We start from the raw sequence: 62,280 nt of genomic DNA on the forward strand, positions 1-62,280 counted from the left end.
TGAGGCACAGTGTAGATTAAGTGACCTGCCCAAGGTCACATAAGCTGTTATAGAGCTAGGAACTGAACACAGACTTCTGAGGTCTAGTCCAGTGGCTGAAGCACAAGGGCATTCCACTTCTCAAGGACAGCACTTAGTCAGTGACAGACTAGTAATTATTCAGGAATGATCCAGGGACTTGGCAGGAAGGATTTGGACGATGAAGACAGTTAGCCACTAAGACTAGAGCTCATCCAAAAGAAATTACATCAAAATTGTCAACAAAAATGAAAAATATACTTCCCCCCCCGAAGTTTTCCATGGGAAAATTCAATTTTTTTTTGGTCTAAAACCTGAAAAGCCAAAGTACTTTGGCCCAAAATGAAAGTTGCGATTTTCTCCTTCTGTCCCCATGCTCTTGTAGGACTAGACTACATTGCCCATAATGCATCACAGTCTCCCCTCTTGGAGGACTCTGTGGCTCCTGGAGTCCCTGGCCATGGTGCATTATGGGAGATGTAGTCCACCTGTGGATCCCAGCCCATAGAGGAGAATGGGGACCCAAAGGGCAAACTACAATTAGCATAAGGCTCTATAACTCCAATTTTCAGCCAAAATATTTCTGTTTTCTCTCAAAATAGGTCAACAAAAAAATGAAATTTTCTGCAGAAAGCAAAAAAAGTGTGGACTTTTTTAGTCAACCCCCCAATTTTCTGAGAGAAAATTTTCAAGCATTCCTAATTGACAGACTGGCAGTCTGAGAGGAAATTCTATAAAAGCATGGCAGATGGTCAGTGACAGACTGACAACTATTCAGGGATGATAGAGAGAACCTGGGGGGAAGGCCCTGGAAGTCAGTCTGTCTGTTACATATTGAAACTTAGTCAGCTGTGTCACAGAAACTAGTGGGAAGGGTTAGGAAGGCAATGGCAGTTGGTCAGGGATGTTGCAGAGGACGGGGAAGGTGGCTCTGGAAGGAAATGACAGTCAATCTGTTATATACTGGCAGTTAATCAGAGATGTTATAGAGACCAGAAAGAAGGTTCTGGAAGGGTGGTGGGATTGGTCAGTTACACACTGGCAAAATGACCATGACTTTGTTTATCAAGCAGCCAGTTTGGGGAGAAGTTAATCTAGTTGTTGTCCTGACGAAGTGATGTGACATGGAAGTCCCACTTGTCAGTTGGCTCGCATATGTGCTCTATCAGCAGGCTGTCCAGCTCCATGCAGATAGCTGGTTTAGCAACCTCGATAGAACTACCCAGTGTTGTTAAGTTCTGAAAACTGGAATGTTGTTGCCTTAGTAACGCTGTTCAGGCTATCCTTGGAACCCAATATTATTTATTATTATTAACAGCAGATAAGGCAGCCGCTCCTTCAGCAGACCTCCATGTTACTCATAAAGAATGACCATAGGCATGGTTCTGTGATAAAGGTACTCAGCCAGGTTTATTGCCCTTGAGGCACAGGCCTAGCACCCTGGCACCATGGTTACAGGTACGCTAACACGAGTGCCCCATGGCAAGGAGTGGCTCAGTCAGCAGTGGAAATCTCCGCTGTCCCTTGGCTACATAAAGGATTATGGTGAAGTACCCCGACATTTATAGGCTGAAACAAACAACTAAAATACACAACTTACACACCACCTTATGTATTTCATGACATATGTTTGTTACCTCCCTTTGTTCCTGATATATTAAACAAAACATCCCTATTCATTATTCTGTCAAACCATCTTATCTTGTGCTACATTGGGATGTATCTGTACTAGCTAGAATATATTTACAAAGAAAAATTTACAGAAACTGTGACCTGTCCGTGACTTTTACTAAAATTATCCATGACAAAATGGGGATCTGCAGGTCACTACACCGCCGGTAGTGGCGCAGCTGTACAGGGGCTAGGTGCTGTATGCAAAGGGAAACTGAGGCACATTACCATATTGCTTTTATGGCTAAATGCCAAGATTCCTATACTATGAACAACATTAATATCTACATTGTCTTGATATTAATTGGGTTCCAAACATTGCCAGAGCTTGTATGGATAAAGTAGCTATGGTCTTTAGCTCTTGGAAAGCTCACATGAGACATACAGGAGCCATGCTGCAAGAGCAGGTCCAATCCACTATTGTTCTAACCAAGTTTCACCTTGAGTTTGTAAAGAGATTCAATCCTGTTATTGAACATGACTTTGATATACCATTTCTGTTATACACTGATACAGTTTATAATCCAATACTAGCTGTAGTAAGACAGAACCAAGAATGGGGAGCTCTTGGGATGCAGTCAGCGATGTTTGTGTTATCCCTTCCTGCATCAATTTTTTGTTGGGGGGGGGTGACGTTATTGACATGAACTATGACCATATAGATCATTGTTGCAACCACGGTCCTAAAGTGGCACCAAATCTTGTACAAAGGAGGTCATGTAAGATGTCCATGAAAAGGTTATGATTTGCTGGTTATGATAATGCTATCTGTATGCATGTATCATTTTTGTATTTAAAGTTATAAGTATTGGCTCTATACTGTCTGTATTTCAAACTTGTGCTATGCTTCTGGGTGACACCCCAGACAATTTGGCATCAGCACCACCTAGCCTGCTTGATGGCCCATTAAGGACCATCAGCTATACAACTGACCCATTGAGAGAAGGCAGATACAACTTGTGCCTCAGCAAGGCATGGGACATGCCTATGGACAGAAGTCTAAGGTTTTTCCATGCCATGTGCTGGGTAGCTTGTGTTTGGAACAAAGGAAGCACAAGCCACATGGCAAAAGGACTATAAAAGGCAGCTGCATCATCTCTATTTGGTCTTCAGTCCTGCTTCTAACCTCTGGGGGAACTTGGCTACACTGAAGCTCTGAACAAAGGACTGAATGACCCATCCCAGCTGTGGATGTACTCCAGAGACTTAATTTGAGCCTGCAGCTTATTCCATCACTGCTACAAGCCTGAACCAAGAACTTTGCCATTACTGTATGTAATTGATTCCATTTCACCAATTTTAGCTCTCATCTGTGTCTCTTTCTTTTATGAATAAACCTTTAGATTTTAGATTCTAAAGGATTGGCAACAGCGTGATTTGTGGATAAGATCAGACTTGTATACTGACCTAGGTCTGGGGCTTGGTCCTTTGGGATCGGGAGAACTTTTCTTTTACTGGGAGTATTGGTTTTCATAACCAGTCATCCCCATAACGAGCGCCACTGGTGGTGGAAACTGGAGTGTCTAAGAGAACTGCTTGTATGACTTATGGTTAGCCAGTGGGGTGAGACCGAAGTCCTCTCGGTTTGGCTGGTTTGGTTTGCCTTAATAGTAAAGGAACTCCAGCTTTGGGCTGTAACTGCTCTGCTCTAAGCAATTAGTCCTGAATTGATGCTCTCAGTTGTGTCCCACCAGAGGCAGAGAAAGCAAGCCAAAAGCACAGTGCAGGCCTGGGAGAAGCCAAGAGAGGTTCTGGAGGGGGGGGGGGGGCGTAAGATAAGAAATTACTGATTCTGTTTGTGGTTCCTTCTGCTTTTGGAGAAGCAGGACTTTGTACATTCCTTGTAAATAAACAAGATTGCATCAAAGAAAATACCAGACTCCGTCATCAATTTCCAATACTAACTGGGCCCCAAACTTTGACTAGCCACTCTTGTCAAAAAGCAGTCACATAACTTTGCACCTAAATAATTAATTTCCAGTGTACTGCAGAATTTTATATGGCAAATGAGAGAGGAAAGCTTAAGGTTTTGGAAGCTGGGACAGCTGGGGCTTTTGGCATCAGGGAAGGTGAGGGGGTGGTTTGGGGGATGTTTTGGCTATACTGATCAGCAGTGAACTAGTTGCCAATGTTGACATTTCAGGTGCCATTTCTGTTGGGGAGGGAAAGAAGTGTAGGAGGGATGGGAATTCCTGGCATCCAGGCACTAGTAGGAAGTAGATTATATTTATTTATCCAGGTTAAAACATGCATATTTCCCTTGATCCCATATATCTTGTGTTTTTGCTCTCAATGTAAAAATTAAGAATGAGGAAACCACACAGACAGAGCTGGGTTCCAAATAACTGTGTTTACTAACTATATAGCGAAATAGAGTTTAAGGCCAGAAGGGACCACCAGATCATTTAGTCTGACCTCCTGCCTATAAGAGGCCACCATCACCACCCAATATCTGCACACTAAACCAACTGAAATTAAATCAAAGTATTACAGTGCACAAGAAACTAGACTAATATGTGCCACAGGCAGAGAATAAGAGGGGCCGAGGTGTACCAGTATCCAAGGCCCCCTACAATGGCAGGGAAATGAGAACATGAGATATACCCAGATAATCCTGGCAAATGACCAGCACCCTCACCTTGCAGAGGATGGTGAGAAACCCCAAAAGGTCACTGCCATTCTGACCTGGGGGGGGAAATTCCTTCCTGATCCCACATACGGTGATCAGTTGTACCCTGAGCATGCAAACAAGAACTAGCCAGCCAAGCAGCAGAGAGAGAGAATGCTTGGTGCCACCTCAGAGCCCTGGCCCTCCCCATCCAATGTCCCATCTCCAGATGTGGCCATCCCTGATGTTTCAGAAGGAGATTAAAAACAAAAAACAGTACACATTGGAGGGGAAACGTACCTTCCTGACCCCTGCAGGTGGCCAGCTGAAATCTTCAAGCATGAGCTTTTAGGAATATAAGACAAACTGGAAGTGAGCCCCAAGGCTGCTGAGGTCTGCCCCCTACAATCGTTAGCAACCCTGTCATACAATCACACTCAGACATGTCCAGCTCTCTCTAAAAATCTAATTGTTTGCCCATGCAACTCCTGATGGGAGGCTGTTCTAGAACTCAGCCCTTTGAGGGTGAGAAACCTTGTTTTCATTTCCAGTCTGAATTTGTTCATAGCCAGTTTATATCCATTTGTTCTTGTGCCAACATTGCCCTTTAGCTTAAATAGCTCTTCACCCTGCCTGGTATTTACCCCCCTAATGTGTGTGTGTGTATGATATATACGTCTCTACACACACACAGCTTAGCTATATATGTATATTACTGCTCTGTTACGTTGCAGTGGCTTCTGTAATCGAAGATAAGAGGAGGCCCACTAAAGGGCTATCAAACTAAAGAAATACTATCCAATTCCTATACGCTACACCATAAGAACAGCTCCATTCTTGTAAGGTGTCCTCTGCTAACATCCCCAAACTCAGGAGGTTCTCTCTGCAGGTTTAGAAATGGGCAGGTTCAATACTTTGAACCCAGGCCCTCTGGTTCTTAAAATCACAGATCTCTTACTGGTCGCACAAAAGGACAAAGTCTACCAGCTCAAAGACAGTAGCTACTCATAAATTTCCCTATAGAGTCTAGTCCAAGGGTCAGCAACCTTTCAGAAGTGGTGTGCCGAGTCTTCATTTATTCAGTCTAATTTAAGGTTTCGCATGCCAGTAATACATTTTAATGTTTTTAGAAGGTCTCTTTCTATAAGTCTATAATATATAACTAAACTATTGTATGTAAAGTAAATAAGGTTTTTAAAATGTTTAAGAAGTTTCATTTAAAATTAAATTAAAATGCAGAGCCCCCCGGACCGGTGGCCAGGACCCAGGCAGTGAGAGTGCCACTGAAAATCAGCTTGCGTGCTGCCTTTGGCACGTGTGCCACAGGTTGTCTACCCTGGTCTAGCCATTAGAGGAGGGAAAAAGCATGGGTTACCCTTAACCTCCATAGGAGTCTGAAATTTCCCTTCCTCCCCACTCTTCCTTGCTCCCAGCAGATGTTTGACTCTCCAGAAGAGTCTTCTAGATTGCTTTCTCCTCTAGTAGGATTGTATATCCATAATCCTAGTAATCAAAGATGGAAATGACCTATCAGGGCACTAAGCCCATCTCTGAGCCCCACAGCAAGATTGTAGATTGTTCTCTACAGCGTGCCCCCAAAGCTTTGCCTAGTCTAATTTTAAGCATCTCAAGCAATAGGGCTTCCACCACATCTTCTGGGAGATGATTAGAGTTGAATACAAAAAGGGTTCTCAATCTTTTTATTTCTGAAGCCTCCACAACATACTATAAAAACTCCCCAGCCCACTTGTGCCACAACAACTGTTTTTCTACATAAAAAGCCAGGACCAGCATTAGTGGGTAGCGAGCAGGGCAACTGCCCGGGGCCCTATGCCACAGGGGGCCCTGTGAAGATAAGTTGCTCAGGCTTCAGCTTTAGCCCTGGGAGGCAGGACTCGGGACCCCGGGCTTCAGCTTTCTGATCTGGGACTCAGAAAGTCTAACGCTGGCCCTGCTTGGCGGGCCCCCTGAAACCTGATCGCATTCCCCCAGCGAGCCCCAGACCCCTGGTTGAGAACAACTGTAATAGATCTCACAATTTGAAAATACTTCCTGATATTCAGCCTAATAAATTTTCCCTTGCTCAGTTTCATTCCTCAAAGATCCCATTACATTCTTCATTAGAGAAGTGGTGTCCTAACCAAATTCAGCTTGAGCAATTAAATTCTGCCTATATAAATTCATGGTAAATTCGGGGGATACAAGGATCCCTTTGCTCAGCCAGTCTTGCTGTCCCATTGTTCCTCTCTCACATCTCTCTATGAATTTTTCCACACTGCCCTGAGTGCTTAGAATAAGTGCCCTATTCCACTACACCAAGCTGCCATCATCTCCTCATTCAAATCATTTGCACAAGAAGTCAGATTACAACCGTTATGGGGGGAAAAAACCACCAATGAATCTTCAGCTGTGGATTTCTCAGTGCATTCTGTTTTCTACATGCCCGTCTTGAAACAATAATAATTCAACACTCATATTAAACTGTTGCAAAATTTTGCTCTGTACCATTAAACAGTTACAGAATTTGTAAGCCTGCCTCTCACGAGCAAGGAAGTGGGTGGGAGATCATTGTTTGTTTACTCCTGGAAGGCACTCAGAACAAGAAACTAGGGGTAGAATGTGATGGTGGCATCGTTCCTCTGTACAGTTTGTAAGGTGTACTGGGAGGTATATAAAATTATTATTATTTAGCTACAAATTCAGCTTTAAAGAGGTGTTCCGTTCTCTCCAGTTTTTGCTGAGTTGGAGAAAGAAATGAAGAGTCAATGTGAGTTTAGTTTCGCAAAGTGCACCAATGTAAATAAATTTAGGAATATTTTTGTAATTACTTGATGAAGCTGTGACATTTTCTTTTGCAAGAGATCTTGAAAATGGTCATAGGCCACTTTTGGCCCAAGCAGTAACAAAACAGAGTGATAGTTAAATTTTATTGTTCTTCAGATGAAAATTTGTTTACAAGAGGATGTGGTCTGTTCTGTTCTGGCTTGGTATTTAATGGTTTACCAGTTACAGTTCATGAGTAACATCTGTGTAGATGGCTTATAATTTCTGTGCAACAAGAATGGGCTTGGAAACTTGCTGAAAGGACTTCTGAAACTGATTTCTATTTGATTTCATATAGGTTACCTGTGACAAAGTTATTTCACTCTATTTTTCTGAAATATCAAAAAAATATTTGTATAAATGATATTAGAAATATAGTATTTCCATTACATTTAATTTAAATTTCCATACCCAAGCCATTTTTTTCTCATTTCCTTGTAAAGTCATGTATCTTGGTTTTAGTATTTCAAGCATCCAGTCAATGTGTCTGTCTTTCTTGAACACCCACGTCTGCTGTCTCTCCTCTATTATATTCATGTTCTGTTCTGATTATTTTTATCATGTGGTAAACAGGTTATACAATGGCTGAAACAAAACACAAGACAGGTTCAACAAACTGGTTGAAACTATAGTAAAGAACAAAATTGTCAGGACACATAGATTAACATAATTTGTTGGTGAAGAGTCAACATGGTTTTTGTAAAGGCAAATCATGCCTCCCCAATCTACTAGAATTCTTTGAGGGGGTCAGCAAGCATGTGGACAAGGGGGATCCATTGGATATAGTGTACTTGGATTTTCAGAAAGCCTTTGACAAGGTCCCTCAACAAAGGCTCTTAAGCAAAGTAAACTGTCATGGAATAAGAGGGAAAGTCCTCTCATGGATTGGTAACTGGTTAAAACATAGGAAACAAAGGGTAGGAATAAATGGTCAGTTTTCAGAATGGAGAGAGGTAAATAATGGTGTCCCCCAGGAGTCTGTACCGGGATCAGTCCTATTCAACATATTCATAAATGATCTGGAAAAAGGGGTAAACAGTGAGGTGGCAAAATTTGCAGATGATACAAAACTACTCAAGATAATTAAGTCCCAAGCAGACTGCAAACAGCTACAAAAGTATCTCACAAAACTGGGTGGACTGGGCAACAAAATGGCAGATGAAAATCAATGTTGATAAATGCAAAGCAATGCATATTGGAAAACATAATCCCAACTATACATATAGAATGATGGGATCTAAATTAGCTGTTACCACCCAAGAAAGAGATCTTGGAGTCATTGTGAATAGTTCTCTGAAAACATCCACTCAATGTGCAGCGTCAGTCAAAAAAAGCTAACAGAATGTTGGGATCATTAAGAAAGGGATAGATAATAAGACAGAAATTATCATATTGCCTTTATATAAATCCATGGTATGCCCACATCTTGAATACTGCATGCAAATGTGGTCACCCCATCTTAAAAAAGATATATTGGAATTGGAAAAGGTACAGAAAAAGGCAACAAAAATGATTAGGGGTAAGGAATGGCTTCCATATGAAGAATGATTAATAAGACTGGGACTTTTCAGTTGGAAAAGAGATGACTAAGGAAGGATATGATAGAGGTCTATAAAATCATGATGACCAGTGTAGAGAAAGTAAATAAGGAAGTATTATTTACTCCTCCTCCTAACACAAGAACTAGGGGTCACCAAATAAAATTAATAGGCAGCAGGTTTAAAACAAACAAGAGGAAGTATTTTTTCCACATAACACACAGTCAACCTGTGGAACTCCTAGCCAGAGGATGTTGTGAAGGCCAAGACTATAACAGTGTTCAAAAAAGAACTAGATAAGTTCATAGAGGATAGGTTTATCAATGGCTATTCGCCAGGATGGGCAGGAATGGTGTCCCTAGCCTCTTTTTGATAGAAGTTGGGAATGGGCGACAGGGGATGGATCACTTGATGATTACCTGTTCTGTTCATTCCCTCTGGAGCACCTGGCATTGGCCACTGTCGGAAGATAGAATACTGGGCTAGATGGACCTTTGGTCTGACCCAGTTTGGCCATTCTTAAGTTCACCTACCTCTCCATTGGGAATCAGACTGAAACCACCTACTTATTTCAGATGCAGAGAATGCCATTGAGTTCTATCTTCCATAATAATGAAATTATTACAAGGGTTTTAACCCTCAACTCAGAGGATTAAACCAGGGGTCTGGTAGGAAGGGAACTGGCAACAGGATAGAGAGAATTTCAGACCCTGCAGTATCTGGCAGTTTGCCCCAGGGCCGTAGTAATAAAATTCTTTGCCTCTGACAACTGGTGGCCTAAGGGCAATTATTTATCATTTTTATTATGGTAGCAACTTGTGGTTTGAGTTGGTATCTTAGTCTAGTTTTAAATACAGACAGGTGTCCACATCACAAACATCAACACCACAACTAGCAAAATTAAGGAAATAGGGCACGTTTTATTAAAAATCAGAAAGGTGCAAACATTTATACAAGCCTATCTACAAATTAAGTTTCAGCCACCAGCCTTCTGGCAAGTTGACAGTCTATCCCCTTCTGTTGTACAGTGATGTTCTTGCTTTACATTCTGTGATGAGGCAGCATCGCAATAGGGGGCAGGACTGACTCCCCCGTGCATTGGTATTCCATGGTGGTTGTTCCCTGGTCTGGAGAAGTTTTAATACAAGAGACACTGTTAGGGAAAGAATCCTTTTATGAATGAGGGTTTATAGGAGAACAAATGAACAGTGTTAATCTAAACACACATGCTGAGCACCAGGATTGGCATGTCTGCAGCTACACTGAGCTTTTTGCCCTTCTGCTCCATGGAAGGTTTCTATCTTTCCTGATCTTGCCTTCGGACACCTTCACTAGCTTTTGGCAGTTTTACCGCCCCGGTCAAACTCCCCACCTGACACTGGAGTTGGTCATGCCCGGCATGTGCTAGGCACTTGGAGCCAGAAGCGAGAGTCCCTCAGGGCTCACCCTGTAGCTGCACTGAAGGAACAATGCAGTGGTCTGGGAACTGAGCTCAAGTAGAATGCATTAGAATCCTTTGGGGAGCACGCGGCCATTTGTCAAAACACTTCTAGGCCTGATTCTACAGCAATTAAACTACAATATGTCTATGGTAAATCATTGGTTCGACTTTAGATTACTACAGCAAAACCTTCCTGGCAAATAAACTAGACAAGTTCTGGCAATGCTGGCAATACTTGGTGCTGTTAATGCATGTTACTCATATACAATGTATGAAACAAAGTTTACCAACAGAAGTAGGAGGAGAGCCTTTTCAGGAGAGCAACTGTCCAATTTTTTCTGGCTTCCTGTGCCAATCTGATGGAAACAAAGGGCATGTTCAGATACTACAATAATGAGCGCAGTATAAATGTGTAGTGGGACAGGTGCTATGGACAGAGTTTCAGGACAAATTACAAACCCTTGAGTGGGTAACAAAGAGGAAATACAGGTCAAAACTAAAGCAAAAAGACCCCCAAAATCTCTAGGAGAAATACCCTCTACCTTTTCACTGTGACCTAAAACATAACATATCCCAGGTGCCCCCCCTGTATCCTCACTGTCAACTACTCCAATATCTTGGAGGAGCTCAACAGTGACTCCCCTCAGGCTGATTAAACAGCTGCCATTCTTTCAGAGTTACCATGAGAAGCTGTAGTAGAAGTGGCTTCTCAGTGAGAAGGACTGTCTGTGCGGTGCAGGCCAGTTCATCTGCTCAAAGATGGCAAAGATATTTCTACCAATTGAGGGTTCTTCGTCAAACAGCAAATAGGCAAGAGCTGAAACAAAGAGCACAAATGGAGGTCAGGAAACCCAAAGAAATGGGTCATTGCCCCCAGATATTGTAGGGGATCATGCATCTTCACCATCCAATATCTTGGGCCATCCAGAAGCCTCCATATGTTCCTATGATCAATACTACCACCTAGAGGGATCCCATAGGGGATTTACACATAGAGGGGTGTCTTCTCATTTTGCCCTGTCCAGACTTTATACTCTTTCTAAAAGTCACATTGTTATTACTGCACAAGGGACAGTGAAAGGGAATGAATATTTGTCTGGGGTGGATTGATTTGAAATATTTCCACTCCCTGCCCCTCATTGCAGACCCCCAGGCATGCAACAATAAAAAGCATATGCAGATGAGCATACAGACATGCCTCTACTCATGTAAACATAGACACTCAAAGAAGTTCACTCACCAACTCCGGAAAATCTATTACAAAAGAAACTGGGGAGGGGGGAAATAACAGAAGTTCCATCTCTTGCAAACAGAAGAATCTCTATGAGTCAGCATCAAGATTTACATATTGGACCTGCAAATTAGACTTACGAGAGGCCTCTATCACTAAGCAAAAGGAGTATCTGACCCTGTATGGCCCATGATCGCTAAAAGGGACCTGACATACATTGCCTGTGGGCTACACAAATATTTGCTAGAAACAGAATAGTGGGAATCAGGATTCCTGGGTTCAGTTTGTGGCATTGGGAGGAGAATGTAGTCTACAGCAGCGGTTACTGAAGTTGTTACAAAATGGGTAGCCAAGCACATACCTTTGACATATTCAATATAAAAAAGACAGCCTGACTGAGTATATTAGAGCTACTGTTTGCCATTTTGGGGACTTGATCTCTATTCCAGGCGGTGCCAGAAGTGACCTGTTCACAATGTATGACTTCTTTTCACAATGAACCTCCCCCAGCCTTCTCCTGGGAAATGCACACAAACACTTGCTCTCAATTTCCCACCACTACTGGGAAAGGTATGGGTGCTGAAAGAGGGTTGCAAACACATAAGGGAAGTGTAGGATGCTCACAATCCTATGAGGGTGCCTGCACATCTCCAGTGGGGTGAGAACGAGAGGAGGGAAAGTCAGAGGCTACTGGTAGATGGAGATGGGGGAAGGTGTTTAGAAATCCCAGTTTCAGCTCAGGACTAAGAGCACCTCCTACACTGGGCTGATCACACATTGCTGGAGGCCTGGCCTTATCCATATGAGGGGGCCCCAGAACAGAGCCAGAGCCCGAGCCCTGGAGGCACGCTCATTCGCACCCTCCTGTGCAGGGTCCCCACAATGTTGTTTGTACTTCAGGTTTCTCCTGGCTTATTAAAAAACTTATAATTTAAAAAACAACTTTTCATAATTCCTGATTAAACAGGATCGCTCTGTTCTTTAGCCCCTTGCTATCCATTCTGGAGATCCCAGGTACACATGTATGGACGTTTCTAGCCTTTACTGAAGTCAGCAGAGATTCACCAGTGACTAATTTGACTCAAATAAATGAAACATTCTGATATGAAGAAGTGGACTTGGACTTGCTCCTCTACCCCTTTAACTAGAACAGAGATAGATGAGCTAGAAAAGAATATCACTTCTGTACTATAACAAGCTTGCAGGCTAGAACAAGGTTTCCCTCACCGTCCTTTTTATTATGGCAACAACAACGTAAAAACCACGAGATGGTTGGTTTTGTCCACTAGTGCCAGAACAGGAAAGTCTAACATCAGCTTCTATCAGCACTTCTGCTGTTCTTACCTGTTTCTTTACATGATTTCCAGGCTCCTTAACGCCCGAGGTTAACATTGCTGTAGCTGTCTGTACAGCAGTTGTATCTATTATAGCAGTAGCTGTTCCTCAGAACCCCGAAAGAAGCGTTTTTGAGAACATGTGCACTGTAACAACTTATACAAAAAAGGATCTAGTCAAAAGCCAAGTGTTCTGAGGTAAGTTTCATGCCCCAGGCTATGTTATTAAAATCTCAAAGCAGGGGCTAGGTTTCCCTTAGTCTTTTGTAAGAAAGTTCTTTAAATGATTTAAATTGTGTAGGGAGAGGACCCAGAACATGCAGGATGCAAAGCCTTGAGCATACAGGATGGACTTGGTATAGAGAGGCCAGAGGATGCAGAGGATGGGGTGACTAAGTACTGTGGTGAATCTGCTGAACAACAGAGTCACTATTCTCTCTCCTCTCTTGGAAGGAGAATGTTCAGCAAGGAGAGTGGAAAAGCAGATCATGTCCCATATCCTTGAGGAAAGGGAGCCAGAAACCCTTTAGAAGGGTCTGTCCCTAGATGAGAATTCTCTCCCTGGGAATTCTGCAACAGTTGGAGGCAGCCTGAGCGGTGAGAGGTGTGGCCAGGAAAACCCAGCAGGGGAGTGGGCCATTAGTAGCAGAAGCTGAACCTGTGGAGAAGTAGCTGGCTGGGGATAAAGGACACTAAAGCCAGAGCGAACTAAAAAGGGGCCTGAAACATGAACACAGCAGCCACTTTTCCTAGAAGGGCTGTAACATCTAATAAAGTGTGTGCAGCCAAGATGTTTAGATGCAATGGATTAGCCTGGAGTAGGAGTCTGATCTGAGCAGGTGTTTGGCACAAAGCAAAGCGGCAGCTATATTCACCAAAAACAGAGGTAGACCACACAATGAGGATTGTGGGGTGTGTGGACTGTACCTCCAGGGAAAGCAGCCTGCAAGCATGTATAAGGTAGCTGGCTACATATGGATAAGAGGATGAAAATGCAGCAGCAGAGAGGTCCCCAACAAGATCACTCATTACAAGATTGAATCCTGGGCAGGGAAACTTCAAGGCCAATATCTAACTGCTCTCTGATAGAAGGATTCATAAGAAGAGGCACCCCAAGTACTAGACCCAAGGCACCTCTCTGGTGGACTGCCATGAGGTGCCAAGATCAGAATGGCTGTGTTTATCTTTTATCATTACTCAGACATTTTTTGCTGTAGTGAGCCAAAGATCAGAGAAGTGTTCTTACATTACCAGGATTTTAAAATATATTTTAGAAAAATATCACACCACGTGACTCAGTAAAAGCTATCAAAACTGGCCATAGAAAAGGGACCTAAAGTGAACAACAAACAAAAAGCTTGTATTGACAAAAATGGAAAATTGAGAAAAATCAAGCTGTTTTCATAAAACTTTCCGTTTTCCAAAAATGGCCAAGTTTTGTCCCAAAAAAATTCAAATGATTTTGAATAAACAGAAAACAAACCCTACCTGAAGCAGTTAGCCTCCCACTGAGAAATGAGGACACTGCTGGACCACTGGTTATAATGCCTTAGAATCATAGGATTGAAAGGGACCTCGAGAGGTCATCTAGTCCAGGCCCCTGCACTCATGGCAGGACTAAGTATTATCTAGACCAGCCTTATAAGCTTTAACAATGATTCAGAGCCAAACTGATACCATTTTTAATAACACTTTAAAAAACTCTCAGCTACCACCTATCCCCTCAATCCCATCCAATGATTCCAAGATATTCATCTCCCCAGAAACCATTTGTTAATTAAGACCCAACAAATCCTTGGGGTATCCAAATTGACCTCAATGTGATATATTTGTCATTTAATTATTACCCCTTATTTACACAGACTTTCAGTAACTTTTGAGCCCCATCTGAATTCTACCGTACAAGTAAAATTACGAGACTGCTGAATGTTTTTACTAAAATATTACATCTGCCGTTTCCTTACATTTGCTGCTCACTATGTCACCTCTAGCTGCTTATAAATTTCTCCTCATATTGGTTCTAATACTTTTTCATAGATTTAAGGCCAGAAGGTGCCATTATGATCATCTAATCTTACCTTCTGTATGACACAAGTCATGAATTTCACTCAGTAATTCCTGTACTTGTGGTTGAACTACAGCATAGCTTTTAGAAAGACACCCAATCTTCATTTAAAGACGCCAAGCAATAGAGAATTTATCATTTTCCAGGGTAACCTATTCTAAAAGTTACTCTCAACCTTATTTCCAATTTGAATTTTTCTAATTTAAATTTCCAGCCTTTGAATCTTATGTCCATCTGCTAGATTAAAGGGTCCCGAATACCAGTTATCTTCTCCTTGTAGACCATATCACATCACCACTTTCTAAACATTTTCTTTTGGTATACTAAACATATCTAGCTCTTGTGAGGCACATTTTCCATTTTAAGGAACAAAGCTGGACTTACCTATAATAACTGACAGATCAACTGTAAGAGATCAGTACCACATTGGCTTTTTTGAGTTTGGTATTTTCTCCTTTCAATGATTTAAAATAAATCACCGAACATTAATTCCTTCTTCAAAGCACCTCAGCACATTAGAAAAAAAATTGGTCATCTACTTAATTAAAAAAAATTAAAATTGAACTAGAGATATTTGAATACTATACAGTGAATACGCTGTTGAACCAACTAAGTTTGTATTTTGTAGTGGACAAATAGCACTAACTACTGAATGTTATTTTACCAATGCAGTCAATACTTATTCAATAACATGACTTTTCTGGTAGTTGGGCTGATCTACACTACTGCGGTAAATCGATACAAGTTATGCAACTACAGTCACATGAATAACTTAACTGAAGTAGACCTGGTTAGATCCACTTACCACGGTGTCTACACTGCACTGTGGCAACAGGAGCGCGTCTCCCGTCGATTTCCCTTATGCTTCTCGGGGAGGTGGAGTACACAAATTGATGGGAGAGTGCTCTCCCATTGATTTAGTGTGTCTTCACCAGACCCACTTAACCGACACTCACTGCATCGATTACAGCAGTGCCAATCTACTGGTAAGTGTAGACATGGCCTAGCTGCAGCTTTAGCTGTTCTCCACATCATCCAGTACACCGTGCCCAACTGTACTGTTAGAATTTAATGTATGCTCATCAGAACAGAAAGACTTCATCTGCACACTGTGGTAAGCACACACACAGTGTCCCACCCATTTAATCATCATTTTATTTTATTTTATTTCCCCACCCTTATTTGCTAATCAGCCAACTTTTTCTTTCCCAATAGATTTATGGAAGTCTTTATCCCTCTTCAGGTAACTTTTTCAGACCTTTTCTTTTTCCTAGAAACTTTTGTTTCATTCCTTTCACCTTTCTCCCCTGCCCCTTTGCAATCCATTAAAAAAAATGTTTTGAGCCTGACTCAGCCATGTTTACTACTTTTAAAAAAAGTTCAGAGGAAATGCAAGCTCTTGTGGCTTGAACGTGGTGTCTTAAAATTCTCCAGATCTCTGCCACATTTATGCATTTTAATACTTTCGCCCACTGCATATTCCACCAGATTTCCCTAAACTGTATTCTTGAAAATTAAATACCTTGGTACCTATTGCAGTCTGTGATCCAATTTCCATAAGATGCTGAATCTAAGTGGCCCATGATTACGAACACTAAACTTCACTAAAATTCCAACTCCCCACTAGTTCTTGTTGAACAAGTTTCTGCAGCCCAGCATCTCCCACAAATATGCTACACATAGACTGTCCCTCACTGCAGTTCCTGGAGGTTGTTCAAAAATGGCCATGCCCCCTCTCCCACTTGCCATCAGATTTTCTGCATCCACAGCAGCAGCAAAGTGGTAGCTCGCTTTGCTCCCATCCTTTTCTTTTATATTTGTTATTTTTAGCTGTTTTCAGGCAGGAGTGAGTGTTATTTTTAATTCAAGCCTCCTTGTCTACGTTTTGAGTAATGCAGTGGTCATAGCTGTGACAGATACAGCAATTTCCTGCAATAGCCTCAGAAGACCTTATTGTATTAAGTTTCCATATCATTGTGGGCCAGGATTGTATGTAACCCCTCTAGGGGGAGATGTGACAGATATGAAACCTGAGAATTCAAAAGACTATATTCAAAATGCTCCAAACAAATATGAACTTTTGGGACAATAGGTGTTAAGTGAATTTCCTGGAAAATCCCTAGGAAGAGGTTAATACAAATTATCTCAGGTTATGCAAAAACCCTGCCTTTGGAAGCTATGCTGTGAGGAAAGGGTCATTGTCTGCAGAAAGGCCTTAGATCTGACCAGCTTTGTGATCTGGATCTAAGACAGATGAACTTGTAACCATAGGAAAAACTGAACTGTGGGTTTTGAAGGACTAAAACCTACCAAAGCCCGGGGTTGGAGTTGGGGGGAGTATCCTCTGGTAGACTTTCTTGTATGTGTTGTGACAGACCCAGACCAGTGGGGTACAGGAGTCTGGTAGAGGGCAAATATACTGGTCAGTGGATGAGTAGTTTTCTGTTCCCTGAGTGACCACAGCAGGGGCTGCACTAGAGTAATCAGGAACCTGCTAAAATCAATTAAGGCAGGCTAATCAGGACACCTGGTTTTAAAAGGAGCTCACTTCAGTTTGTGGTGTGAGTGTGAGGAGCTGGGAGCAAGAGGCACAAGGAGCTGAGAGTGAGAGGGTGTGCTGCTGGAGGACTGAGGAGTACAAGCGTTATCAGACACCAGGAGGAAGGTCCTGTGGTGAGAATAAGGAAGGTGTTTGGAGGAGGCCATGGGGAAATAGCCCAGGGAGTTGTAGCTGTCATGCAGCTGTTACAGGAGGCACTATAGACAGCTGCAGTCCACAAGGCCCTGGGCTGGAACCCGGAGTAGAGGGCAGGCCTGGGTTCCCCCCAAACCTCCCAATTGACCTGGACTGTGGGTTCTTCCAGAGGGGAAGGTTTCTGGGCTGTTCCCCAACCCACATGGTGAATCTCTGAGGCAAGAAAATCCGCCAATAAGTGCAGGACCCACCAAGATAGAGGAGGAGCTTTGTCACAGTGTGTAGTTTTTTTTAAATTGTTTTAATGTTTTTTTCTGTAATGCTTTTTCCTTGAGAATAAATATGCTTGCTTAGGAGCTGTATGGTAAGTTATAACTACAGGCAATACACTGGTCAGAGCCCTTGGAGAGAAGGCAAAATGCAGGTGCCGCTCTTTTAGGCAGTCTGGCTTGCTGGGAATATCACAATGTAAGGCAGGGAGGGAGTGGGACACGGGTCTCTGACCAAGAGAGGTGATGGCTTGGAGCTAGAAGCCTAAAGTAGGTGTCACTCTCGGACCACAGAGGGGGAATACAGGTTCAGTTGAAACTGTAACAATAGACAGCTGATGCCTCTGCTGCAGCACCTCCACAGATATCCCTCTGTCTGCCTTCAGCAAAGTACCGGGCAAAATCTAAGAGGTGCTTTATATGTGAGATACCTTTCTCAGGCTTAGAAGGTGAATTATGCCCAGGCTGTTCTGAGCCAGCCAACCCTAACTCCATCAGGGCATGGGGCTCTGAGTGAGACAGGCATGTTGGGTCCCCTATCACCCCAAGAATCTGCAACTCTGCCACGGAAAAGCCTGACCAGGAGAGACAGATCAGAACAGAGTGAGACTCTAAGGATGAGGATGACTTCATCTAGTGGGCCCAGGGAATAAGTCCTTGGGCAATGCAGGACTGCAAAGATAAATCCCTTGTGAAGCTATCAGTCTCCCCATAAGCCCTAAAATGGGTCTAGAATTCTTTGGAAAGAGAAGTAGGGGTAATAAATAGCTCTCCTCCTTCCCAATCCAAATCAGGAGACTTGAATCTTGAAGGGGAGGACACAGAGAGAAATTTCTAAAGGGCTTTGTGTAAGGCAAACAGCAAAAGACTGCTCTGGCCACAGCCATGTAGCCACGCCCAAAAAGCATGCCAAAAAGTAAAAAAAAGCCCCAAAAGAGCAAAAAGGGAATGAAAAAATACAAAAAATTCAGGAAGCCTCTAACTCAGACCCCTGCTCCTGTATTGAAGGAGGAGAGCTTTTGGACTCTGAATCTGAGCAGGACTTGAAAAAATCCAATACATTTTCCCCTCCTCTCCAAGATGTTTGAGGCCATGCGCAAAATAATTGTGTCCAAAATCCAGATCCAAGCTGAGCAAGCTCCTGAGGATATGCCTCAAAGCAAATATCTTCCCTCAAACTCCTCCTCTGAGATCGTGATTCCCTTGCACTCCTCCTTAGAGGATGCGATTAGAGTAGTGGGGAAAACCCAACAAGGGTATATGCATTAACAGGCATGACCTTAGATTCTATAAACTGCAAGAGACAAAATATAATATTACCAAAGTCCCAAAGGCTGGTTATCCCATCAGAAGGAAGAATTCTTCCTAAGACCCCAACAGACAGGAAGCTGGAAGCTACCCTAACAAAGGGACTTGGAAGCTTCATCAGCACATCTCTCACAGCCACATGCTTTGTGAGAGCTACCATATCCTGGCTGGAGTACCCTAGGAACCTGGAGGACCAAGATCACCCTAGCTTCAGCTCCATTCTTAAGAAAACTTCCCAGGCAACAGTATTCTTGGCAGATGCCTCAATGGATGCAATTTTCAGCCTTGGCTATAGCATCCTGCTCAGCAGCCATTCAACACCTATGGCTCCACCCCTGGAAGGTACATGCTCACTCCAAACAAGTCCCATGTTCCTCTAATTTCACAGGATCTCTCCTCTTTAGAGAAAAACTAGGTTACATAGTGGTAGAAAATGCTGCTAAATCTAAGCTAGGCCCTCCCCTCTCTGCTGAGTGCTCTAAGAAGAGAGTACAAACCTGCTTTTAGGCAGAGCCACTACTTTTGCCTATTCTCCTCAGAGGAGTATCAGAGGAAGAATAGCAGCTTTATCAAGGGCAAGTCTCAGAACCCAGGATTGAGGAGAAAACCCACAGTTGGTCCCACAATGTCCAAGAGCCCAGCATGACGAGGAAATGTGCCTCTAGCCAAACTTGAATCTAGAAGGCAGAATTTTCCACTTTTCAGAGGAAAGGAGTAAATTGACTATAGACCAGTGGATAAGAGGGAGAGTGAATCAGGGATACTCCCATAAACTACCGGCTCCATCCCATTCCTTTTTTATCCAGTTTCCCACTCCAGTGACTCTGCCAAGCACAAACTGGTCCGGAATGAGATCTCCTGGACATAGCAGCACTAGAAGGAGTTCCCTTAGAAGAAAGGTTTTCCGGGATCTACCTCATCATCATTATTGTTCAGAAGTGCACTGGGGGGGAGAGACCATTATCAGCTTCAAGAGATTCAACAAGTGGAAGAAAACAAAATTCCGCAAGGAGACCCTAGATTCTACAGTCTCATCCCTAATTTAAGGGGACCTCCTAACCTTAGTGAACCTGGCAGATACATATGTCAGTGTTCCCATATGCCAATGCTCCACAATCTACTGAGATTTCCTTAAGGCACAGATCACTACCTGTACCGAATGCTCCCATGCAGTCTCTCATTAGCCCTGATGGTCTTCACAAAGATGCAAGTCGTGATCATAGCCAGACTCAGATTGCAGAGTACTCACCATTACCCCTTTCTGGACAACATTCTGATCAGAGCTGTGACCCAGATTGGAGAGCACAAGGCTATGATTTGGACTCTGGATCTCCTGTAAGTGCATGGCTTTATAATAAACACCAAGAAAAGTTCCTTGATTCCCTCAACAAGGATAACTCACCTGGGTGTGGACATAGACAGCCTGGAGGCAAAAGTCTACCCATCACTTGACAGATTCCAGTAGATCCAGTATCTCATATCTATACTGTAAAGAGCATGAGGCCAACTAATGCTCAACTGTCCTCAGTTACTGGACCCCCCGGTCGCATAAATATGCATAGGGATCACCCCAAGAGTGTGATTGCACATAAAGTGTCTGACATATTACTGAAAGTATGGGACCACTCCCTGGAATGCATGATGGATCACATGCTGGTCCCAAAGCAGGTATTCAAGACCCTAAGATGATGGGCAGTCCCAAGGAATGCTCACGAGCATATTCCCATATGTCTTCCATACCCTCTGGTTCACACAACTGATGCCAGCCTGTAGAGCTGGGGAGCACATCAGGGACCTGAAACCACTCAAAGCATCTGGAGCCGCAACAGAAAGCGACCACAGGATCAATCTCCTAGAGCTCTGTGCCTTCAGACTGCCCCTATGAAGGTGCCAGAATCATCTAGTAGAAAATCATGTCCTGGTCCAGTCAGACAACACAATTCCAGTTGCATACATAAATAGGTTATAAGGACAGGGAACTCAGCACTACATGCAGAAATAATGACAATAATGAGATGGGCAGAAAAGTCTCTCCCTTCCCTAAAAGCGATTCACACAAAAGTGGAGCTGAACCAAAAGGCAGACTGGCACAGCAGATGCAAAGTCAACAACTTTGGGGGAGAGGGATAGCTCAGTGGTTTGAGCATTGGCCTGCTAAACCCAGGGTTGTGAGTTCAATCCTTGAGGGGGCCACTTGGGGATCTGGGGCAAAATCAGTACTTGGTCCTGCTAGTGAAGGCAGGGGGCTGGACTCGATGACCTTTCAAGGTCCCTTCCAGTTCTAGGAGATGGGATATCTCCATTAATTTAATTTATAACTCAGAATGGTGTTTGAACCAGAAAGTCTTCAACTGATCTTGCAGTTGTTTGGTCTTCCAGCACCTGAATACAAAATATCTAAAGTACTTTGCCAAGGAAGCATACCCTAAGTTCTTAGGAACACATGCCTGCAGTATTCATTCCCACCTTTCCCATTCACAGAGCAAATGATCCAAAAGATACAGTGGGAACAAGCAAAGATGACAGTGCTAGCTTTGTAGTGGCCAAGGAGACCCCGGTTTGCTGGTCTGATAGAACTGAAACTGGAATCACTGTCACGGCTACCAGCAATACCAGACTTCTTTTTCTGAGGTATATTTCCCCAACTGGACCCAGACCGTCTTCATCTAACAGCTTAGCTTTTGAAAAGAAAGAATCAGTAGCACTTGGCCTGTCTTCCAAGGTGACTGGGACTTCACTCTCATCCAGGAATCTCTACCTTAAATACCCATTCCTCCATCTGGACTAAGTTCTGTATCTGGTGCAGGCGCACACAGACCCAAGAGACCCAGGAATTCCAGCTATCCTGGGCTTTTTTCAAGAAGGTGTGGATTGATGTCTTTAACCCAGCACCATAGCACGTCAAAAGAAGAACAGGAGTACTTGTGGCACCTTAGAGACTAACAAATTTATTAGAGCATAAGCTTTCGTGGACTACAGCCCACTTCTTCGGATGCATATAGAATGGAACATATAATGAGGAGATATATATACACACATACGGAGAGCATAAACAGGTGGGAATTGTCTTACCAACTCTGAGAGGCCAATTAAGAGAAAAAAAAAACTTTTGAAGTGATAATCAAGCTAGCCGAGTACAGACAGTGTGATAAGAAGTGTGAGAGTACTTACAAGGGGAGATAGAGTCAATGTTTGTAATGGCTCAGCCATTCCCAGTCCTTATTCAAACCGGAGTTGATTGTGTCTAGTTTGCATATCAATTCTAGCTCTGCAGTCTCTCTTTGGAGTCTGTTTTTGAAGTTTTTCTGTTGTAATATAGCCACCCGCAGGTCTGTCACTGAATGACCAGACAGGTTAAAGTGTTCTCCCACTGGTTTTTGAGTATTTTGATTCCTGATGTCAGATTTGTGTCCATTAATTCTTTTGCGTAGAGACTGTCCGGTTTGGCCAATGTACATGGCAGAGGGGCATTGCTGGCACATGATGGCATATATCACATTGGTAGATGTGCAGGTGAACGAGCCCCTGATGGTATGGCTGATGTGATTAGGTCCTATGATGATGTCACTTGAACAGATATGTGGACAGAGTTGGCATCGGGGTTTGTTACAAGGATAGGTTCCTGGGTTAGTGGTTTTGTTCAGTGATGTGTGGTTGCTGGTGAGTATTTGCTTTAGGTTGGGGGGTTGTCTGTAAGCGAGGACAGGTCTGTCTCCCAAGATCTGTGAGAGTAAAGGATCATCTTTCAGGATAGGTTGTAGATCTCTGATGATGCGCTGGAGAGGTTTTAGTTGGGGGCTGAAGGTGACAGCTAGTGGCGTTCTGTTATTTTCTTTGTTAGGCCTGTCTTGTAGGAGGTGACTTCTGGGTACTCGTCTGGCTCTGTCAATCTGTTTTTTCACTTCAGCACGTGGGTATTGTAGTTTTAAGAATGCTTGATAGAGATCTTGTAGGTGCTTGTCTCTATCCGAGGGATTGGAGCAAATGCGGTTATATCTTAGAGCTTGGCTGTAGACAATGGATTGTGTGGTGTGTCCTGGATGGAAGCTGGAGGCATGTAGGTAAGTGTAGCGGTCAGTAGGTTTCCGGTATAGGGTGGTATTGATGTGACCATCGCTTATTAGCACAGTAGTGTCCATGAAATGGACCGCTTGTGTGGATTGATCTAGGCTGAGGTTGATGGTGGGATGGAAATTATTGAAATCATGGTGAAATTCCTCAAGGGCTTCTTTTCCATGGGTCCAGATGATGAAGATGTCATCAATGTAGCGCAAGTAGAGTAGGGGCGTTAGGGGACGAGAGCTAAGGAAGCGTTGTTCTAAGTCAGCCATAAAAATGTTGGCATATTGTGGGGCCATGTGGGTACCCATAGCAGTGCCGCTGACTTGAAGGTATATATTGTCCCCAAATGTGAAATAGTTGTGGGTGAGGACAAAATCACAAAGTTCAGCCACCAGGTTAGCTGTGACATTATCAGGGATACTGTTCCTGATAGCTTGTAGTCCATCTTTGTGTGGAATATTGGTGTAGAGGGCTTCTACGTCCATAGTGGCCAGGATGGTGTTTTCTGAAAGATCACCGATGGATTGTAGTTTCCTCAGGAAGTCAGTGGTGTCTCGAAGATAGCTGGGAGTGCTGGTAGCGTAGGGTCTTAGGACAGAGTCTACATAACCAGACAAGCCTGATGTTAGGGTGCCAATGCCTGAGATGATGGGGCGTCCAGGATATCCAGGTTTATGGATCTTGGGTAGCAAATAGAATACCCCTGGTCGGGGTTCTAGGCATGTGTCTGTACGGATTTGTTCCTGTGCTTTGTCAGGGAGTTTTTTTTAGCAGATGGTGTAGTTTCTTTAGGTAATCCTCAGTGGGATCAGAGGATAATGGCCTGTAGAATGTGGTGTTAGAGAGCTGTCTAGCAGCCTCCTGGTCATATTCCAATTTATTCATGATGACGACAGCACCTCCTTTGTCAGCCTTTTTGATTATGATGTCAGGGTTGTTTCTGAGGCTGTAGATGGCGTTGTATTCAGCATGGCTGAGGTTATGTGGCAAGTGATGTTGCTTTTCCACAATTTCAGCCTTTGCATGTCGACGGAAGCAATCTATGTAGAAATCCAGTCTGTTGTTTCGACCGTCCGGAGGAGTCCATGCAGAATCCTTTTTTTTTTTTTTAGTGCTGGTAGGGAGGATTCTGTGGGTTAGTATACTGTTCAGAGGTATGTTGGAAATATTCTTTGAGTCGGAGACGTCGAAAGTAGGATTCTAGGTCACCGCAGAACTGTATCATATTCATGGGTCTGGAGGGACAAAAGGAGAGGCCCCGAGATAGGACAGACTCTTCTGCTGGGCTAAGAGTATAGCTGGAAAGATTAACAATATTGCTGGGTGGGTTAAGGGAACTACTGTTGTGGCTGCTTGTGGCATGTAGCAGTTTAGATAGTTTAGTGTCCTTTTTCCTTTGTAGAGAGGCAAAGTTTGTCTTGTAAATGGCTTGTCTAGTTTTTGTAAAGTCTATCCATGAGGAAGTTTGTGTGGAAGGTTGGTTTCTTATGAGAGTATCCAGTTCTGAGAGCTCATTCTTAATCTTTCCCTGTTTGCTGTATAGGATGCTGATCAGGTGGTTTCGCAGTTTCTTTGAGAGTGTGTGACACAGTCTCTCAGCATAGTCTGTGTGATATGTAGATTGTAATGGATTTTTTACCTTTAGTCCTTTTGGTATGATGTCCATCTGCTTGCATTTGGAAAGGAAGATGAGGTCTGTCTGTATCTGTACGAGTTTTTTCATGAGGTTGATGGATTTCCATTCCATACGGCTAAATGCAGTGCCTTGCATAATGACAAGTTTCAGAGTAACAGCCGTGTTAGTCTGTATCCGCAAAAAGAAGAACAGGAGTACTTGTGGCACCTTNCTCCTGTTCTTCTTTTTGCGGATACAGACTAACACGGCTGTTACTCTGAAACTTGTCATAGCACGTCAGGTATCAGTGGTTACTAGCATTCTATTCACAGGATCCTCGGTAGTGAACCCCCAGGTTTCTAGATTTTTCAGCAGTCAGACTGGCCAGACCAGCCATCAGACCAGTCTTTCTTCATTGGGATCTACCATTAGCATTAAACACCCTGACTACTCAAGCCTTTTGAGCCTCTGGCTTCAATATCAGCGTTCTTCTCTCCATCAAAACCAGTTTTCTGGTTGCCATTGCATCTGCTAGGCAAGTTTCTGAGCTGGCAGACTTACCTGTGCAGGGACATTACTGCATGTTCCACAATGACAAAGTGGTGCTGAGAACTCCAGAATCTTTTCTCCCCAAACTGAAATCTCCTTTCCATACCTCACAGGAGGTTATCCTTCATTCTGCTCAATGACCACAGCAGCTGACCAAGAAACTGTGGCACACTTGAGACATCAGGAGGGTGCTGAAGAGTTATATCTAGTATACAGAATCCACAAGGAGATCATGCACCATTTGTCTCCTTCCATCCAAAGTGTCAAGGACCCAGAGCCTCCAAGCTATCCCTCAGACTGGATCATTATTGCATTATTGAGGCCTACTAGGCATCAGGCATTTCGCTCCAGAAGGAATCAAGGCACATGCCACAAGACTCATGGCGACCTTGTGGGCTGAATAAGCACATTCTTTCACTGCTGAGATATGCAGAATGGTCACTTAGTGATCAGCAAACACCTTTATAGGACACTATAAAGTGGACTTCATGTCTTCTGCAGAGGTCTTCGGCAGGAAGGTGCTGCAGGTTGTGGCCCAGTAAAAGCAATCTTTATGGGGGGAGAAGGAGTGTCTCCTTACCTCATTCTGTTTCAATCTATCTTTATCCCTCCTCACTCCAGTTCACGGCTTACTACTTGCCATGCATAGCAGAATTGTGGGAGACGTTGGGCTGCACAACAGAAAATGTCTTGCCCGATAATTTCCTTTCTATTAGCAGCATCTCCCACAATTCTACCCACCGTGGATAGCTTTACAGGCAAGGGTCACCATTTTATATGGATTATTACTATGCAGGCAGTCATCTGCTGTACATAATGAATTAGCATGTTATTTTTACTAATATTCTTCTGTGAGTTTTACACAGCTTTGGAATGACTAATCTGGCAGCAAGCAGAAGGAGGCATAGCCAGCAAACACTGTGCTGCAGCTTTGAACTACCGCTGGGAACTGCAGAGAGGAGGGAAACAGCCCATGGGTAGCAGAATTGTGGGAGATCCTGCTAACAGGAAGGAAATTATTTGGTAAGAAATTTTCCATTTCTCTCATTACAACACACTAATTATTACTATAAATAAAAATAAGCAATTCTACACAGCTCATTTTGAGCTATTCCATTGCGAAGACGGACAGGAAGTCAAATCTCTTCCATTTAAAGAAGATAAAACGTATCTAGGAAGAGTAAACTGAAAATAATTTCAAGCACATACCTTTGGCAGGTAGCGACAGAGATTGTTTGTTGGACATGGGAACTTAAAGAGTACATGTTTTATTTTAGTAGAGCTATGATAAGGATATGAAGCGTAATCACGAAAGTAAAGGAAATGTAATGGATGACAATCTACTTTCAGCTACTGTAGCTGAAACACAAAACATAGTCTGGACTTCAGGTGCAGTATCAAAAACCTATTATCTTGTAGATTTCTTTCTAATGAAACTAGTTACCAATTCCAGCATATTCACCAAAGATCATAAATCAAACAATTTAGGGCCTCAATTCACAACTGTTTTGGGAAAGGATTAGGAAAGAAGAAAATCTGAACTTAAGTTTAATATATCTAGTATACCAGAGAGGTGGGAGTTAGGATATCAGCATTCTTTTCCTATCTACCCAACAGTCTTCGTGCCTCAGTTTACCAATCTGTAAAATATTTACCTTTCATAACAGAGGTGTTGTGAGCCTTCATGTTTGTAAAGGCTCAATGAAAGGAAGTGACACTATGTAAGTGCAAAATATAATTTCACTACAGATATAACCCTTAGTTTCATGGACCTCTCTAAAAATTTCTTTGCAGCTATCTTAAAACAAGAACACCACAATATAAACTTTTCTGTCAAGAAACCAAAACTGGGCCAGAACTTAAACTGTGTAATATGCTATGAGTATTAAGATAAATTTAACACTTCATTTGTTTTTTTAAAATCTGTTTGTAGAAAAGAGAGCAGCCATCTAAAGTTACATAGAGATAATAAATTTAGCGGGAAGCCATACTTTATGGCAAAGTTGTAAACGTCTTATAGTGTAGCAACAGAAATACTGAAAGGGGCTTTCTTCTCTCCTGCCTTTAGCTCGGCCTATGACAGGGACATCCAATATATTGTAAGACCACGAGTGACAACAGCTTGGCACAAGCCACTGGGTTTCATCTCATCTGCATAGAATTTGAAATCCACTTTTATGAACAGTAAATATATAGACCAGGCTCATACTAACCCCTTCAATGACAGATGACTAGAAAAGACAGCTTGCCTGAATCTACTAGCAATAAAATCTGCAGCTGATAAGCTTTGTTGTCATCTTTCTTGTCAAGCTTTGTTGTCACAGCCTTTGGGGGATGGCCATACTTTAAGTATCTCTGTTCTAGAAACAAACACAGCTATTAAAACTGAAATACCATCTAGAATGACTGACAATATTTCTGTATTAATTTTTAACTAGAAAAAAGGCATAAGGTATTTTCCATTTCATATATTCTCTCTTCTCTCCAACCTGAGTGCTTCTAATGTTATGTAAAATAAAGTGGAGGAATAAGTGCTTGACACAGTATTCAATGTTGTAACTTAAAGGTGATGCAGAGAAGACAATCCAATTCTTACCCAACTATGTACAGCTTTTCCATAATATTCAGGCTGAACACTTCTCTTTGCCATTTAGGCTTATAATTAACAGACAAAACAAACATAAAAATGAAAGTCACAAGGACTTTATAAATGAAGTAACTGCTAACAGAGGCTAAAAGGAGAACCAACAGCACCATCTACAGGAGACTGCAGTGTTGTTACATACATAGATGTTCAGGACAAATATGTTCAGGTTTTTAGGTTCTGTATCTTAGTCTGATGAGCGTTTCTTCAGTTGGAATTTAAAAAACTACAATATCAACAGTAAAATCACATCTGAAAAAAGACGGACACAAAACCTGTATTATACTTTGGATGAATTATACTTACAGTAGTACTTCAGCACCAAAAAACGGGCAGTTATGCTGATAGATGTATGTACAATTGAATGAGATGTCAAAGTCTTAAAATGCTTAGTTATTTATAATGAAATCTATACAAAATGGTTAAAAAACTTTTCTATATACATTGTTTTAAAAAAAGAAAAGTATTGTCTTCATTACCAGAACGTATTAAAACGGCCTCTCGTCATTCCACCTGCACCCAAATTTCTCTCCGTGGCTTGTAACAATCATAAAAACCCAACATATTGCTTGAACAAGTCAAGTCATAAGGCTGAGGATTACCTCTGAAACATACAACTAATCAATTTAAGCTTTTAAACCCCCCAAATGGTCATTTTAAAAACAGCATGTAAGAGTAAAATATAGATTTTTAAAAGCCTCAGCTTGCATCTGAATACAGCAGGCTGAAGTTATGAGATAATGAACCAAATATTTCCAAACTTTGAACATTTGTTTTAAACCAGAATACATTTCTGCTACCCCACAGCATTAGAATGAAAACATTTGCCTGTTTAACAGGAACTAGTTAAGCAACTTGGCCTGGTTTTAAATCACTGGATTTAAATAAATTATCAGAGGTTAATTAATTAGACTAAATGGGCATTTCATGTGCTTGTGGCACAAAGAAATGTTTTGCACATTAAATTAGCATATTTCTTGTAATATAAGAAAACAAAATCCACCAAACCATGTTACCTGTTAGTGATTTTGCTTATGTCCAAACATTCACCAACAAGTAATTAAAAAAATAAACTATATTTTACGCTTATTAAAAATATGAACATTAATTGAGCTCAAGTGCAAGAAAACTAACCAATTCAGAAATTCCTGGGGCTTTTCCAGTACTGTCAGAGACACCTTTTATCTCACATGCTATTTAAAAATACAAATATCTACTAAACATTCTTTGTGATGGTGTTTTGCTCTATAGCTACAAAAAGAAAGACACAGCAAAGTAAAAGGTCCCTTTTTACTGAAAAGTTTCAGTATCTGGTCAAGAGCTTCATAGCAAGAACTTCTACTCAATCTTTTCAATTCACTATAGGTTTTCCCCCCGCCCCCTCCTTTTTTTTTTTTTTAAGACATACATTCCACTGTCACAGGTTAATGTATCTTGGTAACCATCTTTTTTGAAACAATTTTAAGATGTCGTTTCTGCAATACTGTCTTGTTAAAACACACGGATGCTTCAAGGGTCCAATGAACAACTCTAATAGGCAAAGTGCTCTAATACATCACAATACAACGGCATCTTGGACACTCGATTGCCAAGATGAATTTAAAGTGCACTCCAGTGTCCCAATTCATTAGGATTGTTCAGCAGAACTTTGAGAGGGGCTGGGCTCAGTGCCTTCCTCAGTACTGCTGTCCACATCTTGTTCCATTGCTGTCTCCTCATCATCAAGACGTTGACTAGTAAAGTTATTGAGCTCCAGGAGCCCACTGGGTTCCACTACCACATTGGAGCTGGAGTGACAAGGGATGGAGTATTGAGGGATAGTCTAAAGGAAAGAAAAAATGAAGTTTTAATACATAGTTTTGACAGGTGAGTTAAGGATCTGTATGTTTAAATGAAAGAGATATTCATGCCTATTAAACAGTTGTAAGAATCCCAGAAACACTTTCCCAAAGTCAATAAATTTGTTTTCAACCTATTGTTACAATATTGCTAAATTAAATATAGCATGAAAGGATCATTTTGCAGGATTTTTTCACTAAAGGATAAGTTGAAATAATTACAATTAAAGAAAGGATAGTCTTGTGGTTAAGGCTGATGGCTGGGACTCAAAAGATCTGGGATCAACTGCCAGCTCTGCCAGACTTCCTGTGTAACTTTTGACAAGTTACTTAATCTGTTTGCTATCTGGCCCATCTGTAAAACAGGGGTAACACATACTCTCACCAGCTGTATGTTCTGTCTATTTAGACTAAGTATTTTGGGGTCGAGACTTCTGACTGTTGTATGTACAACATATTGCACAGTGGGTCCCTGAAATTGGTTGGATTAATACAAAGAAAGAATAGATTTAGACTGATAAAAGTACCGCAATAACAAAGGAATACAGTAAATGACTAAATCTTTTTTTGTTTTTAATTTCTAGATCGTATGGAAAATCTATCTACATTTTAATTATTAAATTGATAATCAGATAGGTATTTTGATTTTGAAATGGCCCAGACATCATAACCACACCTAAATACTATGGTGATTAGCATCATATAAATATCTATGATATACTGATTATTTTACTCTACTACATCTATCTCTTAGCCCTCACTCCTCAAGAGATACAAAATCCTGAGTATTCCTAGAAAAACTACTTAGTTTCAAGGAAAATATTACAAAATAATTCAAAGCATTTGTAAACTTTATAAATAAATCAAAGTTAGCATATTTGTTTCCATCACAATTACACATTTTTCACCATAACAAGTGTATATAATATACAATAAAATCTCTAAGTCAAACACTGCATACAAACACAATGGCATTCTGTCCACTTCTCTGCAATGAGTCACTATCATAGCATCATAGAAGTGTAGGACTGGAAGGGACCTCGAGAGGTCATCTAGTCTAGTCCCCTGCACTTATGGCAGGATTAAGTATTATCTAGACCATCCCTGACAGGTGTTTGTCTAACCTGCCTTAAAAATCTCCCGTGATGGAGATTCCACAACCTCCCTAGGCAATTTATTCCAGTGCTTAACTATCTTGACAGTTAGGAATTTTTTCCCTAATGTCCAACCTAAATTACCCTTGCCACTACGTAAGCCCATTGCTTCTTGTCCTATCCTCAGATGTTAAGGAAAACAATTTTTCTCCCTCCTTGTAACAACCTTTTATGTACTTATACTTATGTATAATTAGGGTTCTGTAAGTGAGATTTCAGAGGACTAAAATTTCAATGCTTTGACAATACGTACTATGGAATACAATAATACGTTATGAAGTATCAAAATAAAACTAAATTTGAATAAATGAACATTTTCACATTTGTTCACTTAGGCCCTGATTCATCAAAGCACATAAGCATCTGCCTAATTTAAGGATGTACATAGTCCTGTTGACTTCAAATCAATGAAACTTACTCATATGCATGAAGTTAATAATGTACTCAAGTGCTTTGATGAATCTGGCCCTTATTTACTATTTTGCAAAAGGTCTCCCAGTCAGTTCGAATTAGTGAAATTCTACTAAATCTACTTTATGCTGAAGAAAGTTTTACACACTAAAAAACAGGTAAGACTGTTAGACACTGTAAAAAGACATGGCACGAATCATACCTCCATGGTAACAGCAAAAGTTGCATGTTCAAGCATTTCAGTTAGAAGGTGATTTGGAATATCTAGCAAGTTTGGTTTGTTTCCTTAATGGGAAAGCAAAGCAGAACACTTAAAATGCTCAGGAGACAGACAGTAGGAATGCAGTGACCAGCATGTTTGAGAAATTGTATTTAACAACTTATTGCCAATTTAATAAAACAAGTGCCCAACATTTTTATATTCTTACATCACTTACTGTTTTGGGATAGAGGAGAACCAAAGTAAGAAAGGGGAAAAAAATACTTGAACATTGTTCAGATGCTATTAAGGCTTTAGACAGGCAAACCTAGAAAATATCTGCTTTCGTTTTTTTTTCCTTTATTTGCTCTGCTCTTCTCTTACCTGGATAATAATTTCAGATGAAATCTCTTCAGCTTTCTTTTGGGATATATTCTGAATGTGTATAAACTGGTTTGTTGAAGGCACTCCTTGTGCATCCACTTTCTTCTCTGTTAAAGCAGGATCAGCAGCAGGAGGACTTGAACAGGACTCTTTACATTTCAGTTGCTGAGAGATGGAAGTTGCCGTCATCCCTACTGCAGTCACCCTTGGCACCTGGATACAAGGTGATGATTCTGCTTCACTAGCGAGTTTACTAGTGGACATGGCTTTGTTTGGGGGATCCACTACCATATGTTCTATGTTTGTGTCAATCTGAGCTTCCATCATAGACATTTTCAAAATGTCTGCTACTGCTGTCTTCACAGATGCCTGCATGGGTAATAGGCTTGTAACTGGCGATGCCAGTTTGGGCACAGAATTGCCGCCTGCTACCTTTGAAACAGTAGGAGGCTGTCGCCCCTCAAAAGTTATCTTTGTAACAGTGGATCCTTGAGTTATAATTGGCTGCTGCACCTGAAAATCAAATTTTTGTTGTGCATGTTACAGCTATTTTTTTATTTAAACCTAATCAATATTTATCTGGACAATACGGCACAAACAACATACTTGCTATTAGGAAGACAGTTGAAGCTCAGTGTTTTAACAAAGGAATCAGCAGTGATACGATAACATTTAATTGAAGCCTGGGGAAGGTAGTTTTTGGACTGCTAGACAATGTTTCTAGCAGAATATCACAGCAGCCTCATTTTCCTTTGGGATTTATATCCCCATGTGATGTATATTAATCCCTTATTATTTTATATATGCTTCATGGGGTAGGGGAGTAGTAGGTTTTTGGAGTTAGTTAAAATACATATATAGTATTTCATTTTCCTCAGTCTTTACATCTTCCCCTCCCAAGGAAAGTAAAATTGCTCCTCTGGGTAAAATTATTTAACTGAAGGGTGATGGTGATGTAAACTACCAAGGAAGACGTACAATGGAGATCCTTGGGAGACTGCAGTGTATTCATCTTTATTTCTACAGAATTTTTTTTAAATGTTACGGGAACGGAAATCAATAATATGTTATACCCAAAAAAATAAAAGAAATTAGGGGCAAATTCTATGCACTGTTGGTTGCAGAAATTCACAAAAAACTGTCCAACAAAATTGATTTGTGAGCTCTATGGATTTTTTTCCCCTATATAATAACATCTGCTTCTCTTTCCTAGTGTCAACCTTCTGATGGGGAAATTAATACCAGCGTAATGAGGAGTTCTCTCTTGCCAGGAGAAAACACGGCTACAGCAACTGGGTTGGTGTTTGGATTTTTCCTTGAACAGCGACGTTTTATTTTGCATGCTATCAATATTCTGTTACCTGGCTTGCGGGCTGTTTCTCTGAAGAGGCAGGTAGCTGCAATTGACTCTGGGGGGGTTGGGGTTGCACGTAGATTTTTTGTGCCGTTGGTGCCTGTTGCAGTTTGGGCAGCTGCTGCGTGGTTTTTACTGCAAGCACCTGTACTACAGTTTGCTGTGGCTGTGCCACTAAGGTAGGGAGTTGCCTTTCTTTGGCCATCATGTGGTGTGGGGTGTGCTGTGCATCTGGTTTGGTCTGTGCTTGCTCTTGCTGAAGTGGGGTTAGCTTTTGATGCCGGATAGAAAGCTGGGGCATTTGTGGGAGTTTGTGCTGGATCTGATCAGCCTGCAGGTGGATGGTTTGCTTTTGTTTAGTCTGGAAGCACTGCAGAGTTTTCACTTGCAGTTGAGTCTGTTCCAGCTGTGGCTGACTCAGTTTCTGCTGTTTTTGTGCCTGTGACTGCGTCAGGGCAGATCTGTAAAATAGACCAGTCTGAGGATCTAGGGTATCCATCTCTTCCACTTCTCCTTCCTCAGTTCCAAGTTGTTCACTGTGTTTGGTAAATGCAGTGTGGCTGCTTAAAGCCTTAATAAAAAAAGTTACAAATGAAAAAGTAATGAGACATCTATTTTAGTGCAGAATACACAAATCTAGTGACATTACAGAATATTTAAACTGAACTGTTTTAAAAGCAGAATAGGTCACAGGATTTCAGGCATACAACTCATGTATAAAAGCAGAAATACCCTAAGATGCTGAGTTCCCAAAGCCATAGCACTTCAATGGCTATTTCCATACTATAACAAACTAAGCCCTGGTCTGCCACCCACTACCTGCCTTTTAACTGTAGATGTCTTGCTCTCAGTGGAGCTTAGGTTGCTCTTACATTTGAAAGATTAAGATTCAGATCACCTCAAACTCCATGATGTCTGAATGGGAAATGGAAGGGATTGGCTGATTCAACAGAGATCTTAGGCTGGTGAATAGATGGTTCCTAGGTTTAACAAGAACCTCGTATCTTAAGAGATTTTGATTCTGTTTTCCAACACTGTCTCCTCGGATGCTTCTTGGTGACTTCTTCTACACCACTTTTTACACCTGGAACCTGCCCCATTTCCCATGCACCAAAGCATCATCTCTCCCTCCTTTTCAGACCCAGTTCTTCCTGGGTTGATTTCCTCACCACTGCCATGTCTGTACCGTAATACGCATCAAAACTACTGTCCCATATATCACGTTTGAGTTGGACTAAGTTCCTTAGGGGGCAAGAACACTGTTTTATTACACAATCCTAAATAATAAGTAAGTAGCCTCATTCAGCAAAATTCTACCTCTACAGATGCTCTCTGCAGAGGCTTTACAACAAACCTTATCTAAATATGAAGTATATAGAAAGTGAGTGGTGTACATTTACCCAGGGGACCTCACAAAATTAGAGTAGCTTTATTTTTGTTACTACTGAGAGATAACAGAAATGCTAATTCTTGAATTAAATAAGAAAATTAAACTATTTAAACAAGAACACACCAGAGGATACTTCCTCTGCTTTTTACTGGGTTGTCCCTTTCACTTGGGTTGTTCACCACACATTTTAAAGCAGTTGTGACTTCGCAAGTTGAGAATTTGCCAGAGGTCTCTGCAGTTTGGCACCTTACAAAGTCAAGCTCCAAATTAAAGGCATCCTGCTTCTTTATTGTCTCCAATTCTACTCCTTTTCCTTCCTCTGCTTCAAGACTAAGGTCTTGTCTATACTACAGAGTTTTGTCAATAAAAGTTATGCCGCTTTAATTAAAGCGCTGTTGTATGTCCACACTGTGCTCCTTGTGTTGGCAGAGCGCATCCACACCAGCAGCTCTCACATCAACAGAGAGAGAAGAGCACTGTGGATAGCTATCCCACTGTGCAACTGGCCACAGGGTGCTTTGGGAAGGGTTTGCAATGCCTCGTGGGGCAGGCACAGCATCATGTGATGCAGGTTTCTCAACCCCATCATTCCATGGGCATCCTACTAGATTGCCAGCTGCTTTTCAACTGAAGTGTGGGTGTGTGTCGGGGGAGAAAGAGAGTGAGTGTGTGTATTGGGGGAGTGTGTGAGTGTGGTGGGGGAGTGTGTATGTGAGAGAGACAGAGTGCATGTTGTGGGAGAGTGAGTGTGTCAGCATGGAGTCTCCAAGTTCAGACAGCAGCTGGAAACATCCAGTCCTGAGGCACAGGGAGGGGGACACCCCCGACATCAGCCCCCACCTCTGCACAGCACTGCAGTCTCTCTCACACACACACCTTCCCCTGCCTGCCACTGTGTTCCTAGTGCTGGGGGAGAGCAGAATTACATGTTAATCATTTGCTTTTGCTGCTGGCATGCTCAGAACTTCCCGGAACTTTGAAAGGGGAGAGCCGCATGCCTGTGTAGTTGGAATGCAGGGCAGCCAAGTTCAAAATAGCAAGCAGAGGCATCATGGTGGGCATTATGGGATACTGGGAGAGGCCAGTTATGGCGACATAACGAACGGCAGCGTCTACACTGAGGCTTTGTCACTTTAACTTTGCTGCAAAAAGCTCTATGTCTCTTGTTGAGGTGGTTTTATTTTGTCAGTAAAACAGGAGAGTTTTTCTGCCTTTTGCTGACAAAACTCTGTAGTGTAGACAAGGCCTAACATAGAACCTTTAGGGCCCTTCCCCCTTTCATTACTGTGTACGAGACAGGCAAGTCCTACACCGCTGTCAAGTGAACTCCACACAGATGGGGAGGGATCATGTAGGCAGCAACAGCCTTTCAAAATGGCCAATAGCAAACATGTAGCATACATAAAACAACCCCTCTACTTACTAGACAAGGTACATGAGGTAATACCTTACTGGACCAACTTCTGTTGATTAAAGGTACAAGCTTTCAAGATAAAAGATATTACCTCACCTACCTTGTCCCATGTCCTGGGACCAACATGGCTACATCAACACTGCAATCAATTATAGAAGATGTTCTTAGATCGTCTTTTTTTTTTGTCCCACGCTCAAGGAACAGCAACTCACAATGGGCCAAATTCTGTTCTTATGCTTGGGTTTCCACTGACACAAACCAACATGACACGTGCATTCAAATCGAGACCTGGCCCTACATAATTCACATTGTCTATTTATGTTCACAGAGTGTGTGGAAAAGAAAAGGTACAACCTGCTGCATGATATGGGTAATTGCGCCTGTGGAAGATGCAGGGATAGATTTCACCACAACAGAAGTCTGTGTTGCTGTCTGCGATTGAGCCACGTGCTGCAGCAGAGTCCTCTGGGGCTGGGATGACGGCTGGTGGGGCTGAGCCCGATGACTGACTGAAAGGAAAGAGGTCAATGGCATTTCCCCAGAACTAACTGTAGTACTTGAAGCTACTGGCTTTGTTGTTTTACCTTCAAGTGAAAGCAAATATGGATGAAATAAAAATCTGAGTATGAAATAAGTCCTTTACTGTATGCTAGCTTCAATCTTAAAGTGTAGATCTACTCTGAGAAGGATCTTAAAAATAGCATCATGGAGTCTGGTGTTTGAGCAAGTGTGTGCTCCGTTTGAAAATGTCCCTCGCCTCCCAAATGCTAGTCCTGCAAACTGAATTTGTGCTCAGAGTCTCAAGCTGGGTTCTTTCATACATCATCAGTATGGACCATTCTGAAGTCTGAATTATGCTGTTACATTTTTTGCAACTCCATTGAAGGCAATGCGGTTGCACAGACATAACTGAAAATGCCAAGATGTGATTACAGAAAGAAGGAGAGAACTTTAGGACTCTCAACCCTTACATTAAATGTACAGGGCTGGCAATTAGAAAGTGTTTACTTGTAAAGAACTTGAACAAATTTGCTCAGAAGTCAATGAGACAACAAACATGGACCCATCATAGCTGTTTTTAGAGTCACTTATCAGAGTAGAACCACATCAACTTTGGGGCTATAGTTTTGGCTCCATAACTAACAAGATGGGTGGGCAGAGTGAAATAGTCCTAACGTCAGATAATGATTTATTCTATTATCTAACAAAGCAGTCAACAGCATAAGACAACAGCATCAATGGAGAACCCAAATTAGCTTATACCAACTCATACCATTAAGTGGATATTTGCTTTAATTAGCTTATTCCTAAATGCATCAGGTACTGGAAAATATGGTATGGTACTGGATGGATCAGAGGAATATGATTATATCCAGATGAAACTGACAGTGACTAGACGTCATTCTTTTCTGGGTAGTTAGAAGGGAGGCCAAAGTTTGGATGAATATGGAAACGTAACTTGCCACTCCTAGAGGGGGTTGGATAAAGTCAGCATTGCCTTTCATGCTGTACCAGCTATTAGTGGATATCCCCAACAGTTTCTATAGAATTTAAAACTTCATTTAAAAATAAAGTTTCTAACCTATATGGTTGTGAAGAAATTCTTCCGAATGTGAACCAATACAGAGTTGTCTTCCTGAGTCTGCAGACAGACAAAAAATGATAATACTAAGAGGTGTGAACTCCCCCATTAAATTCAATGGGTGTTAATACTGAAGCCCAGCAGCTATTTAGGTTTATTTAAAATGTACCTAAACCTTTGCTCTAGGTGTATGTATAAAAATTCACAACATATAAATGTCAATATAGTACATTATTTCACTGCTTATCATATTAGCAGAAAATCCACCTATTCTGGGATTAGTGGCATACTTTTTTGTTTCATATACACATTCAATGACCCCCGTTCCTTAAATTCAAGTGGGAAGGAACTGGAGAAGTAACTGTAGTTGTATGCTGTTATGAAGGCTGCTGCTGTCCAACCCAGGGTTGGTTGCATTTAATTGGTGGGAAAAGCAAATGACCCCTACCATGCACATTCCCTGTAATTCTGTAAATAACTTTGAGCTCTGTAAAAAAAACAACCAGTTTTAAGTTACTGATTATTGTAAGTTCAGGGAAGCGTTCATTGCTGTTGTCTGGTATCCTGGATCTATAGATAAAGAGGATTTCAAACTACACGAATATTGAACGGACATCTTTTATAAGTACTGATTTAAAATATATGTATAGTTCAACTTGACTTTTCCAGTAGATCTTGGAGGAAACTGGAGACTCGAATACAAGGTACAACACAGTGTATGGTGATGTCAGGGAATATGACTGATCTTTAAATAACTGGTGATCAGTTTAATAATGTTATAATGTACACTTACTTGTTATTAAATACTCATCATACTACTTGTTATCCAAACAACATTTTAATATTAAGTCAATGCTTTCCCACCAGGGATCCATGGGAGTTATGACTCTCTCACTCAGAATTGAAGCCAGATACAGTAGGCAGTATAAAAAAAAAGTCCCATCCAACTTAAATTTGGATAGCAGGGGGCGAAAGTGGAGGGGAAAATGAAAAATGGAAATACCAGATTAGACATTAACAAATACTAAAAACACTGAAATCATATTTTAAATATATTTTAATATAAACAAGGTTTATCCTGTTTTTAAACAGACATTTTCACCACAGTTAAAACTTAATTGGGAAATGCAAAATGCAAGCATGTGGAGTATTAATTCATATGCTGAATTTAAGAAGCTAAACATACTAACCCTTTCACACTGAATTTATTAAATGGTGCAAATGTCTAGGGGCAGATGAGTGTTCCAGTTTGTGGGAGATATAGTTTAATTAGACACATGTCCAGAGAAAAACACTGAAGGACTGGGGCAACATGAGGACTAGAAAGATGTTTTAGACAGAGAGTAGGTCAGTTAAGGTTAGGGAAAGCTGAATCCCAATAATAAGTGTGATGTGCCAGTTTGAAGCATTAATTTGGCACTGCAAAATGAATATAGAAAACTTTATTAGCCCAAACACAAAATGTACTTGCCCACTATATCATAAGGATGGCAATTATAATGGAAAATGCCCAACTGGCCAAAAAAAGGCTACCTGCTCAGTACCGGTAAGTGAGTTGAATTCCACAAAGTTGGGTGAACTAATTCTGCAAGAAGTCTTTTACCCTTTCACAACAGATAAGTCATATAATGAGAATCCCGAGCTTCATTTTCTACCTTTCCTTCCCAAGAGTTTGCCCCAAAGGCATCAACAGGGGCACTTTGCCCTTTTACCACCAGATCAGAGTATGTTTAAATGATTTAACTTGAAACAATGACCTTTTGTTTCATTTTACACCAGAAACAGATAGATGCACATTCTCTGACCTACCAGGGAAGAGCAGAAGCATCCCATGCCCCTTAATATGTCCTCAAAGTAGGGGAAGAAGACTAGCATGAATTTCCTTTACAGAAATACTATGAGGAAAGGAAGACAGAAAATACTGTTCCCCTCCCCGCCACCACATGCAACAATAAAAAAAAACAACAACAAAAAGGCTTTCCACTGAAAACCAGCCATCCTAATTCTAGTATTCATAGTATGTTTTTGTAGCCACTTACCAGTTGTGATATATTCAGCAACTAATTCTGATTCTACCACTGCAATGGAAGGGCTTTCTGGAGAATGCCTCTTCTCCTGAGTCATCTGAATAGGAACTGCCATTTGGCTCAGGTCAATGGTAGGTTGTCTTGGTTTTGATTCTAACTTCTCCTTCACTGCTTAAAGATATTTGGGCAGAGGGGTGAGGGAAGAGAATGCACCTTTTAGTAAAATAGACTCCAACTGAAGTTAAATACACAGAATGATAAGAGAATCAAACCGCCCCAAGAAAGCGGGACATAATCAAGATATACTGTACATCCAAACTGAACACTTGCAAGAGCAAAAATACTGAATTTTCGTCTAATAGACACTGCAGTTGGCTAACATGATTCAAAGTGATCCCAAACACCCACACACCTGTTGTCTGCTGAAGTTCCAACAGTGCTTTTATTGTAGAAGTAGCTGATTGCGATTCATTGGATACATCTTGATAAATTATTGTGGGGCTGGTGTCCACAGCAATTTCATGTTCTGACCAATCCTGACTTCTAGACGCGATCACGTGAACGACAGGCTGGGAATCTGTTACACAGAAGAATGAGGACAAATCAAATCAACCAACTGCAACATTTTTATTCAGTGTTTATTACAGGCGGAGCTGGTAGCAACACCTATTGTTAAGGTTGCCTAAATTTCCATTATAAAATATTATTTTCAGTTGCTTTTAACTTTGCCAAATTTTAACCATTCAAACTGAAGTTTTTCTGAGCGTCTGCCTCAAGCTGACTTTTTTTGGAAAATTTCAGCTGTTCAGATATTCAAGTTATTCAGTATTCAAATACTGAACAAAACAAGCCTTAATTTCTTTAAATTTGATCACATTAAGTTCCTTGAAAACCAGGAGTTCCCAAAAAACACTATCAATGTGGAAGGAAAAGTTACTCACCTTGTGCAGTAACTGGAGCTCTTGGAGATGTGTCCCCCTGTGGGCGCTTCACTTTGGGTGCCCATGCGTCCTGCACCTTTGATTGGAGATTTTTGGAGCAGTGCCTGTTTGCTCTGTGTACGTGCCCTTCACATCCTAGTACCCTGTGCGGAGGCTATATGGCGAACCACTTTCAATTCCTTTTCCACCAAAGTTCCCCAAAGGAGATTCTGAAGCAGAGGTGGAGGAGGGCAAGTAGTGGAGCACCCACAGGGAGACACGTCTCAAAGAACTCCAGTTACTGCACAACGTGAGTAACCTTTCCTTTTTTGAGTAGTGTCCCTGTGGATGCTTGACCTCAGGTGACACCTAGGGAGTATCCCCTAAGGAGGCAGGAGATTCGGAGCAGAGTCCAATATAGGAGAGAGAACTGCATTGCCTACAACAGCATCTGACCTTGCAGCAGGCACCAAGGCATAGTGATTAGAAGTATGAACAGAGGATTACATTGCCGCTCTACTGATGTATACAATTGGTACATCCTTAAGTTGGGTTATAAATGCAGATAGTACATTCCACAGGAGCACTATCAGTCTCACAGGGGGCTGAACATGAGTTTGATCATAACAGATCTTAATACATTCAGAGATCCACTTTGATAACCTGTTTTGAAATTACCAAACCCTTGTTTCTATCTGTGATGGATACAAATTGTCTAGCAGATCTTCTAAAAGGTTTGATCCTATCTAGGTAAAAAGCTAATGCCCTCCTCTCATCTAGGGTACGGAATATGGCTGTTTCATTAGACCAATGTGGTTTTGGGACAAAACATGACCTTAGTTAAAAATCTTGGATAGGCCCATAGTGATAATTTCTCTCTGGTGAACACGATAAATAGAGAGGGTCTGCCATTAACATTCCCAGTTCTCCAACCCTTCAGGCAGAAGCGATAGCCACCAGAAAGGCTGTCTTCATTGATAAATCTAATAAAGAACATATAGCCAGTGGCTCAAAAGGATGCTTTTAAAAGGCAATTAAGGACTAGGTTTAGGTCCCAGCTAGGCACAGAATCTCTTATTTGTTGGGAGAGATTTGACAAACCTCTGGCTGGGTGAGCAAAGAGCAAAAAGCCCTCTATGGGTGTGTGAAAAGCTGTTGTTGACACTAAAGGTATCCTAATGGAGTTCACAGAAAGACACAATGTTTTCAATTCCAACAGGTAATCCTGTGCTAGCGGCAGCAGTGTCCTGAGCCCCGGGCCCTTTTAAATCGCCGGCCCCAGAGCAACTTTGGGTCCCCCTCCTCTCCCCCGGCCCATTGGCGGCTGCGGGGGCTGGGTGGGGGGGGGAGGACAAAAGAGGCAGGGACATTAAATGAAACTGTGATGCTTCCACCACATTCTATGGCCAATGACTTCAGGCAGTTTCAAGAACTGATGAAGCAAATTGCTGACCTGTTACACATTCCCTTAGAGGAGGTTCAGGAGTCCAACTATAAACTCCTAGATATTTTACACACCTCCACATCTATGAAGATTCCCATTCTGGTCAAGAAAGCTCTTATGGAGCCTGCTAAGACTTGTTTGGCAAACCCCAGCTACTGCACCACCTACCTGCAGAAGTATGGATAATAAGTATTCTGTCCGTGCCAGAGAATCAGAGCTTCTATTTTCTCACTCATCTCAAAATTCCCTGGTAGTGAAGGCTGTTAATGAGTGTGATAGACAGCAGAGCTCAAAGTCCACCTCGTATAGTAAGGACCACAAGAGGCTCAGTCTTTTTAGTCACAATATTAGTAAGAGGTGTCACCTCTTTACCACCCTTGTTTCTTGCTCCTTAAAGATCTCCTCCTTTGGCATAGATGATGATAGAGGACGTTGAGAAGAATGGGCCCTTCTCTGCTCCCTCCAGCGGTATGGAGACGTAACTGAAAATTGTCAACAACAGAAGGCCTACAGGCCCAAGCAAGACCACTGAGAGGGGACAAATGGCATAGGTAGAAGCATTCATCTGTGTTCCCGCCATGGGTGTATCATTTGAGATCTATCCTCATGAAATATGTCAGTGTAGGAGGGAGAGCGATGTGACCTGGGGAACCCAGGACCAATATTTGAGAGTCTGAGGAGTGCTCTTCCACATGCTCCAAGGGAAAGGGTGGGGAGGGGAATAGTTGTTCTGCCTGCAAAGTAGGCAAAGTAGGCAAGAGTGCATATGGTACTCTAGTAGACAAAAGGGTCTGTGACTGAGAGAGTCTTGGGGCTGATAAACCCCCAGCACTCGTTAACAGAGGAGACTCTGGCTCCAAAGATGTTATCAGGTCTTCAGGGTACCTAAATTTTTGCAGGACCAAAGGTATCATAGACTGGTCGAGCGAGAACCTGTGAAGGATGGCTTCAGTACCGATACAGTTGGTACCAAGTGCTTGGCATGGGACTGAATAGGCCCAATCTGTAAACAGAAAGTATATGAGCAGTCTTTGGTACCACTGACTTTCTAGTGTTATTCGGGGATGGGCTTAGCCTTTTTCCAACTGCATCTCTGCCACTCTAGGAACTCAGTACTGACTTTGGCTTAGATGATTGACTCCTCTTCACCTTTGTAGTAAAGACGCTCCCTGGGTTACGCAAATCCGGAATGGAACTCTTGCGTAATTTGGGGAGCGTCTGCCCTGGCATCACTGCATAGAACTCCCCTTGGGACCTGAGGTCTCCATAGTCATCTTGTGTGTTGGTGACAGATTTTCTTGAAAAAAGAAGAACAGGAGTACTTGTGGCACCTTAGAGACTAACAAATTTATTAGAGCATAAGCTTTCGTGGACTACAGCCCACTTCTTCGGGTGCACTTCTTTTTGCGGATACAGACTAACACGGCTGCTACTCTGAAAGATTTTCTTGGAGATTTATGCCTTGCCTCCTTTTGCTTAGAGGCAGATATTGAGATTAATCTCCGCTGACCAAGATCTTGATGTGGACGCTGCACTAGGGGTACACCAGGAGGTCTATGTACATAGGTTCCTCCACCCCCTGGATCCGAAGCTGATCATAAAGCTGGCTCCATTATCAGGATCTTAAAGTTGATTTCCCAATTTTTTGGGGCTCTACCACTGAAGGAAGTGCAGATCTTGCACTTACTGGAGACATGAGCACCACACAGACAGTGGAGGCACTGGGAATGCCAAGACACTGACTGGAGTAGCCTCACGGTAGGATAGGCACCTTTTGAATCCCTGGGAGCCCAGCATTCTTGAGCAAATAAACAAAAACTGATCCCCTATGAAGGGGAAACATCTTAACATCTAACTATATCTATGAATAACTTGGTGCAGGAGTTGGTTTTTTTCTTTTTTTCAGTGAAAGGAAAAGGGGAATATCTGTTCCAACAACTAAAAACACTAAAAGGTCACAGACTATATGCTAACTAGCTAATTGTTGAATACTAGAGAGAACAAGCACAGGTAAACACCATCTCATGTTGATTGTGGTTGAGAAGGAACTGAGGGGCAGTTTTCCTGTGCAGCCTCTTCTAGCCTCTGTGTGGAGCATAAACACGTGTGAGGCGCCCAGGCGGGCCCGATAGGAACAACCACCAAAAATCTCCAATCTAAGGCACAGGGGCACCTGAAGTGGAACGCCCACAAGGACTCTACTCGAAGAACAACAAGTTTTAGAAAGTTACATTGAAGGGATGAATGGAAGAGGAGGGTGGCTAGGTATATGAAAAAGATAAAAGGTGTTTGCAGATAAAAACTGACCATTTTGCCTTTGTCTAAAGGACATGTTTAAAAATACTTGTGTATATAGTCTCTTAATGAGTGCGCAAATCTCCTAATGTTACATTGGATGCCATTGCCCAGGTTAGCTGGGGGATCAAAGGAAGACCTGAACAGTATGATTTTTTTTTAAAAGTAAATTATTTTATATTTAGGGAACTGATGAGTTTGAGGTGAAAAGTAAAACATTTCTGATTAATACTACATACTTCTCCAGAATATGTCATCAACAAATCTCAAAGTGCTTTCAGAAGTTAATTCTCAACACCCCTGCAAGTAGTAATATCCTCATTTTTCAGATGGGGAACTGAGACATGGGGTTACAGGACTCACAGAAAGTCAGTATTTAGAAGCAATTCTCAGGAGTCCTGATCTCCAGTCACCTAACCAGACCAGATGACCATGCATTTAAAACATAATAAAGAGAAACAACAGGGGAGGGATAGCTCAGTGGTTTGAGCATTGGCCTGCTAAACCCAGGGTTGTGAGTTCAATCCTTGAGGGGGCCACTTAGGGATCTGGGGCAAAATCAGTACTTGTCCTGCTAGTAAAGGCAGGGGGCTGGACTCGATGACCTTTCAAGGTCCCTTCCAGTTCTAGGAGATAGGATATCTCCATTAATTTAAAATTTAACAGGTTATAAAAAAAAAAAAAAAACTAGCTTACATCTTTGGGAGAGGAAATCAAAGATTATTTAGCAAACAAAGTGATTATATTTACCCTGGGAGCTCTGGGAGGACTCTGTAGAAGAGGAGCTGCTATCAGTGTAGCTCTGTGGTTCTTCTTTCACTTCTGAGAGAGAGGCGTTTCCAGCCTCTGCCACCCTGGATGCCTGCTGCAATGTTTCAGTTACCAACTGCCTTGTCTGCTCGCTCACAACCGTAGCTTGAAATGTCACTGGCTTTGGTTTTATGAGAACCTAAAAGAAAAAACAATGTCTCTATTTACAGTAAGAGCACTCAAGAAAGGATCAAACATCTATCAAAGAGTTTCTTGAGCTTCAATTGCACACTGTCTCCTGATATGTAATCAAGACAGCATATACAACCCCTACACAATCCTCTTTTTGTATGTTCCTGTCCATACAGAAGCATGGCAGAGTCCTACACAACCAATTAGCATCTGTGAATACTAAGAACTATATAGATCATCTAATTTAAGGTCTATTCTTAAGGTCACAAGCTCCTGATTATTATGCTATAAGGAACTAATCCAGTAAAGTACTTAAGCATGTGCTTAACACAAGTGATATATGGGATTGGGCACTAATTTAGACATGCAACAGGTTTTTCTAGTCCTGACCAATTCAGATAGATTCTGAAAGCCTGTATATGAATATAAATTTCTTTCATTTATCAGGGGAAGGGATAGCTCTGTGGTTTGAGCATTGGCCTGCTAAACCCAGGGTTGTGAGTTCAAACCTTGAGGGGGCCACTTAGGGATCTAGGGCAAAATCAGTACTTGGTCCTGCTAGTGAAGGCAGGGGGCTGGACTTGATGACCTTTCAAGGTCCCTTCCAGTTCTAGGAGATGGGATGGGATACAAGATTAAACGTGAACTCTGTTTAGATTTATAGAGTGCCCAGAATTAGGATAGATTCAATAACATAGGGTGCAGAGGGCTAACATACTAGTCTTTTAACTCTGCAGTCTAGAGTTTATGCCTAAAATTAGAGTATTCACTTAAAGTTGAGAAGCCCAGTGACCATATTACGTGCCTCTGTACTACAGCTGTCAATCTGTACTCAATGGCATAGGGCCAGAATAGCAGGAGCCAGGACTAAGGTTCATTAGAAGAACTGAAGTTTGCAAGGACCTTGCCTACTTTGTACTTGGCTCAAGCCACTACTATTAAGCCATCAATTTTATGAGCACTAAATTCATACATAAACATAACAAAAAAGGCATCAAACAAAGGTATCTTCACAGGACCTAAATTCCTACATCTAATCACATCGGATTGTTTTGAACAGGTTCTGGCCGACAAAAGGAAGATAAGAATTACCATCTCAGAACAGACTAAGAGTCTAACTACTCTGATATCCTGTTGATGCCAGATGTTTTAAAGTCACTCCATAGGGCAGGATTCACCCTGTTTCTTCCCAGTCCCTCCGATTGACAGATTATGGAGAGATTCCTCCCATCTTTCATGGCCTCAAGCCCGGCTACGTATTTTCTTTAGGCTACAGTTGAAAGCAGTAGCTTCCCTTCAGGAATATGAGCAGCCCTGAAGAATGAGGTGATTTTTATTCCACACAAAATGTGTTCTTAAACGTGCCATTTTTAACCATATATGATTTCCCTTACTACTCTGAAGCAGTGAATTCCACAAGTTAGTCATACATTGCTTAATAAGTATTTCCTTTAATGTTTAAAATGTGTTGCCTTTTAATTTCATCATGCACTTCTTCTATCATAAAACAGAAGACTGAAAAGTGCCTGACTGGCCTTCTCTATATATTTCTACCACATAACTATATCTCAGTCCTTTCAATCTCTCCTCACGTGAAATAACCTTCCCTTCCATACCTGTAATCCTCTCTCCTCCTCATTATAGCTTCATGCCTTATGTGATTTTGGGACCTTTGTCGCACAGAATATTTGTTCAACTATATAAATCTTCCTGAATGATTCAATCTTAATATATTTTGCTTGAGCTTTACAAATACAGTCACTGGCCTCAAAGGTGGGAGGTGGGCTTCTTCCCCTGGAAAGTAATATGCTTAGATACCCATCTAGAGTGCTAATGGAGCACCAAACTGCCAATCTATGTTAGGCTCCAGGGAGAGACTTACGTCATGAAGTGCGTAAGATACACATTTACTATAACCAGATCAAATTCACCCCACACCAAAGGCTCTGAAGCGCAAAGGACTCTCAGCACCATGAAGGCTTGTTTCTCTTTTTATAGAAATCTAAGTGTGTTTCATAAGACAGAAGGAGACCTTGCTGTACCTGTGTTTTCCCTTGCTGCCCATAAACAATTTTGGTTGGGATGATTTTGGTGGCTGGCTGGACAGTAGATCCTATTCCTTTCGGCTGTGTGACAATCATTTTTGTGATGGGTCTGGTTGCAGTGATGATGGCAGGTTTTGCTCCTGCTGGCACTGCTTGAATAGTTTTCTCCCCCTGAAGTAAAGGCAAAATGTACATGTTAACTTGCAATGCAATTTCTTCAGTGATATAGAACACCCTCTTATCTAAACAGATGTAAAACTCATGTAAGAGGCAGTACAGTGGCTGCTCTGTAACATGCCAACCAATCTCTTTCATCATCAGGTTGGTTTCAAGGAGTAGGTGCATTTAATAGGAAGTAAATTCAAAAGCCAAGTACAAAAATATCTACTCATTTAACCTCACTATAATGAGAAGGCTGATGATGAAAGGACTAGTAAGAATTTATGTGGCGTTAAGAAAAAAACTCTCTTTTCTGGGAAAGTAGAATTTTACAAGATGTTTAAAGCTATACTCAAAACTTTTAAGAGTTGTTCTTTGTCAGTAGCAACATCTTAGATTATTAAAATGGACAATACTTTAATATTTTATTTACCTTTTACAATTTATGCTGTTATGAATTTATTTTGGTTTCCACAATGAAACTAGTTTGGCCAGTTTTATTTCTAATTTTCGTGTGGTTTTCTTCCGGGTGTGGTGGAGGGAAAAGGTGGCTTTCAACAGTGCCAGGGAATGTTCACTTTTAATTTGTTAAGCACATACAGATGCTATATAAGACACAGCTATCAAGATAATCTCTGCTTCAAAGAATTCACAAAACAGAAAATAGAATCCTCTGCAACTCCTTTGCAAACATGCTTTAAAAGCAAGTTAAAAAATACCAAATCTTTATTAACATTAATTTTTATAAAGAATTTTACCAAATCTAAATCTGGAGTTTACAATGTTTTGACAGTTTGTTCCTTTAATCTATCTTATGTTATTATGCCTATCACCGGGGTATCCAGTACAGCTGGTCAGGAATTTTCCAACAAAAAAATTTTTTTTTTAAATCAGAAAATGCCGATTTGTCAAAATTGAACCTTTTCATGGGAACGGTTCTATTTCAGCGAACTTTCAATGGACCCCAGGCAGACCAGACTCTTGTTAACTTGACAACAAAAGTCTCCTCAGTTTCACTACTGCCATTTAGTGATTGGCAGCAGTAAAACTGTCAAGAGTCATTCAATTTTATTCAGCAGCTGCCAGGGCTTCCAGGGTCCCTGGCTCTGCTGCAGGCGATGCTGGGGAGCATATTTTGTTTTGGAACATCACATTCTGGTGTTTCCAAAATAATGCAGGATTTCAGTTTAGTGAAAATCTGAGTTTTCAGCTTTTCATCCTAATTCAGGATTGCCGTGAAAAGCTTAGAAGGAAAGGGTATACTTAACTAACAGATATACAGCCAGATATAAAATTTTACAAACGACATTAAATGTGCAGAATATTTGAAAAAGGACCCTCCCTTCACACATTGGATCAGATGAGATCCCATTCTCACATTAAAAGAACTGGTACAAGAATCCAGTTATTTTGTATGGCTCCTTCCTTTTTGGATTGGACAGCCTCTGAACCCAGAGACAGCTGGACTGGGAATTCAAAGAAGGAGAAGATATAAGGCTTTAACCCACCTTTAACAGTCCCTAGTGAGCCTCCGCTTTTGTTAACTGCTCTAGTCCCTGACCTAGGCCCACGCTACATCTGCTAGACAGCTAATGAGAGTTCTGCTAGCCAGGACCACTATATGAAACTAAGTTTATTACAAATAGAGAAAGGCAGAAGGCAACACACACTCCTACTTGGTCTATGGATTCTAGACTTAAAACTCTTGCTTACCCCAGCATTTAACAATGTTGTAACAACATTTTTGCCTGGAAGTCCTTGAATAGTTGTTCCTTTTCCAGTAGTCTTTTGCACAACAATCACATTGGGCTTGGATGTCATTGGGATTGTTGTAATTTTGGTTGTAGTTCCTTAAAGCAAGTGGGAAGAAGAGAGGCTTGGGTTAAAAGTGATGATGCTCATTTATTTTTATGTATACTCTAGAATCTTTATAAAAACGCTTTGGGTGCAGCATAAGGAAGATAATTAGGGCTTCTGATTTTCAGTTTTAATCAGTAAACACCAATAAAACACCCCGGATACAAAAAAATAAAATAAAAATGAAAACAGTGTTTATCCAATAAACACTGGAAAAACACCAGAAATGGATACTTGTATATAAGGGCTTGTTTATATAGAGCAGTAATACGGACAAGGGATGTGACTTCGAAAGCATGCTAATATGTTGCACATTATGTGGTCCAGGTAGACCCTGCTGGTGCGCACTAAAGGTTCCCTAATGTGCTTTAATATAGTGCTACTATGTTAAAGCACACTAGGGGACATTACAAAGAGATTCATTACTCATTACAATGTGTACAAAGAGAAAGTCCTGAACCTCCCCGATTTTTGGAAAGTTATATAAAACTTGAAAATTGCTAAACAAACCCTGAAAAATGAAATTGATATAAACTGAAAAACAGAAGCCCTAAAGATAATCCTACCATCATGGCAGGTTTAAATACAACTGAAAAAAGTTAAACTGCTAAAGAGACGACATTTAATGCGTGACCTGAAGCCAAGCATGTAGGGCGCACAATAACTGCAGATCCTGTATGGGGAGCACAGAGCTGAACAGTTTTTATGGTTGATACAAACCAAAGGACAATTTCTGAACAGCTATCATAGAAGGTACAGGTACAAATATTATGGTTGTGTGCATTTTTCTTTGACATATTCTGTAAATATACACATTAGCTCCAGCTCTCAGTGTTGCAAATTTTGGGCATCCCTGTTCTAAAAGAAAGTTGTCTACCATATAAATTACTTCAAATAGAAATAAAGATTGAGAATTGTAGATCAAGCAATTCTATCTGTAGCAGATTTTGAAAGAGAAAAATCAGAGTTTACATCTTATAAAAGGGAGGTTTCCCATTCAGGAGAAAGCTGTTCATATGCTGAGAACACATTAACACTATTTTCTCTCTTTTCCATCAAGGGAGGCCAGGTTTTTACTACGGCTAATGTATGGGAATACAGAATTCTGTTACTGGAATTATAAGACAAACTTTTGGTTTCTTTCACAGCATTTTTTTTTTTTAAAAACCTCTTTCCATTTGAACCCAGAATTCAAAAGACATTTTTCTACTGATGGACTTCTTGTTCTTCTTCCCTCCTACCATATAATAACTTGCCTTTAGTGGCTTCTTGTTTATTTACAATGACCCTTTCTGAACAGCTTCTCACCATGGCTAACAGAACATACAAGTCACCAGTGGTATCAATCTGTCCATTTTAGTAATTACTTTTCTGCTCAGATAACTACCACTTCTGTTTTTCCCTAAAAATAGTTCCAACTCTCTGGAAATACATCACACCTAGATGCTGAAGGGCGTGCCAACAAAGAATCCTGGTCATCAACTTCAACCCATCATTGATACCTGGCAGCTACTTCATAACACATTCCAGATTTAAAAATACATTTAATTTGTACCAATTTTGAGAAAGGGAAATAATTCTAAGATGGTGAATGTAGGGTTTCTCTCAATTCTAACCTGTTATGAACCTATGAAACCCCTAGTGAATGCTCCACTGAATGGAAAGATTACTTAGATGCCCTGCTCAAAACCTGCATTATTTTCAGCACCTCATGTACTATGCTCCCTTGGAATAAAGGCCAACTACTGATCTCAAGGGCACAGGTCGGTATCAAAGGCAGTGGTGCATATGCCATTCTACGAAACCTCCACTAGAAATCTCATCAATACTCTGCAAAGATGCTCTCTGCAGGCTACAAAAAAAACTAATTTTTTTTTTTACTCCACCCGCATTTCCAAAGGAGCCTATATAACCCTCCCTGCCTTCTACAATGTATCACTAATCGTTTTTCCACTCATCAAGATTTCTTCTGGCTTCCCAGGATCCTCTTACATTAAGATGCTAAAAATTTGCTTTCTTCCTAAATCTAAGGCATGCCCTAACCCCTGACAATATCTCCTTCCATTCTTCAACACCTTCACCTTCCTTCTCGTTCCTCTCTTATCAATCAGCCATTTCTGATATGTCTAAAGGAGAATAACTCTTTTACAATAATTGGTCCTAAATGCAAAAGATATTTTCAAACGTACCAAAACTATTTGTCTGTATACCCACAGAGATAAATCAAACGTGAGGCCTAAAGTATTTGCGTGTCTCTAGAAGTTTTGTATCTCAGATAAGGCTTTATATCAATACACCTACCAGAAACAATATTACTGCTTATAATCTTGCCTCCCAGTGTAGCCAGCGATTTTGGCACTACAGTAATGATGCTGCCACTGGTTGTTTTCACATAAGTGGCAGCGCCTGGAGTTCCAGCCATCCGAGCCCCAATAGAGGGGCTTACCGTTGGACGAGTATATGTTGCTTGTGTCCCTATTTCAAAGGGAAACAATAAAAACAGGCTTGCAATTAAAATATGAAACACTATGAGTATTGCAAATTGTGAAAGAAGGTTTAGATCAAAGAGAAGTACTTAGTTCCACTATAAGAAATTGAACATAGGGACAGAGGAGAGGAAGGGACCTCTCCAGGGTCATCAAGTCCAGTCCATTGCTATCACAGGCAAACTCTCCATACAATCCTATTCATAAATTTATCATGCTCCATTTTAAAACACTAGTTAGGTTGTTCGCCCCCACTACTCCTATTCGGAGGTTGTTCCAGAACCTCACTCTTCTGATGGTTAGAAATCATCTTCTAATTTCCAGTCTAAATTTATTCATGGCCAGTTTATACCCATTTGTTCTTGTGCCAACATTGTCCTTTAGCTTCAACAGCTCTTCTCCCCCCCTGCCATTATCCCTCTGATGTATTCATAAAGAGCAACCATATCCCCCTTCAGCCTTTGACTGGATACAGTGCTATTTATCATTACCCTTTAAGATCCTCCAGCTAGTTTTCAGTCTGTGTCACCATGTTCAGATACATGCTAATTTAAATTAAATGAAATTTCATAAAGCACTGTCTCAAACGTTTTTTCTATCACATTTCAAGTTAAAACTATTCTAGTTGGTAATGGATTTGCTCTTTGTAAACTAATGACCTTTATGTTCATGGCTCTGTTGTTCACAAGGTGTTTAGATTCTCTCTCAATATTTGTCCTTTATTTTATTATGGGCCAAAGTGAGGATGGAATTTGCTAGAACTGATCTCTTCCTCTTTAAGAAGAGTTGGGAGAGAGCACATAAACCAATAGAAGTGGCTTAGAAGAATTGATGTCCAGCCTAAATTTCACTTTGTGAAAGTTATACCAACACTCTTTATAATACAATAATTACTACAATAATAAATACAACTACACATTTTAGAAGTATTTATGAATTCAAGTTAATCTTCTCACTACCCAACAGATAGATAGACCTGGTGTCTGTTTCCTTTCTCCTATTAACTTCAATGGGAGCAATACAGGGCCCACAGAGTTGAGGAACTCACTCAAAGTCACAGAGTGAGTCGGGGGAGAGGTAGAATATGAACTCAATTCCTCACTACCAGTCCCATGCTCAGTCCTCTCAACCACTACAATTAACAGGTATTAGTTATACTTCTGAACATATCTATGATTCTATGATATTGCAGACTAAACATTGCAGACCTCTTCTTTGTATAACAACTTTTAGCAACAAAACAGCTAGATTTAATTGGGAAACCTAATATTCAAAACTGGTCTGAAGAGAGAAAACAAATGGCCTATTCAAGACTTACCCATTAAAAATGAAAAAACCTCACAAAAAATTATATTCCAAACACTCACTTTCACTTGTTTAAAACATATCAGGATAATGTTTTATCTGGGTAAAGAATTTAAAGGTGAACTGAAAAGCTAGACTAAAAATTGAGTTAAGCACAGATTTATACCACCTATCCCAACATGTGTGGCGCACTTAGCAAAGAAATGAATTTTGACCAAACTTTAAAAAGGTCAGCCTTGCCCCTAAATCTTCTTCATACATCCAACACTACCCTAACACATCAGTCTGTAACATTGCTGATATAGAAAGGAAGTGTCTCTACTGGTGAATACACAGAATAGAGTTGGGGGATCTGGGTTCTATTCTTGGCTCCTCTATGCACTTACTGTGAGACCCTGAGCAAGTCAACTGTCTCTCAAATCCCCCATCAATAAGACAGGAATAATGATATTTACCTACCTTAAAGGAATGTAGAGAGGCTTAATTCATTTGTTTGACATCCTCTAATATAAGGTGCTACAGAAGTGCAAAGTATCATCATCATCATCATCGGTTTCAGTGACATTTCTCTCTCAACCAGTGGGAAAGGAATGATTATACTTATGTGTGCCAAGTCAAAGAGAGTACAAGAGAGATAAAAGACCACTCAATGGTAAACTTGAGAGTTTATAATACAGTATTTTAGTATGACAAGGATAAATGTCCTAACCTAGTATGTGACTATCAAAAGGTTTACAAATTTGCTGTTATACCCTTTTTTTAAAAAAAAATAAACAATGAACAAAATGCTATTTAACCATGCTAAACAGGGTTAATTATCGGTATTGCTGGGTTTACCCTCCCTTACCTTCTAAGAACAGTAACTTACCAGTGGGAGTAGTGACCAGTTTAGTTGTCATGATAGTCCCATTACTGCTAACCACCATAATAGGTGAATTGCTACTGCTGGGCAAAGTCGCTGTAACTGGTTTGGGTAGGATTTTACTGGGCTGCACCTGTTGAGTGATAATTTTAACACCTAGGAAAGGAGAAAAGTCACTGTTAACATACAGGCACAAAAAGTTACTTGCTGAAATTTTTCCCCAGACCATACCCTAATGGGCAAGTAGCTGCACAAGGCTTTCATTTTTGAGCCAATATATTCCTAACCCTAAAAATAATATTTAGATTTTTTGCTAGTACCAAGACAACCAGCACCTTCACCTTTCATGTACCTGCTGCCACTTCTTAACTACTCCGATCACCACCGGTGCTTGTGGCACCATTAAGTCATGTGATCTAGTGCAGAGGTTTTTAACCTTCTTTGGTCCATGACCAAATTTATCTCCCCAGGACCCACTATGTTAATCAATATCAAGTTGGTCCCAAACCAATGAAATATCTAAAAAATGCATCCATATATTTGTCAGTTTAAGTCTCTTCATTATCATATACTTTATTAAGAATTGTTAAGTTTCATTTTGATAGCAATCAAAAATATGTAGAAATGAGAGTGCTGTTGGGAGCAAGGGTGACACTGGATTCAGGCGCTCAGGGTGAGGAGGCTTCTCCCTCCCACTCTGAACTCGTCTCTTGAGCTGGTGCTGCCTTGGAGCTGCAGTGGAATTGGGATGAGGACAGGGGCTGACCAGAGACAAAGAGTGAGGGAGTGAGTAAGTCGCTCCTCTCCCCTTCTAATGGACCATACTGTCTAGGAGGATTTGTCTTCTCTTCCCCACTCCTAACCTGTGGGGCATGACCCAGCAAACACCTCTTTGGGATACACTTTTGGGTTGCAACCAAAGGTTTCAAGTAGTCATGATCTAGAAGTCAGAGCAAGAGTTTATCCAGGCCAAGTGGATCCTGAGTTCTACTCTATGCTAAGTAGATGCACTGATTTGTTGGCTGAGTTATTTGACCCTCATTGAATTAATACAGAGGGAATACTAGATAAAAAGCAAAATCTCAGTTAAAACATCTGACCTAAGCTTTCCACAGCAAATACGTATTAGAAGGTAGGCTAAAGGTGACTTTATGTGAGTGATTTTAAAAGGTGATAACCATCTTGAGTTTAAAAGCATAGTAAAAGACAAAGAATGAAGCAAGACAATGCAGCTATTTTAAATTTGAACTTCTTTTGTACTTGCTACTCCTGTACCAGGTCTTTGTATGGAGCAGACACAAAAATTATAGTTACTGATTAAGTGGTGAGCAATGACTGTGGAATGGAGGCATTTTATAGTGTTCATTAATGGACTTTTTATCTAAGCTATGGTCTCATAATCCACGGGACATTTTATCATAGATTCCCACCACCACCCTGCGGTCCTATCTTTTTTAGTTACTCTGACCTAAAGGGTCTAGAACTGAAAAAAAATATATGTTCCCTTACTACAGTGCTGATTTCACGTGCATTAATATAAACCAAACAAGGACTGAATAATACTTTGCACTTTTATAGCATTTTTCCTTAAAATTTTCTAAGAGCTTTACAAATATTACTTCGCAACACCCCATGAGGTAGGTATTAGTAAACTATTTTACAAACAGATCAAACTGATGCAGAGAGACTAAGTGACTTGCCCAAAGTCAACTGTATTAACCAGAGCTAGAATCAGAATTGGATATATCGAAGGAATCAGTGTTAGAAACAGAATCCAGTCCAACTTTCAGTTCTAAGTACTGCATTTGCTATGACAAAAGTCAATGTAACTTTTTGGTTTTTGAACCCAATAGTAGCAGTAAGAGATGGGTGGATGGATTACCTTTAAGCTTAAGTGATACAGCTGAAAAGCTGTTTGTTTGCTCAAATGTTTAAATCTTCAGGAAATTGCCATCTTCCAGGTTGCCCACCAAACTATTGTTTACAAGAGCATGCGTATACCTTTACAATCCCTAAAGGTAGAAAGAAAACTTCTTACTTAATAAGAGATTCATTCTCTTTTGTACCAGAGGGAACAGAAAAACACCAAAGCACTTTTCCACAAAGGTAAACTAAAATTATTACCTACACATGCTCTGTTAACCACCTTTTCCAGTTTCAGAGCCAAATTCTGCCCTGAGGTGCCTCCCACTGACATCAACGAGAGCTGCCTGTGCACATTCCAGGGCAGAATTTAGCCCTTTTAGTTCTTGTATGGTAGTCAGACTTCACTCATTACTAATATTGCCCAAGTGTAATTCCAACTACCTGATTCTTGTTTGATCTGAATGGTGGGCTTGATGCCAGGTGGCAACTGACACTGTTGTGATTGCTGCTGATGTGCTACAGGAGAAGACTGTGACAGCTGCTGCTGGGTCTGTTGTATTTGATGCAGCTGCTGTTTTGGGGTCTGCTGATGCTGTTTGGGAAACTGTGTTAGAATCTGGGTTGGGGTCCCCACCAAGCTTTTTGGGGAAGGTAGTCTGGTGGATGCAACTTTAATCGCCGATGTGGACACACCTGTGAAAGAGCAAACAAATGTGGATTTAACAATGAACCAAGTGAACAAATTTCTGTTCTTTAAATGCAACATAGCCACTTTTCCATTGCCTTTAATACTGTGAAAAGCACATGTAAGCATGCACAGGATCTGACAAGATGCAATGCCATCTTTCAATTCCAAAGTACCCGAATTTAGAGACAAAGAAAACTTTACGCAAGTTATCAATGTGTCAGCACAACAAGGTAAGATGGTTCTCAACTAGGGGTACGCGTACCCTTAGGGGTATGCAGAGGTCTTCCACGGGATACAGCAACTCATCTAGATATTTGCCTAATTTTAACAACAGGTTACATAAAAAGCACTAGCAAAGTCAGGGCAAACTAAACTTTTCTACAGATGACGTTTATACTGTTCTATATACTGAAGTGTAAGTACAATAATTATATTGATTTATTTTATAATTATATGGTAAAAATGAGAAAGTGAGTAATTTTTCAGTAACACTGTGGCTGTGACACTTTTTATTTTTATGTCTGATTTTGTAAGCAAGTAGTTTTTAAGTGAGGTGTAACTTGGGCTATGCAAGACAACTCAGACTCCTGAAGGAGGTACAGTAGTCTGGAAAAATTGAGAGCCACTGAGATAGTTAATGTAGGATCATGCTCCAAAGAGCTTGCAGTCTACTCTGTGCTTTTTGAAGTATAATTAACATAACCTCTCCCTTTCAAGGTTGACCTTTTTTAACTGCAAGACAATAAAACATTTACAGTGCAATAAAAACTGTTAGAGGTTGAAAGAAAATATGGGGCCATCAAGAGCATTAACACTAACCGAGAATGTTTGTCAATGTGAGTGGTAGTCTTAGGAAGGATAACCAGCTAACACCCTCTATTTCACAGTATGTGTTTAATACATAACTTGGAAATCAGAAGCAGTCTTGAACAAGGTAAGCAAATCCAAGTCTACTTATCAAGGTATAACAATCCTGTATAGTAATAGTGATTCAGACTACATTTTAGGCATGGGTATTTTTAGTAAAAGTCATGGACAGGTCATGGGCAGTAAAGAAAAATTCACAGTCCATGACCGGTCCATGACTTGTACTATATACCCCTGACTGAATCTTGAGTGCTGGGGGGGGAAAGGGGGTCAGGGCACCATGGGTGCTCGAGGGGGGGGCGGGGGGGGTTGGGGAGGAGGGCAATGCATGGCCTGGGACCCTGTAGCAGGGGGGCTGGCAGACTCCCTTCCTGGCTCCATGCGGCTCCCCGTAAGCGGCAACATGTCCCTCGGCTCCTAGGCGGAGGGGCAGCAAGGGGGCTCTGCATGCTGCCTCCACCCCAAGCGCTAGCTCCACAGCTCCCATTGGCCAGGAACCACAGCCAATGGGAGCTGCGGGGGCGGCGCCTGCAGGCAGAGCCCGTGTACAGAGCTGCCTGGCCGCGCCTCTGTTTGGGAGCCAAGGGACATGTCACTGCTGTCCGGGGAGCCCCCTGAGTTAAGTGCTCCCGGGATCCCTCACCCCCTCCCGTGACCCAAACCCCTTCGCTGAACCCCCTCCCATACCCGAACTCCTGCTACTGCTGGGGGTGGGGCGCGGTGGCCCGAGACTGCTCCAGCAGCGGCTGGTGTGACTGGCCATGGGGCTGTACCGGACGCTGCAGAAGTCACGGAAATCCCGGGAAGTCATGGAATCCATGACTTCTGTGACAGACTCGCAGCCTTAATAGTGATTAAAAGAAAGCCTGCAATAAGAACTCCACCTTCCAATTTGAAGCCATCACTTTAAAGTATTTCCATTCCTCCCTCCGACCAGGTTTCCAGTAGAATCTGGCTCAATCTATAATTCTAAAGACCACTTCCACTGGGCAACACATTTTTGCCAGCCCTTTGGGAGGTCACCGGACATTTTTACTTTGCCATGCAGAAAGTGGAGTGTGAAAGTTATCTTCCTGCTTCAAGGAGTTAAAATAATAAACGCAAAGGTTTCCTCAGAAATACTGTAAGGGAAAAAAATGCCTCGCATCACTATTTTCTGAACTCCTCTGACCAAAATTAAGAATGCAGACAAACTATAGAAAAACCTATATCAAATCATCCTATACCAAAAGAAAAGTTCATGGCAATACACGAAAAGACAGGGTGGGAAATGCAGGGAAACAGTAGGGGAATCCTTTGGGTTCCAAAAGGGGCTGTGAACACTCTTAGGAGAAAAGGAGGAAGGGGAAGAAAAAGAAGACTATGGGCCTTGAAGAAGTACTTTATGACAGCCAGCGTGATCTAGCATATTTAGTTATGACTAGAAGCCAGTAACTCCTGATTTCAAATCCCAGCTCCGACAGATTCCCTCTGACCTTGGGTAACCCATTCTCTATTCAGTTTCCCTAACTCTAAAATGGGGATAAAATTTATAAATACTTCTCCACCTCACAGAAACGTTATGAGGATTAATTGGTAAATACTCAAAAAGTGATCTGAAGACTAGATATGCCAAGTATTATGATTTATCTATTTTTGGGTTTCATTTTATGAGCCTGTCTAAACAAAAAGAAATTTCCCCAAAAGATTACCCCCAGAAAACGTAGTTATTTTTCATATCTGGGATGGGTAGGGGGACTGTCAAGGCTGATTCCCCACTCTGGCACTTCAAGTGCTGAAGGTGGGGGCCCACAAAGATTCTAAAAATTATACTGGCCACTCCAAGCTTGTATTAAACTTCCAAGGTTACAGCTTCTCTCTGACCTTGGATGGGTAGACGCTGCCACCACCCAAATGCAAAACCTCTTGGAACTCAGGAAGGGGCACTTGGGAATTCCTTCCTGTGGGGTACCCTTAAGCCCTTTCACCCCACCTCTGGGGAACAGTTGAGAAAGAAAAACAAATAAATCAGCTGTTGCCACCAGCTAACTAAAAAACATGTGCACCAACGTCTTAAGACACAAAAATCCAAATCCTGTTCTTAAAAAAGGTAAATTTTATTAAAAAGAAAAAGAAAGAAAATACATCTGAAAACTTAGGCTATTGCTAGATTTTTAAAAGAATAATTCCAAAAATTAAGCACACAAAATATTTTTTGGGGGGTTCAGCTTAAAGGTTACAAGCAACAAAAGCATCTGGGGTTAGCACAGAGGAATCCACAAGCCATAAGAAATAAACAAAATAAACCTAATCACGTCTTTCTACACATTTTCTGATCTACTTACATATCTGGGTTCCAAATAAACAATTCTAGGTATGATTCTGATGATTTTCATACCTGGCCTTCAGCTTCTCACAGCATAACTGCTGCCCTGTTCCCCTCTTCCCCGGAGAACAACAACAGACACAAAGGGAAAGTTTTTTCCCAATTTTAAAAAGTTCTAGCCTTCCCATTGGCTTTTTTGGTCAGGTGCCTTCCTTTACCTGTGGACTTCTTTTTAACCCTTTACAGGCAAAGCAAGTAGAGAACAGCTACTAACAGGGATTTTATAGCTAATTGGGTGTCCATAAAAGCGAGCTACTCCCCTGCCCCCTTCATTTATCACGGGGAGTGTTATAAAGATTAATACAAGTCAGTTTGCGGTTACAAGTTTTTAATACTGCAGTTAAGTCACATTCACAGTGGAAAGCTTTCTGGCAAGATTCTCTTTGGAACTATACGATTTGCATATATTAATTGTTGAGGGGAAGAGAAGAAATCTGGATTAAGGATTTGGTTATAGAATACAGTGGACTGGCTGCATTGAGAATCAGATGCATACATATTGTTTTCCATGTTCCATGCACTTTACAAAGTATATGTACTGAGATTAGCGGCAAACAGGTCTGTCTCAAACAAAGGAATGTGTATTCTGCTCAATTAACATTTAAGCAGTAAACAGAATCATCAAGCAGGTAGGGAAATAAAGGAAGCTCAAACAAGGACTACTATACCAGTAAAAGTTTTGATAAACAACAACAGTCATACCTTGTGCTACCGTTGACATAACCACTGATGGTGTTGATGACACCACAGCAGTCACAGCAATGGTATTTGGAGTGGAAGAGGGAGTGGAACAGTTGCTGCCGCTACTGCTGCTACTGACCAAAGAGGACTGAGAAGCTGTTATAACCACTGGTTGCTTCTGAGTAGTTGAGGCAATGACAGATGTTGGAACAAGTTTAGTGACTGCTGCATAGTTGTGAGACTTGGAGAGAATGTTGGGTACAAATGTTGAACTTGGAGAGGTGGTTACTATGATCACCTGAAACAACAAAAATTAATTAATCACTCACACGTGTTTAGAAGTTTTATAGCAACTTTGTAATACACTACACACACTGGTATTTAGTTTTAATGCTCTTGGTTTAGAGTTCATTTGCAGATCTGAATACACTTGCCAGCAGCAAATAAAAAGTTTCTCTTGGTTGGAGGCAGGGCAGCTAATCCATCAGTTTCTGAAGGGATAATATTTTCATTTAAAATGGATACGTTTTTTCTTTTTGGTTATGAAGAAAACAGTATGTATGTGACTAAAGTAGTGTTATCTGATGTTGCTGACAAATTGAAACGAGACAGGTGTTTCAGTTCATCTCACTGGGGCACAAAGTCTGAAGCCTGACTGTCACCATCACTCATAACTGCTCCATGTCTGGAATTTCAGGAGGGTTTGTCACATATGTAAAGATGATAAAATGAATCTAGTGAGGAATACTGAAATTGTATAGCATCCTTTCACTGATAAAAGGTTATTTGATTAGCTGACCGACAGTACGTTATTCAGATTTTTAAGAGGAACATCTGTTTATTTTGTTAAAGACATTGAAAATATACTGAAGCTAATCTTGGCCGTTTTGAGAAATGCCAAAAATTTGGTCCTCTAATCACTTTGTCAAGAGGTATTGAAAAAAGATGCGAGGGTAACAGTTGCCACTATACTTGACAAGTAAGAGTAGTTACTAGATTGTCCTCTTTTGTATAAAGCTTTATGCAATAGAAAAATGGAAGAGCATTGACATCTTTCAGTGGGATCTATGAATTTTCCTCCAACCTACTGAAATATCATCACAATCCTGAAAACTGGTATAAAAGAATTCAAGAACCACATTCAACATCACTTATTGTTTAAAAGAACTGCATATCAAATTCAAGCCTAATCCCAAACCTCAATAATCCTTTAAAATTACTAAAGCAGCATTATCGCTTTGGTTGGAAAGTATGATATACAAACTCAATTTAAAAGAGTATCACGATAACAAATTATGCAATACACAAAAACTACTACACTTCCTATTAGAACAAGTTTAGATCTTGTCATCATGTATTAGCATGGGACCTGAGTGAGATTTCACTTATAAACTGAAGTGTGCATATAAAGCAAAATGAGAAATATTATCTGTTGGAAGGTTTTTGAGAACAAGTGACAAATACTTTTCTGTAAAGGCCTGCATGAAAGAAGATAAAATTAACAGTATTTCCATTTTCAAAAAGATGGCATCTATTGTTCCATTCAGAAAGGACAGTGAATCATCAGATCGTAATAGCTTAATATCCTATCTTGTGCCTGTACCTTTCCTTTGCAGGTCTATTTCCATCTTGAACTACTACATCCTCCTTTATAATCTATACTTTTCAATTTCATTTTGAATATAGACGATACTAAAGCACAGGCTAAAACTTTATTTACAGAGTTCAAAGCACCTGCTCTGAAAAAGGAATAAGATGTATAAGTAGTATGGATAATGAATATATCTTGGATAATGATATGTAGATGAGTACACCAAGCCCCCCACTTTTCTTCAAGTTAGTTATATTTAGTACAAACAATAAATTACTCCAAC

The 62,280-nt window shown here is 41.1% G+C and overlaps 1 protein-coding gene and 1 long non-coding RNA gene across 5 annotated transcripts; both read right to left on the reverse strand.

Annotated features, from left to right (window-relative positions):
* Positions 1–9,605: 9,605 nt before the first annotated feature.
* On the reverse strand, positions 9,606–13,140 carry LOC117871299. Its single transcript, XR_004644196.1, has 3 exons — positions 10,781–13,140; positions 10,387–10,455; positions 9,606–9,785 (listed from the first exon to the last, which is right to left on the reverse strand). It is a non-coding gene; the product is annotated as an uncharacterized LOC117871299 (long non-coding RNA).
* Positions 13,141–27,864: 14,724 nt separating this feature from the next.
* Positions 27,865–60,704, reverse strand: EMSY (EMSY transcriptional repressor, BRCA2 interacting; the record flags this gene model as incomplete). Of its 4 annotated transcripts, none has more annotated exon segments than XM_034759142.1 (14): positions 27,865–29,693; positions 31,858–32,370; positions 33,219–33,782; positions 36,370–36,524; positions 37,598–37,657; positions 39,637–39,792; positions 40,037–40,201; positions 45,034–45,232; positions 47,268–47,441; positions 49,143–49,279; positions 51,588–51,761; positions 53,946–54,095; positions 56,247–56,498; positions 60,428–60,704. In XM_034759142.1, coding segments are annotated over 14 exon segments (3,171 nt in total), but the record flags the coding sequence as incomplete, so codon positions are not given.
* Between the last annotated feature and the right edge of the window lie 1,576 nt (positions 60,705–62,280).

This window comes from Trachemys scripta, chromosome 1 (assembly GCF_013100865.1).
Source record: "Trachemys scripta elegans isolate TJP31775 chromosome 1, CAS_Tse_1.0, whole genome shotgun sequence".
In the NCBI taxonomy this organism is placed as follows: domain Eukaryota; kingdom Metazoa; phylum Chordata; order Testudines; family Emydidae; genus Trachemys; species Trachemys scripta.